The sequence below is a fragment of the Malus domestica genome, chromosome 07, assembly GCF_042453785.1.
Source record: "Malus domestica chromosome 07, GDT2T_hap1".
NCBI classification, from domain to species: Eukaryota; Viridiplantae; Streptophyta; class Magnoliopsida; order Rosales; family Rosaceae; genus Malus; species Malus domestica.
The window spans coordinates 11,936,207-12,007,832 of record NC_091667.1 but is presented as its reverse complement, the minus strand read 5'-3'; the positions used below and the strand labels follow the sequence as shown (position 1 = coordinate 12,007,832).

The window sequence follows — 71,626 nt, the reverse complement described above, 5'->3', positions numbered from 1 at the left end:
CCAAGTTGACATACCTTAATGTAGCTCTCAATCTCGATAGATTGTCAGAAGATAAGGATCATCCCTTGTCAGAAGAGGAGAATTATACTTTGTTGAAACTTGAAGCATCAGATCTTGGAAGCCTAGTTCAAAACTTAACTAGTCTCAAATTACTTTCTCTCAGTTACGTAAACGTATCTTCGGCAATTCCTCATTCAATGGCTAATTTGTCATCTTTGACAACCCTCTACCTTAGGGGCTGTCACCTGTTTGGTGAATTTCCAGTGAGAATTTTCCAGCTACCAAACCTAGAATTTCGTAGTGTGAGATACAACCAAGAATTGACTAGATATTTTCCTGAATTTAAACAAAGCAGTCCTCTCATCCTACTGAAAGTCGGCTTTACTGGCTTTTTTGGAACAATACCCTCTTCAATTCAAAACCTTGATTCACTGCAAAACTTGGATGTGGCTCAATGCAATTTTTCGGAAGGGTTGGTTCCATCTTCACTTGGGAATCTTAGGCAGCTCACTTATCTAGACATTTCAAACAACAAATTTGGAGGTCCAATTCCTGATTCCTTGGCAAACCTTACCAACTGGCTACTTTTAAGATTAGTACGAGTCGATTAACTGGTCCAATCCCATCTTGGCTAGGCAACTTTAGCAAACTAGAGTACCTAGATTTTGCTTTTAATAGATTAAATGGTTCAGTTCCTGCGTCATTTTCCAATCTCACAAACATTCAGATCCTGTATCTACATTCGAATACTCTGAGTGGTGTAGTGGAGTTTCAAATGTTTCAAAATCTACAATTCCTTTCCTAACTCCAATTAAGTTCGAACAATTTAGAATTTGTCACTGAATCCAGAATTGTGAATTCAACAGTTCCACAGTTCACCATAATAGGCTTGCGTTTTTGCAACATAACAGAGTTTCCATCTTTCTTAATATCAGAAAAGTTTGGAGCGTTTGGACCTTTCTAGAAACAAAATCAGAGGCCAAGTACCAAAATGGATGTGGAACACAAGCATAGAAACTTTGCTATGGTTAGACATTTCTAATAACTTCATTTCAGACCAACCTCCACTTGTCATTCCTTGGGTGAAACTGTTATGTATATGGTTTTCGTCCAACATGTTTAATGGACCACTACCGATACCTCCACCAACCATGTGAGAATATGCAGTTGCAGACAACAACTTTACTGGGGAAATCTCACCGTTGCTTTGCAATATGAAAAATCTTCAGTACCTTGACTTGTCGAAAAATAACTTCAGTGGCATGCTACCTCAGTGTCTCGGAAACTTTAGTGATCATCTGATTCTTCTACTTCTCGGAAACAACTGTTTTCACGGAATTATTTCTCAGACATACAACAAAGGAACAGTTTGAGAATGATTGATGTGAGTCAGAACAAGTTGCAGGGGCAGTTGCCGAGGTCATTGGCCAATTGTGTGATGCTTGAGTATCTTGTTTTGTCAAACAATCGATTCAATGATGTTTTTCCCATTTGGTTGGGGACTCTTCTAGAGTTGAAACTTTTGGCAATGCGCCATAATGGATTCTACAGTGTGATTGGGGGCGCTTAGAAATTGAGTTTGTTACAATGATATGCATTTGTTGTTGTCGTTTATTTTCTATGCTGTGGTTTTTTTCATTCTCTTCCTATATGTTTAGTTATAAGTTTGTTTCCCGTTATGTAAGTGTTTGGGTTAATATTTGAATTTTGGGCTGCAAGTCTGTGGAAGCCCAAAAATGCTAGTTAAAGAGAGACTTGTCCGAAGCCCAGCATCAAGCCCAGAGACAAATTGGTGTCTTCCCATTAATGTATAGGCCATGTGCCTATAATTTAAAGAGTCAAGTGATGGGGACTAACTCACAATCAGCCAAAAAGCACTTTTCAGTGGCAATACAAGTAAAAAGCTGGTGACTCACTACCCTTCAATTACTTTCGGGCAAGAGCAAAGCTACAGCAGTCGGGCTAATTTGCCTATAAAAGGAGGAGGAGGCCCCAGAGACAATGACACTCAACCAATCAAACAAACAAATATACAAACTCTGTTCTCAAGCCAAATTTGCATCTAAAAGCCGTAATCAGCCCAGATCTCAATCATTTTCAGGATCATTTCCCACAAAAGCCATCTTTTGTCTAGTTTAGAAGCTCTGCTATCACCCCTAGTGGCGTAGTATTGATTCCCTCATGTAAACTTGTTTACCATCCTTCCCTTCTTAGCATATAAACCATGTAAACTGAAAGAGAAGTGGTTGCAAGAAGTTCAACCTTTCCCAACAAGGTGAAATCTTGCTCAAAGCTCTTTGTTTGTTTTATAAGTTAATAGATCTACTGCTTAATGTATTCTCGAGCATGTATTTAAGTCATTTCCATCTGTCTCCCTACCTTAGGAGTCTCATTTGTGCTTAGATCTGGTCACCTTAATGAATACACCTTCATTTAAAACCAATCAAGAACCAAGTAGATGACTTAAGGGGATCTGAACTCCCCTCATTCGAACGTACAAGACTATGAACTAAAAGTCCTTGGTCACAAGGCAAAAAAAAAAAAAAAGAACTTAATGCTTAACCCATCCACGACAATCCTTTGATAACAAGAAGTCCGAGTAACTTGGGGCGCAAGTAATCGACTAAACACACTTGTTCTACATCTGTTATGCTGAGATAGCAGTGGTACGCCTAGCACTCAATTAGTTTTGATTGCGAGCCTCAAGGCCTACACCTAAGGCCCTACAAAGGCACCTTTCAAAACTAACTCTATCCTCTTCTTGCAGCACTTCAGCAAGTAAGAGCTCGACAACACATCCGAAGTGCCAATCCCTTGGGGAGCTGTGTTGAGAGCTGAGGAGCCCTCTCCAGAGAAATCTTCGCCCTAACAGTAAGTGTATGCCCTCTACTTTCTTGTATTTTCGCTTTCTTTTCTTTATTCTCTCTTTATTTTGAGGGGTAAGGTTTATGTCCCCTTGATTAGGTGTAACTTCTTTTTTTTATTCAATAAAATTTTCCCTCGTACCGTCAAGGTTTCTTTAAAAAGAAAGAAAGAATGTATTTGTGTTTTTTAGCTTTTAATTGATTGTGTTGTTCAAGTTAAAGACTCTACCCTATATATCGTGCTGTTTTAAGTTATGTCAACGTTTGTTCGTATCCTTCAACAACAAAAATGAAGATGAAAGTAATGTCAATAAAGATAGAAGAGTATTGCATGTTTTCATGGATTTGGATTTTCTGAAATTAGAATGAAAGCAGCTATGTTTGTTTATTCGATTAATTGGAGACACTCTTTTCACTCAAATGAAATCAAAACTTTCCTATGCCTTAGTAACTAAGAATACTTGTACAACAGTTGCATATTTAAGAGTAATGTGGATGGCAAGAATTGTCTAAAATTTTAAAACCAGAGCTACGAAATTTGTACAACATTTTGTTCCAATCATCAGAGCGAATGAATGAGAATCGTAGACTACAAGGGAACTGGTTTTGTTCCATCTTCTAGTACTTTGTCTCTAGTCCCAGACGAGCTTTTGATATGTAATATACCGGTTTCTGCAATCTTCTTGAATCAGAGCTGCACTCACCGAGCTATCACTAATATAGAGTAATTTTGCTTATAAATCCATTAAAGTTATTTTCAGAGTTAACTGTTTGACCTAGTGGGAGAATGTTGGAAGTTAAACCCTAATCCAACACCTAATAGACATTCACAATTAATAGCTATAGCTTGTGCCCCAGGTAAAGTAAACATATTCCAGTTATCCTTGAGGAATAAGGTCTCCTAATTCTATCCTATTTGGAATGAAATTTCGTGTATCAAATTTTTTGAACTGCAAGGAATCCTAATGACATCATTATGGGAAGGTTCATTAGGGTTCGATCTATATAAATATAAGACTAAGGTAATGACTCACAACACATAAAAAAAACTCAAATGAATGCCCTTTTAGTTCAAGTTGAAGGAGTGATAACTTTAATGGACACTCAACCAATCAAGCAAACAAACATACAAACTCTGCTCTCAAGCCAGATTTGCATCTAAAAGTTGTAATTAGCCCAGATTTCAATCCTTTTCAGGATCATTCCCCACAAAAGCCATCTTTTGTCTAGTTTAGAAGCTCTGCTATCACCTTTAGTGGCGTAGTATCGATTCCCTCGTGTACACTTGTTTACCATCCTTCCCTTCTTAGCATATAAACCCTGTAAACTCAAAAGAGAAGTGGTTGCAAGAAGTTCAACCTTGCCCGACAAGGTGAAATCTTGCTCAAAGCTCTTTGTTTGTTTTATAAGTTAATAGATCTACTGCTTAATGTATTCTCCAACATGTATTCAAGTCATTGGAGCTTTACTAGGCCGAGATTGGATTCATCAGAGTCTCTCGGTGTCTTCCACCCTACATCAACAAGTGGTGATTTACCACGAATAGGGAGCTATGGGACCTGGATTTTAAGAGATGGTAGAGGCCAAGTGATAAGCTCATATTTATATATATTTTACATAAAATTCACTTGTCTTTTCTTAGTTAGTTCCTTATATTTTTGAGCTATTTACTATGTTTTTGTGTTTTGTGTGATTTATCAAGCAAAGAAAAGAAAAGTAGCACAAGTGAGTTATTAAGTAACAAATTCGTCAAAACTGCCTGTGCAGATTAGCTGACTTTGGAAGCATGTTACGAACATCTCAGAATGAATGAGAGAATGAGCCTTATATGCATGGAAAGCTACGGATGTCTATTTTCTGGAACAATTTACGGATTGTTAATATCATTTTGCTAGAAGAAGTTATGGGCATTGTAACACCGAAAGGTTCAGAAAAGGGCTAAGCAGATTTGGCTAATAAAATGAGAAAGTAAAGGCACTTGTTTTGTGTTTTGCTTTGTCATCAACACTCAGCAGTAAATGGGGTTATGATTGCACTCATTTGGCTTTGGAGCAAGTGGAAATGCACAGCTAGAAGATGAACAAGGCACATGGAAGAAACATGGACAACACACACACAAAGAGAAAGGCAAGGCATGGACAGTTTGACATGGGCAGAAAATGGGTGGATTGTTGGCTGAAATAATGAAGAACATGTGTGTGCAAATGCAAAGGAAAAACACACACACATGGGCAAAGGATACACACACACATGGGCAGAAAATGGGTTGATTTGTGGCTGAAATGATGGAGGTCATGTGTGTGCAAATGTAAAGGGAAACATGGACATCACACACTCACCCACTACACCCATTATATCCACTCATTACCAAACATTCATCCACTACACCCATTACATCCACTCATTACCACAACACTCATCACTAGCACCTTAATTAGATGGTGATCCTCTCCCTAGCCTATAAATACATCCACCCTTCACCATAACAAGGGGGAAGAAAACCAAAGAGAACACAATCCACCCATCCACCCTTCACCATAACTCACCTATATCCATCCACCACCATAATTTACCACTCATCCATCAAACCACACCTTGTGCCGCAACAAAGAGAAGAAGGAGGACCCTTGGACGTGCTTGCCATTCAAGTTGGATTGTTGGAGCGTTTTTAGGTGTTTTCTTTCTTTTGTTTTCAATATCTAAATTTGTTTATCTTTGCTTTGTAAGTATGAGAAACCAAACCCCCCTTAGCTAGGGGGGAATTCGAAACCATGTTCATGCTTGCAATATGATATTTCATTACTTTCAGTTGTGATTCATAAGTTGTGAATTCAATTTACTTATCCATTTGAATTAAAACTGATTTGTGTATGTTGGTTGAGAGTGCACGCTTAATTTCCATGCATAAATATGATGCTATGATATAAGGGAGTTTCACCTAATCGTTATGAACTTATATTCACAAGTAGTAAAGGTTGTTCGTCATAACCATGTTAAGTAAATTCTTGGCATAAGTTTCATGCAATTCATAGTTACAAGTGTTTCGTCAATGCTTATGATTTTCATAGAACTTAATGATTCTTGCTTGTATCTTTATTATGCAATTCATGTAGGGAACTTGTGGGGAATGCTTTGGGTTGCTGTATGCAATCATCCAATTCAATGAAATTAGGAAAATCTGAGGATTAATTTAAGCGTACCTAATTAATCTGGGGTGTTGAGGTTCATGGTTTATTGAAAAGCAACTGGAAATCGTTTTATATGCAAGTGTGTCATGTGTGGAGAAAGACCTTCTAGCTAGCCCATCATCCATTCAAATCACCAAATTCGTCCAAAATCTGTTTTAAGTCTTTAGTTACTTGTTTTTACTTAAATTCATCCTAAACCAAATCCCCCTTTACTTTAGAGTGTCTAATTAGTTAGAATATGTCCTAGTTGTGTTTTTAAGTGTTTTGAGTTAAGTTAAAACCAATTTTCGTCCAAAGTCATTCTTAGTGTCTAGTTTGAATCTAATTAGTTGTTTTGAGTTCTTTGAGTCTAGTTTAGTGTTTTTAACTTTTTTTATATGTTTTTAAGTCAATTTAGAGGTTATTAGCAAGCCCTCCTAATCCCCGGTCCAGAACGATCCCTACTTACATTCTTTACTACAATTGATACAAGAGGGTTTAATTTGAGTGCTTAACTTTCATCGCATCACCAAGTCCCACTACCAATGTGGAAGAAGCAAATTTTTACAGTCCTAGTGTTGGGATTCTCCAGTGCTTAGGAGCTAAAAAGAATGGCCGCCCAACTAAGGTGACGGCCCAAAAGCTTTTGGAACAAGGGTTGTTCCTTACAAGGGAAGAATGGGACCGACCCCATATTGTCCTAACTCCCCAACACCAGCAATGTCAGAGCAAAAAAGAAAGGACCATGTAGTTGCAGTCAAGTCCTTAATCAAAAGATTGTTGGTGTATGGAAGAAAGAGAAAAGCACTGGATAAAAGGAAATATTACTTGACAAATTTAGGGAAAAGTTGCGAGGACATCCAGTTAGTATTAAGTGTTTGAAGAAATGACATCCAACTGTCTGGGGGTTAGAAATCGTTGTATTAAGGGGAGTTAATGGTTTCACAAAATGAAACAAGTCAAGATAAAAAGAAATATGTTTAAGAGTGGATTACATTTGATCCTAGCCTACTAGATGTACATCTTCACCCAGAGTAATTATTCTAAAGTAATAAGTTTGCATAAGCGTGAAAATTCTGGTAGGCTCGACCAAAACAGTACTACTGTTGATAAGTTGAGATTCGGCATCTTCCAGTTCCATATTGACCTTCTTCACTCCTTTAATTTGCTGTTGAAGCTTGCCAAGGAGAGTCACATGTTCGACCTTCAATACAGCAAGTTGCTCCTCTAACTTTTGGATATCAGAAGACACCATCTTAATCCTCTCATCCGTTGCTGAGCTTTCATCCATTAGCTACTGAATTTGAGTTGAAGTACTGGATTGTTTCTCCTTGAAGCATCTTACTCGATTGGTTTACCTCTCAGCCCGACTATGTTGATCTCTAAGAGCCCTCAATTTCTCGAAATATGAGAGAAATTACTAGTATTGAACTCTCGATAGTTAATCGGCCTTGAACAGATTGATCACGGCTTTCTTTACATCCTGAAGGGCCTTAAGGCTGAAGAATGCTGAGAAATCCCTCCTAGACCATTCTTGGAAGACTTGGTGTTGATCTTGAAAGCTTGAAGATTCAAATGGGTGCTTTGAAGATCTTAACTTTGTCTTAAGCTGCCCAAATTCTTTAAAAAGCTCGGGTATAGATATTGTTGAAGGAACCAGTACAGGAGAAGAAGGTTGTGCTCCAGCTATTTCAGAGGGTGTAGCAATGGAGGATGTTTCAACAGAGGGAGGAGCCTGAGAGATAGAAGTAGTAGTGTTCTTGGTCTTCTTCTTCGACCTTGGGAAATGAGTCCCTGTGACCCTAGAAGCTAGAGAAGATCGGGGAAGTTCTATTTTGCACACCAAGCATGGTGGAGACTTGCCTGAACCTTCCCAAGACCCTGTTACAACCAAGGGAGAAAAGTTAAAGAAAGAGTTTATGATTCAGAATGGAGGAAGGCAAGTCAAGAAAGGTCAATATACATGGGTTGAACTTAGAGCTAAGGAGGTGGAGGATGAGTTATTTCCTTTGGTTGAAGAGAAAGACCATCTTTGCTTGTTGAAGAGGGAGGAATAATGCCCGAGCCCTTACCTAAGGCATGTAGTCATCAAAGATGACAGGTGTCAGAAAGATAGTTTGCAGAAAAACAAGAAGCGAAAGCTTAAATAATGATATACCTAAGGTTGAGAAATAGGTACTTCAGAAACAACAAGTACATCAGGAGAATCTGCTCGAGAAGCTCGCGGGCTAGTCACCTCTGAGACCATGGGGATCTCAGGGACTACAGGTTCCCCAAAAACAGACACGGCTGGTGGGTGAGATGTTTGTGCTGGGGAAGGCTACAAAGGGCAAAAGAAGATAAGTAAGGAAGAAGAAAATGACTCTGAAAGGATAATATAAGTACTTACTGGGCAACTTATTATCTTCTACAAAGTGTAACAACTTTCCAGTGCTTGGATCAAACTGGGAAGTAGGAGCCACCACTAATGGAGGAGAAGTTGAAGGAGTGAAGAGAAAACTATGCCCAGCAAAGGAAGCAGTCCCTCCAACCTTGGCCTACCAGAGTGAAATAAAAAATAAAAAAAACAAACAAGTGTTAAAACTCAGGGATTGTTGAAGATACAAGTCTGAAAGAATAGAAAAGATCTACCTTTGAAGACTTATCCAGAGGGGGAGAAGTTTGTACCACTCGGGATGAAGATGAGGAGGCTTCAGGCGAAGCAATCTTTTCTTCCCTTATGGCCTATTCCAGAAAATAGGCAGAGAGTAAAAAAAAGAGTAGACAATGAAAGGGAAGAACCCAAAGGAATAAAATTTAAGATGCAAGATGTCCCTCCAGTTCTTCCAGGGTGAAATCCTGCAACTTTTTGGCTTTTTGATACGACTTAGCCCATAATGGGTCCTCCTTTGAAGTGCTAGTAGGCTTTTTAGTCGCTTGGGGCCCTAGAATCAAAGAAAACGGAGTTGTCAACTTTAATCACGAAGTTGCGAATAAGGAATGAAGGAATAACGCAATATTTACTTACTGGAAGCTCTCTGTTTCTTCCTTCCCACGCCCACCTCAACTACTAGAGTAGAAGACTTAGAGGCTCTGGAGGTCTATGCCCGCGTCAATTTCTTTGTTGGAGCCGGCCTAGCTTCGGGCTCAGACTCTGAAGTCTCTACCACCGTTGCCCGAGTCCGACGTGCGACCCAAGACTCAACTACAACTTCGTCATCAGAATCTCCAAGTAACTCGGAGACATCTATGCCTTCTCCAGCGCCTCACCTTTTTGCTTCAACCGTAGCTTCTTAAAGGATGAGGGCGTCTGCAGCATCTTCATCTTGCTCGACGACCACCACTACGGGGTTGCCTTGGGCTGAAAGTACAAAGAAACCAAGGGAAGGGTTAGAGAGGGCAGATTTTTGAAAATTTCAAGTTAAAAGAAAAAAAAATACCTATCAAAAGGAGTTGATTCTTTCGATGAATCATTTCCTTCCAATCTTCAAGCTTATTTGGTTTTGGATAGGACTTGATGAATAATCACTTGAAGAGATGGTCATGAGCTTCGAGCAGGTCTCCTCCATATTTCTTAGTCCATTTCACTTCCTACCAAGATGAGAAGCTTGAAGTACATTCGAAGTTTAGAGCCATGGGCTTTCAGGCAACCTTGCTCATGACCTCAAGACTGCGTCGAGTAGCTTGAAAAGTGACTTCAGGTAGGGAACGAAGACGGTAGGAAGTGCCACATTGAATAAAGTAAAAAATGGAGCTGGAATGACTTGCCTGAAGCCCAGTTGCCTGCTACAAAAGTTTGGATGTTAAACTTCTAACCCGTGCTCATAGCAGTCACTTCTCACACCCTAAGCCAGATCCCTCGACTGGATGCAGCTAATAAATCTTTCTCTACAAAGGGGACTACCATCTTCTCCAAAAGCATCCTGAAAGGCCTAGTCAGAGAACTAAGGGTATCTCCTTAGGAGTGAGGCACCCCATTCAAGATCTACCCAAGTTCTGCAGACCCTGAAAAAATAAAGGCAAGCAAAGGTAGAGTGATTGGTTGGAGAAGCTTCGGCTAAAATCCGGGCAGGGGCCACTCCTTCTAGAAATTCTAGGTCGAGACCCCGAAGCTCAGGGAAATACCATTGAAGCCAGAGCTGGATCATCTAAGTTGGGCCATTGAGGTTGGTTTCGAATGGTTCGCCCTTTGTAATTTCGTACAGGAGCTGATAGAGATGAGCAAGGAGAAAATGGCCCATGGCTACATTGTCAAAATTATGAAGAGCCTTTACCAGAGGGATCCATTCCACTTTCACTCTTTTAGATTTATTAGGTAAAACATGTTTGTTGAGCCAATAAAGGAGAAAATACATGTGCTCCAGATCTTTGTTAGCTTTGGAGGAAGAGGGGCCAAATTCCTTCTTGGCAAACGAGATAAAACTACTGAATGAAGTCCCATGACTCTTGAAAGTTGCAGAGTCATACTCCAAATAAAGAAAAGGGGGAGCGCTGCTCGAACTCTCAGCAGTTGGGCGAGAGAAAGGGGCCTAGTCGTGGGTAACATCCACTATTCTGCACGAGGGCCTTAGCTCGAAAACCTGAGCCATGTCTAGGATGGTCGGGGACATAGGGCCCATCCTAAAGTCGAACGTATTGGTGCCCGAGTTCCAGAAGAGAAGTGCAGTTGTCAGCAGCTCGAGCTTGGCAATCACAGTTGATTTGGATAACATTATCAACTCATAAATACTATTGTTCATCTATATTTTCATAAAGATTGGCTCAAGCTTATTAATCCATTGCGTCCATCCTTCATCAGAAGGAAGCCACGATGGTGGTTCAACCATTTGGAGGTTGAAGTGCTCGATTTAGCCTAAAATAGGTTAGGAGTGAACCATTTCTCCTTAGGCATGTTGTTTTCAACAGCAATTGGAACTGGAGAGGTCCATGCAGGCCCTAACTAGTATACTCATCCCTCCTCGAAGAAGAGATTGGTGTGCAGGCCTGCCCGAGGGCGATGAAGGCCATTGAGCAAGCGATGCATGGGAGAAATGCCTTTGCCAATTTAGCAGGAGGGTTGAGATCGAGTAGTTGTTTTTGGTGCCATTAAATTTTAAACTGAAGTTGGAACTAGGATAGCAAGATAAAGTTTCTGAAGATTCTAAGGTTTGAAATTTCTAAGATTGTTTTGAAAAGATCAAGTAAAGGTAATATAAGGGAATAGTTAAATAACGGTGGAGTTCGTGGGTTAATGCAAAGGATTTCAGATAAACCAACGGCTGCTTTAAATAGGCACAAGTTCCGAGCAAAGGCGTGCGACGGTTGTTTTAATGTGCGACAACTATTTAATCATTATTAGCGCCTGGGATTGTAGCCTCAACAATGATTAAAGGGGGCACTGTTTGGGTTAATATTTGAACTTTGGGCTGCAAGTGTGTGGAAGCCCAAAAACGCTAGTTAAAGAGAAACTTGCCCGAAGCCCAGCATCAAGCCCAGAGACAAATTGGTGTCTTCCCATTAATGTATAGGCCATGTGCCTATAATTTAAAGAGTCAAGTGATGGGGACTAACTCACAATCAGCCAAAAAGCACTTTTCAGTGGCAATACAAGTAAAAAGCTGGTGACTCACTACCCTTCAATTACTTTCGGGCAAGAGCAAAGCTACAGCAGTCGGGCTAATTTGCCTATAAAAGGAGGAGGAGGCCCCAGAGACAATGACACTCAACCAATCAAACAAACAAATATACAAACTCTGTTCTCAAGCCAGATTTGCATCTAAAAGCCGTAATCAGCCCAGATCTCAATCATTTTTAGGATCACTTCCCACAAAAGCCATCTTTTGTCTAGTTTAGAAGCTCTGCTATCACCCCTAGTGGCGTAGTATTGATTCCCTCATGTAAACTTGTTTACCATCCTTCCCTTCTTAGCATATAAACCCTGTAAACTGAAAGAGAAGTGGTTGCAAGAAGTTCAACCTTTCCCAACAAGGTGAAATCTTGCTCAAAGTTTTTTGTTTGTTTTATAAGTTAATAGATCTACTGCTTAATGTATTCTCGAGCATGTATTCAAGTCATTTCCATCTGTTTCCCTACCTTAGGAGTCTCATTTGTGCTTAGATCTGGTCACCTTAATGAATACGCCTTCATTTAAAACCAATCAAGAACCAAGTAGATGACTTAAGGGGATCTGAACTCCCCTCATTCGAACGTACAAGACTATGAACTAAAAGTCCTTGGTCACAAGGCAAAAAAAAAAAAGAACTGAATGTGGACTTAACCCATCCACGACAATCCTTTGATAACAAGAAGTTCGAGTAACTTGGGGCGCAAGTAATCGACTAAACACACTTGTTCTACATCTATTATGCTGAGATAACAGTGGTACGCCTAGCACTCAAATAGTTTTGATTGCGAGCCTCAAGGCCTACACCTAAGGCCCTACAAAGGCACCTTTCAAAACTAACTCTATCCTCTTCTTGCAGCACATCAGCAAGTAAGAGCTCGACAACACATCCAAAGTGCCAATCCCTTGGGGAGTTGTGCTGAGAGCTGAGGAGCCCTCTCCAGAGAAATCTTCGCCCTAACGGTAAGTGTGTGCCCCCTACTTTCTTGTATTTTCGCTTTCTTTTCTTTATTCTCTCTTTATTTTGAGGGGTAAGGTTTATGTCCCCTTGATTAGGTGTAACTTTTTTTTTTATTCAATAAAATTTTCCCTCATACCGTCAAGGTTTCTTTAAAAAGAAAGAAAGAATGTATTTGTGTTTTTTAGCTTTTAATTGATTGTGTTGTTCAAGTTAAAGACTCTACCCTATATATCGTGCTGTTTTAAGTTATGTCAACGTTTGTTCGTATCCTTCAACAAAAAAAATGAAGATGAAAGTAATGTCAATAAAGATAGAAGAGTATTGCATGTTTTCATGGATTTGGATTTTCTGAAATTAGAATGAAAGCAGCTATGTTTATTTATTCGATTAATTGGAGACACTCTTTTCACTCAAATGAAATCAAAACTTTCCTATGCCTTAGTAACTAAGAATACTTGTACAACAGTTGCATATTTAAGAGTAATGTGGATGGCAAGTGTGGAGCCAAAAATATTCACTAGGCGACACGTGGACTTTTGAACGAAAGAGGACAAAAATACCCTTGAGGCATACCGGGATTCCTACGCGCAAGTAGTGGGTAATCATCCTCAACCAATTCAAAAATGCTCCAAAAGAGGTAACCAATTCCAAATTATCTTATTTTAGGTAATTATTTCCAAAACTTAATTTCCCTAATATATTATTTAGTTAATTAATTATCTAAATAATATATTCTTCCCATATCTCCTAAAATCATCCCTTAATTATCAATTTGAAACATCCACTCAAACCTAAAAAATGATATAGGGCCGGCTACCCCATTCAAAGCCTATTCCATCACCTTTTTCTACCTTTTCCACCTTTCCTTCCCTTTTAAATTAGCCAATCAATACCATAAATACTAAAACATTTCCTTTCATATTTAATTAGCCAATTAATTGGCTAATTAAACCTAAAATAAACCCTAAAATCCCACCTAGTAGACCGGCCACTTTCCCTCTCTTTGCTCCACACCTTTTCAAATTTCTTCCACTTTATTAGCCAAATAATGCTAGTCATTCAATTGGGTAACTTCCCATTTATTTCTATTATATTTTATTAGCCAATAAAGTGGCTAATAAAACCACAAAATTCATCCCAAAGCACAAAAAAAGGGCCGGCCATTTCTTGAAGATGTGGACCAATTTGATCCTATAAATAGTCACCCATTTTTACCAAACACTCATTCCAAATCTCTTGCAAAAATTCCAAAACACTCTAAACACTATTTCTCTCTAAAATTCTAACTTTGGCATCGGAGGTTCTTCGGCCAAAGCCCCCCCCCATTCATCGTGGGCGCGTGAGGCTTTTGGCCTTAACCTAAGGTGCTAGTTGTTTTGTAGGTGCAAAATCGTCCAAGATCGAAGAGGTGAAAATTTGCATCCACAAATTGGTGCTTTCATTGAGAGTTGAAATCCATACTCGTAGAAGACTCTCGTACAAAAAGGTTTTTTCTTTATTTTCTAGTCCATTTGAATATTTTTCATACGTTCTTATTATTAGAATTTTCTACTTGCAAAGGTTCTTTGATAAAACGTATAAGAAAAATATAATGACTAGAAGTTTAGAAAATTCCGCAAGTAAAAATTCTAGTATTCAAGAAATGGGACTGCGGAGATCCATGAGGCAAAATGCGACAAGAAGGGGAGCGGCATCATCACCACGAGCTTCCACCATGGGAACCACCGTGATGGCTACCTCGGTAGCCACCCGCGGCGAGGTCCATGGTGCCTTCACCACAGCCACCATGGGAACCACCGCAGGGGCTACTCCGGTAGCCGCTCGTGGCGAGGTCCATGGAGCCTTCACCACCGCCGCCATGGGAACCACCACGGTGGCTACTTCGGTAGCCGCTCGTGGGGAGGTCCATGGAGCCTTCACCACGGCCGCCATGGGAACCACCACGGTGGCTACTTCGGTAGCCACTCGTGGCGAGGTCCATGGAGCCTTCACCACGGCCCGAGCCGTGCCATCCAAGTTTACGTGGACCAAAGCCCAAGCCTCGCATTCACATGCACCGCGCATTGAGCAGCCTGCTCCCGTGATCCAGCCAGCTTTTGTAGCCCAACCTGCTCCCGTGATCCAGCCTGCTCTTATAGCCCAGCCTGCTCCAACGATCCAGCCTGCCCCAGTGATCCAGCCTGCCCCCGCAGCCCAGCCTGTTTTCATGGTTTCCCAAGCTGCCCAAGTCCGCCCGAGACAATCTCAACCATCCCGGACCAATCATCGAGGCTGAGGTGTTTTCACCACATTTCTCCGCAGATTTGACATTCCCCAACTCAAATCTCGCACTTGGAGTCAACCACCCTTTCATTGTTCAAGGAGGTGCATTCCATCCAAGTTCTTCCAATCCGAATGGCGAACAAAACTTGTCCCGACAAGTCATAGAATTGACGAGCGCCCTTGCACAACAAACTACCTTGGTGAATCAACTTTTACAACGCACTGAGATGCATCGCGCCCACGATGAAGTTTCCCGAAATAGAACAAGGGTAGACAATGAGCCTTTTAAACAGCGTCCTGGAAAGCAGCCATTCAACCCATCACAAGTCGAGCATTCAGACAGTGTACACTCTCGATTGGGCCCCCGAAATAGCGTATACTCCCGTCTTAGCGCGCGGAGGAGCGTGCACTCTCGGTTAGGCCCATGAGCAAGTATACATTCACGGTTGGGGCCACGCTTTGATAATCAACATGGGCAACCTTCCAGGCAAAGCATTCATTCGCGATTAGGCTCACAAGGAGTATCCTCCACATCACATCGGAGCAGGCAACCTGACAAACAGAAGGAAACGATCATTCAATCTGGCTCTAGTTCAACCAGTAGCCTGCAAAGAAATCCCTCGCCTGCTAGGAATCTATCTCATCCATTGCAGCCACAGCATAGACGAACCGACCGAGAAGAAGAGCAGCCTAGACCGGTAGAAAAAGACCAAGGGCAGCCAAAAGTTCCGCTACCCCAACAAAAGCAAATCCAAGAAGAGGTAGAAAGGCTTTTCAATGAGCGGATGCGTGATTTTCGGCGCAACGAAATGGTTGATGAGGCACTAAGGCGAGATATGACCAACATGAGCAGGTCACCTTTCGCGGATGAGATCGAGCAGGCAGAGCCTCCGCGCAAGTTTAGCATGCCGCACTTCACATCTTTCAAAGGAGATGGGGATCCCGAAAGACACTTGAAGCATTACCGAAATGCGATGGTCCTTTATCGGAATAATGACGCCCTTATGTGCAAAATATTCGCCACTACTTTACAAGGCGAGGCACAAGATTGGTTTCATACCTTGCCGGCACGATCCATCCAGAATTTTGATGATCTTTCCTTGGTCTTCACCAAAGAATACTCATCTTATCGATCGATCAAGAAGAAGTCCGATCACCTGTTCAACGTAAAGAAAAACCCAAAAGAGTCGCTTCGCGATTACGTGAAGAGATTCAAAGCAGAGAAGGCGAAGATCGTCGGATGCGACAACTCGATAGCAAGTGCAGCCTTCCAAAAAGGACTACCAGCAGACCACCCACTGTTTGGAGAAATGATCATGAAAGAAGACCTAACTCTAGCAGATTCCTTTGCTCTGGCAGAAAAGCATGCGCTTTGGGACGAGGCTCGACAAGCAGAAAAGGCTCCCGAACAACCTCGAAAAGAGTTGGCAGCTACTCAAAAGAAGGATGAAAAACAACCCAACAAGGGCAGGCCGGAGTTCAAGCGCAGGGACCGACCCACGACCAAAGAAGGCCCGATGACCAACAACTATTCTAAGTTCTCAATTCCGATTCATCAAATCCTTCGTGACGTCAAGAATGAACCATGGTTCAAGTTGCCGAAGCAGTCAAAAGGAGATACTTCCAAGTTGGACCACACTAAGTATTGTGCATTCCACCGAGGTCCCGGTCACACAACCAACGATTGCTACACTTGGAAGAACTACCTAGAGAAACTCGTGAAAGAAGGCAAAGTCGATAGATATTTGGACAAGCCAGCTGAGCAGCAAAAAAGGAATATAGACGGAGATGAGGAGCCACTAACTAAGACGATTCGAATCAATGGCATTTTCGCTGAGTCCGAGCACTTAGGGGCTACTAATAACTCCAAAAAGAGGAAGATCCAGCAGACCTTACTAATCTCACAAGTTCATGCAGTCGATACCCAACCTGGACCTATCATTGGCTTCACGGAGCAGGATGCAGAAGGAGTCGACTTCCCACACGACGATGCATTAGTAGTATATGTCCAACTAGCCCATGCTATAGTCGACAGGATGATGGTTGACAATGGAAGTGCGGTCAACCTACTTCAACTTTCAGTCATTCAGAAGATGGGCCTGGAAAGTACAATCATACGCCGGGCAGAGGTACTTACTGGATTCAACGGACACACCTCAACTGCCATCGGTCATATCATACTTGACGTAAAAACACCGCCAGTCGTCTCAAAGCAAACATTCACGATTGTAAGCGACCCATCTCCCTACAATGGGATTCTTAGGAGACCTTGGTTGATCAAGCTGGATGCTGTCACTTCCGTCAAGTATCAAAAAATCTGATTCCGCATCCCGGGAGGAGGAGTCGGAGAGATCAAGTCTGACCAGGCTTCATCCCGACGATGCACTGTGCAAATGTTAAAAGAAACAAAGAAAAAGACATTTACCCCCGTAGAGGTTACCGAAGTCCAAAAGGGCAAAGAAATTGCCAAATAGCAATTACAGCAGGTGGATCGAGAAGATGGCACCCAAGCAGACAAGATAGGATGGAAACCCGAAGAGGACGCCGATGACATCATTCTTGATCCCCAGCAGCCGGAAAAGACGGCTAAAATTGGCTCACGACTAAGCCCAGACGAGAAGGAAGAACTCACAATTTTCCTTAGGAAAAACCGAGATATCTTCGCATGGTCACCATCCGACATGCCCGGTATTGATCCCAAAGTGGCCTGCCATAAGCTGCACGTCGATCCAACTGCCAAACCGGTAATTCAAAAAAGAAGACATTTCGCTCCCGAACGAGTAGCGATCATCGAGGCAGAAATCGACAAACTATTGGAGGCCGGTTTCATAGAAGAGGTAGCACACTCGGCATGGCTTGCTAATGTCGTACTAGTCATGAAGAAAGAGAAGGGCAAATGGAGGGTTTGCGTAGACTACACTGACCTCAACAAAGCATGCCCAAAAGACCATTATCCTGTCCCCCGGATTGATCTATTAGTATATTCAACTTCTGGAAACCAGTTACTTAGTTTCTTAGACGCATACTCCGGCTACAACCAAATAGCCATGCATGAGCCCGACAAGGAGAAAACTGCGTTCGTAATAGAGCGAGGCACTTACTGCTACAAGGTCATGCCTTTTGGCCTCAAGAACGCGGGAGCCACTTACCAAAGGCTAGTAAATATGATGTTCAAAAAGCAAATTGGGGTAACCATGGAGGTCTATGTCGACGATATCATGGTAAAAGGCAAGCAGCGATCAGATCACATTCGCAATTTAGCAGAAGCTTTCAATATCCTTAGAAGGTACAAGATGAAGCTCAACCCCACCAAGTGCACGTTTGGAGTATCTCCAGGTCGATTCCTAGGGTACTTAGTAACCCAACGAGGAATTGAAGCACATCCCAAGCAAATCCAAGCAATCATAGAAATGAAATCTCCAACTACCTTGAAGGAGATCCAAAGCTTGACCGGACGAGCAGCCGCCCTCAATCGCTTCCTCTCACGATCCACCGATCGATGCAAACCCTTTTTCAAAGCTATCAAGAGGGCACAAAGAAACAAATGGGATGAAGAATGCGAAAAAGCTTTCCAAGACTTGAAGAGTTATCTCACATCACCTCCCTTACTATCCAAGCCGGAAGCAGCGAAGGATTTATATATTTATTTGGCAGTTTCTGAGGTAGCAGTGAGCTCTGCTCTCATACGAGAAGAGCTGGGGGCCCAACTGCCGGTATTCTACACTTCTAAAGCTCTTCTCGATGCAGAAACAAGATATCCGAAGATCGAAAAATTAATTTTGGCGTTAGTTGTTGCGGCTCGGAAGCTCAGACCCTACTTTCAAGCTCATACAGTCATTGTTATGACTCAATATCCCTTACGATCAATATTACATGGTCCGGACGCTTCTCAACGAGTGATGAAATGGGCATTGGAACTTGGCCAATATGGTTTAGTTTTCCAACCTCGCACAGCGATAAAGGCCCAAGCCTTGGCAGATTTCGTGGCAGAATTCACACCTAGCCTAGGAAACGCAACAGTGCGGCCCAACGACGCCCCAGAAGCAGCAGAGAGTACCTTAGCCACACTTACTCCATCCAATAAAGATTTCTGGAACTTGCATGTCGACGGTGCATCCAACTATAAAGGCTCGGGAGCAGGTGTAGTTCTTGTTACTCCAGATGGCTCAATGCTCGAGCAGGCGATCACTCTAGGTTTCAAAGCATCCAATAACGAAGCAGAGTACGAGGCTCTACTAGCAGGCCTCCGAATGGCAAAAGACTTGGCGGTGAAGAAACTCGCAATTCATTCTGATTCCCAACTAATCACCAGCCAGGCTACTGGGGAATACACTGCAAAACACCCAAGGATGGCACAATACCTAGAGAAAGTACGCCAGCAGCTTGAAGCATTTCAGACTTACACTCTCACTCAAGTTCCGCGGGCAGACAATGCACATGCAGATGCACTAGCTGGTTTAGGCTCCGCCCTTGACCACCAATTCAAACGCTCCATTCTGGTGGAATATCTAGATAAGCCAAGCATAGAGATGGAGTTGATAGCCGAAGTGTCACAGGTTAGTGTAACTCCCACTTGGCAAAGTTCAATTATAGACTACTTGGTCAACGGCACATTACCCACAGAAAGATTGGAGTCAAGGAAGCTCCAAATTAAGTCAGCACGCTACTATATGTGGAATGGCATTCTCGTCCGAAGATCCTACACCGGACCACATCTCCGCTGCCTGGCACCTCCCGATGACTTGAAGGTTCTAAGCTCAATCCACGAAGGCGTTTGTGGGAATCACTCTGGAGGTCGATCCTTAGCCCAAAAGGCTTTTAACGCAGGCTATTACTGGCCTACCATGCACCAAGATGCTAAGGAGTTAGTACAAAAATACGATCGTTGCCAACGCTACAAACCAGTACCAGCACTACCCGCCAGTGAGCTACACCCGCAAACGAGTCCTTGGCCATTCATGCAGTGGGCAATCGACCTGGTAGGGCCTATGCCGCCTGCTACGGGGGGCAGATGCATGATGATCGTGGCAACCGACTATTTCACCAAATGGGTAGAAGCAGAACCCATGACAACCACGACTCAGACGGATATAGAGCGCTTTATATGGAGGAACATCATTTGCCGATTTGGCATCCCTCAGTCCATCGTCACTGACAACGGTCCTCAATTTGTGGGAAAAGATTTGGCAAAGTTCTTCCAAAAATACGGCATCAAACAACACATGTCCACACCAAGATATCCTCAAGGCAATGGGCAGGCTGAAGCATCCAACAAGACGATTCTCGACTGCCTCAAGAAATCCCTCACCAACAAAAAGGGAAAATGGCCAGATGAGCTCCCAGGATGTTTATGGGCATATCGCACCACCAAAAGACGAGCAACCGGTGAAACTCCTTTCTCTTTGGCGTTTGGTTCGGAGGCAATCATACCTCCCAACATCATCGTGCCAAGCATCAACACTCTATTGCCAAACGTTGAGCGGAACAGTAAAGAAATGGCCACAGATTTAGATCTGGCAGAAGAAAGGCGCGAACAAACCATTACCCGCATCGCAGCCTACCAGCAGCAGCTCATTTCCAGCTACAACAAAAGGGCCAAGATCCGGCAGTTCCAACCCGGAGACCTAGTCCTAAGAAAAGCTTTCATCACTGCCCGCAGAGAAGGCTCGAAAAAAATGGACCCCATCTGGGAAGGTCCTTACAAGATCAACAGAGTCGGCGGCAAAGGCAGTTATACTCTTGCTACCATGAATGATAAAGAGATCGAGAAGCAATGGAACGCTTACAATTTGAGGAAATACCATGTGTGACTTCACACTATATCAAGACCCGAAGACTCGAGCATCTCAACGGGCACCACCTCGTAAACCGATGACTATCCAATCATCATGCAGTTTTTGCAACCAAGTTATTCGCTCATTTTATTTTTCAATAAAGAATTCAAAAGTAATTTGTAATTTGGCTTTAATATATGTCTACAACAACTTATTTCTTTCTGCACTTCAAAAGAAAATTACACCCCCCAAGGGACCAACTGTGCTCTCCAAGGAGGGAGGATAAACTCAACACTCCGAATATCCAGACGTGGATGAGCTTGGCTGCCCTAGAATAACTAGGTGCATGATGGCTTGCGCCGGGATTCCTAGAAGTAGCCACAATGGTCTGTTTCAAGGCTTAGCTAGTTGAAGGATTATGGGTCTATCGGCTTAATCCGCAGGGAACCGGGCCCTAGAGACGGAGGGGGCACATTATGCAGCACACCCGATGGGCGGCTGCCCTGGAAACCTAAAGCTGCTACCAAGTGCACTAAGGTAGCCTACGGATTTCCAGAAGACTGCCCACGGCTTGCCCTTCGAGCAGTAGAACCACGCTAGACTTATGCAACCGCACATTATTGTGAAAGGTTAAACAAGTTAGCGTGCACACACGAAGATTTTATCCACTGCCGACATGCTACGTAGTTGATAAGCTTCACCTCTGTCAAACGTAGAATAACCTACACCAAGTCCTAAAGTGTTGTGGTACTTGCTACACAGCCTACGGAATTGGAAAGATCCAAGGTTGAATAGCCAAGTGGTTACGCGGATTCGTCTGCTTCTGTAAGTAAGGCATCCGGCTGCCAACCCTATGGTTAATAACTTTGCAAAAGTTCTACATCAACACCTACGGCTGCATAGGCTATGTGGGCTTGTCTGCTTATAGAAAAGTAGCACGCCTGCCACTGGCTTATAAGGTCTAAAGGTTAGGGTAAAAAAAAAAAAAAAAAAAAATATATATATATATATATATATAAAATAAGGATGGGAAAAGCAAAAGAAGCAAGTTTATTAAATTTTATAGCAAAATTGATAAACAACAAGCAAATACCGAAGGAGTTCAAGAAAAAGCAACAAAGGAAAGAAAAGGAAACCCTAAAAGCTACCTAGAAGACTACTCTTCAGTAGTTTGGACATCTCCCAACTGCTCAGTCGTTATACCTTTAGCAGCCTTGGTGTTCTCAGCAGCGGCATCCTCCGAATCTTTACCCTCGACTGCTCCAGCTTGGGTATCAACTCCTCCAACTATTTCACCGATAGAAGACTCAAAGGTAAAATCGAGCAAGTCTTCTGGGGAAATAGAGAAGGTCTCGAAGTCTTTACCGGAAAACTCAAAGTCAGACGGCCGCGCATAGAGATGATCTACATAGCCCAGCTTGTAGAAATCGGTTTGGTTCTGAATAAGCGAAGCCTCGAAACCATCTTTCTCACTCTTCAACTGCTCATTTTCCTCAAGCAGGCAAGCACGAACCCGCTGCAACTCCTCAATTGCCTTCTTCAGATTGTCGTTGGTCTTCAAAACACCTTGAAGTTCCGACACTTGAAGCTCAAGCCTGTCAACAACCTCTTTGAAGTGGATCGCTTGGTTGTAAGTAGCAATCAATTCTTCATCATTTGCATAAGCAGCGGAGCGAAGTTCAGATATGGAACGCTCAAGATCTCGAATCTGAGGTATGTAGCGCTCAATTTCCTTCTCTGCACTTTCATTCTTTGTTTGGATCGCATCAAACCTAGTCTTCAAATCCATGATCTCCTGGTGAGCGGCCTCAAGCTGCAGAGAAGTGGGGTCAGAAGTATGAGATTCCTTCAAAGCAGCAAGCTCAGACTCCAATTTTTTGATTTTTTCGACCGAGGAATAAGCTTCGGCAGCCATAGTTCTTGCCATCTCTTTAGCAGCCTTGGTGTCCTCTTGGTCAAGGAACATAGACTTGGCTGCCAGAATTGTTGTTTTCTGCATCATGGCTAGCAGAGCAGTCTTCCTATACTCGGGTGTATGCTTTGCAAAAAGACTCGGACCAACAATCTCTTTGACGCCATCAACAAACTGGGCACATACATCCATGTCTTCAAGAAGATCTGGTTTCAAAATAGCACAAATCTTAGCAGCCTCCCCAGAAACGGCCTTGGCGGATTCTTCAAGCCTGCCTGAGCGAGCAACTTTGTTCTTATCAGCAGACGAGTTGGTTGCAGCAGCGGAAGAAGCAGTTTTCGGCACCACTTTAGCAGACATGGGCACCTTATCACTCTTCATAGTAGCAAGTCTCTTCAAGGGTAAGTCAGGTTTAATCCCAGACGGACGTTTCGGCACAAACTTCGGTACCAAAGGCACGGAAGAACTTTTACGCTGAGTAATTTTTTCAGCAATCGAGCTAGCAGCCTTCGAAGCAATAGGCGTTACCGGCACAAATGTAGCAGTTCGTTCTTTCTCGCCCTTAGAGGAAGTCAGGTCAATCACAATCTTGGGAGTAGCCGGAGAATCCCCACGAGCAGTCTTCGTTTTCTTCTCAGCAGGCATCTCTTGAGCAGGCGGGGAATGTTTCTTTTTCCCACCTTCATTGGTAGTAGGCTCCACCACAGTGATAGGACGAGCCATCGTGTCTGCCTTGATCCGTTTTATTTCTTCTTCTGGGGGTAGTCCACCCTTTTCCCTACGAAGAGGACTAAGCAGCCAACGCCACTCACGATACTCGGAAGGAATACCCAGAGCGACATGCACTTTTTTCATATCTGGAGAAACCCTAGGAGTTGAGCCAAATTCCGAATCTACAAAAAAAAAAAAAAAACAGAAGACAATCAGAAAATTGAAGAATGATTTGGCATTAAAGCAAAGCAGCCGAAAAGGCTAAGCAGTCTGCTTACCAGATATGAAGACCGTTGATACACGCAGCTCGGGAGAAGAATCAGATTCCCATTCTCCACTTATCTCCAAAGTCTCTTTGGCCCAATCATGATCTCCTTTGCTCGAATTATCAAAAAGCTTATGACGGATTCGCAGTTGTCCAACTCCATCAATACGACCTATGTCAAAGAAATACCAAAATTCGTTGGTGGTTAGTCCCAAGTCAAAGAACTGGTTCAAATTGTGGAACCCCACCATCACTCGGACCGCATTCGGGGAACATTAGGCAGGCGCACATTTCATAGAGCAAAGCACTTCTTGGAAGAAACGCGGCATAGGGAAAGTAAACCCTAACACAAAATAGTAAGGATGGAACTTGATAGCCTTCCGAGTTCCACTGCATGGTTCTCGGCTGCTACCATCTTTAACTCGCCTCACACGCACTCCCGACGGAATGGCATGCCAATACGTTTCAAGAAAATCTCTAAACAAATTGTCGGAGCTAATCTTGAGATGAGCAGCTTTGAAGTAGCCAATCTTGCTCAAAGACCCGCCTTGACGATACAACGGGGGCACACCATCATCGTTCTTACGGCTCGAGGAAGACATGCTTGAAAATTCTACAAAAGTATAAGGAAGATTTGTTAGAGAGTTGTTAAAAAAAAAAAAAAAAATGCCCATGGCCTGGCTTGCTTCAACGCCCAGCAAGAAAAAAAAAAAAACAAAAAAAAAAATATGTATATATTTTTTCACGGCATTACCATGCTATGGTTCACCAGATTAACCTATAACAAGTCTCCGATTCCCATCAAGCCAAGAGTCAAAATCCAAAGATTCCGGAAAATCAAGAAGACAAGAAAATCAATTTTTTCTTACCTGGAAGCAACAAAGAGCGATCCTTTACACGGGCAAGACGTAGAAGATTGCTAGAGGAGGGGGAACAAATATCCTCTAAGCTCTCTTTTTCTCTTGTAAGGATGAATAAGTTTCTCTCTAAAAGTTGATTTAACAATCCACTTAAGGTGGATTTAAATAAGCTTTGGGGAGATTTATTTCCTTTTCCTAGAAGGATTTAATTTCCTATTGAGAGGGAGAATCAACAACAAAATAGGAAGCAATTCAGAGTTTCCTAAAGCAAGAAAATCTCTACACCTATTGCCCTTTTCTACAAGCAGCTCAACAGGTGTGGGGGCATTTGTGGAGCCAAAAATATTCACTAGGCGACACGTGGACTTTTGAACGAAAGAGGACAAAAATACCCTTGAGGCATACCGGGATTCCTACGCGCAAGTAGTGGGTAATCATCCTCAACCAATTCAAAAATGCTCCAAAAGAGGTAACCAATTCCAAATTATCTTATTTTAGGTAATTATTTCCAAAACTTAATTTCCCTAATATATTATTTAGTTAATTAATTATCTAAATAATATATTCTTCCCATATCTCCTAAAATCATCCCTTAATTATCAATTTGAAACATCCACTCAAACCTAAAAAATGATATAGGGCCGGCTACCCCATTCAAAGCCTATTCCATCACCTTTTTCTACCTTTTCCACCTTTCCTTCCCTTTTAAATTAGCCAATCAATACCATAAATACTAAAACATTTCCTTTCATATTTAATTAGCCAATTAATTGGCTAATTAAACCTAAAATAAACCCTAAAATCCCACCTAGTAGACCGGCCACATTCCCTCTCTTTGCTCCACACCTTTTCAAATTTCTTCCACTTTATTAGCCAAATAATGCTAGTCATTCAATTGGGTAACTTCCCATTTATTTCTATTATATTTTATTAGCCAATAAAGTGGCTAATAAAACCACAAAATTCATCCCAAAGCACAAAAAAAGGGCCGGCCATTTCTTGAAGATGTGGACCAATTTGGTCCTATAAATAGTCACCCATTTTTACCAAACACTCATTCCAAATCTCTTGCAAAAATTCCAAAACACTCTAAACACTATTTCTCTCTAAAATTCTAACTTTGGCATTGGAGGTTCTTCGGCCAAAGCCCCCCCCATTCATCGTGGGCGCGTGAGGCTTTTGGCCTTAACCTAAGGTGCTAGTTGTTTTGTAGGTGCAAAATCGCCCAAGATCGAAGAGGTGAAAATTTGCATCCACAGCAAGAGTTGTCTAAAATTTTAAAACCAGAGCTACGAAATTTGTACAACATTTTGTTCCAATCATCAGAGCGAATGAATGAGAATTGTAGACTACAAGGGAACTGGTTTTGTTCCATCTTCTAGTACTTTGTCTCTGGTCCCAGACGAGCTTTTGATATGTAATATACCGGTTTCTGCAGTCTTCTCGAATCAGAGCTGCACTCACCGAGCTATCACTAATATAGAGTAATTTTGCTTATAAATCCATTAAAGTTATTTTCAGAGTTAACTGTTTGACCTAGTGGGAGAATGTTGGAAGTTAAACCCTAATCCAACACCTAATAGACATTCACAATTAATAGCTATAGCTTGTGCCCCAAGTAAAGTAAACATATTCCAGTTATCCTTGGGGAATAAGGTCTCCTAATTCTATCCTATTTGGAATGAAATTTCGTGTATCAAATTTTTTGAACTGCAAGGAATCCTAATGACATCATTATGGGAAGGTTCATTAGGGTTCGATCTATATAAATATAAGACTAAGGTAATGACTCACAACACATAAAAAAAAACTCAAATGAATGCCCTATTAGTTCGAGTTGAAGGAGTGATAAGTGTGCATAAGACTTTGGTTAACTAACATACAATTTTTCTGGATTGCAATACGTTCTCCGTTGTAAGAGAAGTTTGCACATGGTTGAATCTATTCCGCACGGTTTTGTCAAGATGATTCATCTTTACCATCTATAAATTCTTCCAGATTAGTGTTTTACAGTTATTTATGAAATAAATAATGTTTAATAAAAGCTGGAAGTGTTTCCAAGTGAGTTCCCATTATCTCATGGTTGGGCAAAACTCCTAACTTCCTTCGTAGCCAATCGGTACAGGAAAATGGAGTGTTCAAAACTCTCTCATTCTACCTCTTATCAGTGCCTACATTTCTCACTAACATCGATGTCTATCATACTCATATGGACACCAATGCTAGTATAAGATTTCAATTTGGTGTATTTATATTTAAACGTTTTATGATCAATAGATTATTACACTATCAATGTCATCATTCCTCTCAACCATTGTCATAGTCAGCTTCAACATCTACACTTGCTTGACCGTTTGCAGCAATCCTTCGTTCAATTTAATATTTTTGTTGGCTAGAAAGCAAACTCCATTTCGTTCTGCCATGTCTAGCTCCATCAGCATTTCCAAAATTCTTCTGCATTTCCCATCTTGCATGGTCTCCACATCATTCAACCACTGAATTTGACTGCTCTTTCCTCAGCTGTGTTAGCACATGATCAGTTGACTCAATCATTTGCCTTTCCTCTCTTCGGAGGCTCTATCATATGTCTCCCAATTTCAAAGTTAACTACTCTTTGGTTCTTGAATGTTCTTCCCTGAGAACATGAGACAAATGTGTTATATGAACCTCTGCATCAATTTAGTATGACAATAAATTTTCATTTGATAAAACTTTAGGGACTAGAACAAATACCTTGGTAGTCGTCAATTTTGAAACTTCTGTTTTGGCACAACTTCTTATCTTTTTGCTAATGAGATCCCTTTTTTCTTTTGGTTCACAAGCTTCAAACTAAGGAGATATTTATATATTGAGTTGACAAGACAAGCACCATTTTGCCGCTTATCTCTTAAAACTTCGATTTTCAAATTTTCAATATATCAGTATCACTTTAGAGCAGTTCCAGCTAGGGGTGGGCAAATGGGTATAGGAACCGCGGGTCGGGACGGGTAGGGGCCGGTTCCTAATTTTTAAAAAGAGAAACGGGTCAGGCCGGTCCGGGGCTTTAGAATTTTAGGGGCAGGCCGGGTCTAGAAAAATATAAAAACGGGTACCTGGGGACCCGTTTGGGTAACATCCCAATTTAAAAACATTACTGTCTCACTCTCCGAGGATTCCCGTGAGTTCTCACTCTCCAAAACTGAGAACATTGTCAGACATCCACCCCCCACTTTTCGCACCTGCTTGTACTTATCAGCTACAAAAGTCTTACAAGTTCATAATTGCATCAACATATTAAAAAAATAAAAAATTGATCTCTCTCTCTTTAAGTTCACCTACTGGCTACTGGGTGTGGCAGAGCCAGGATTCTCAATCTCGATGCTTTTTCTCCCTCTCGGAGAACACACACACACACCCAATCTCTCGATCCTTCTCCCTCATTCCTCTCCTTGTTTCTTTTTCCCCATCTCTGCAACTCTCATTCCCGGAGCAAACACACCCCACCGCGACCTCCACCACAATTTCTCACACCTTCTCGAAGACTCACTCCCGCAAAACCCACTCCCAAATTTCATTCCTTCGAAATCCCAAACAAGGCCGCCGAGATTCCCACACTCGAGTCCTCGACTTGAGGCTTCCTCCCACCCGCACTCTTCTTCCCCTCGACAACGATGACACCACATCACCTCACCATCGGAGAAGACGAAGATTGCGCGGCGCTGACCACCTAATCCGGTCCGAATCGGCCAATTCCTGGCACTTGTTCGGTTCTGCCTCTGCTCCCTCACTCACAGAAGCCCAGCTGAAACTCTAAATCCGGTCCAAATCGGTCGACAAAGAAGCACTTGTAATTTCTTTTTTCCCCAAAAAGTCTATGTATCTTTGAGTTCTATTGCAGTTAGGGTTTTGTGAATGATGTTGCTAATCTGTGGATTGCTGTTGAGAGGAATAAAATATTGTGAATTTGTTGTAAGTTGTTAGAGAATTTGAGGAAGACGACCTCAATGAGAAAGAGAGGAAGAGAATTTGTTGTGAATTTGTTGGCAAGGCATAAAGAAGAAGAGAGGAAGCCTACAAATTAAACTCACTGATTCTCTTCTGTGATGAGGAAGACGACCTCAACGAGGTCATCCCTTTGTTTATTATTTTTTTATTTTTTTATTTTTTTATTTTTTGTGAATTTGTTGTGAGTTGTTAGAGAATTTGAGTTTTCATTGAACATACCCTTTGTCTTTTATGAATTCGTAGCCAACGCCACCGCCACTTCCTCGTTCTTCTACTTCAATCTCAGTATGCCCAAAACCAAACAAAAAAAAGAACAAAGGATCTGTGGACCCACCCTGAATCGGCCCGTTTCAAACGTGCCGGGTTAGGTCTGGTTCCTAAACTCAAAATTCCTTTACCCGGCCTGGCCCGCCCCGTAACATTTTAAAACGGGTAGGTCCGGTTCCTTCAAATTTCAGCTCGGCCCGGCCCGTGCCCAGCCCTAGTTCCAGCGTTATCCATTGTCCTTAGAGCAATCCACTATGCTATCCATCCAATGAACATTAACTGCCCTTAATGAACAGTAATCGACTTTTGCATCTCCACCCCTGTACTCAATAGCCCTGGCAATTGGCAATAAAATATTAATAATTTTTTTATTTATAAAATAATACAAAATAATTTTATTTGTAATTTCGAATAAGATTTTTAATCATTCTTGTTACGCCACGTGTCATTATTTGAAAAGACAATAGCAATAAAATATTAGTATTTTTTTTATTTATAAAATAATACAAAATAATTTTATTTGTAATTTTGGATAAGATTTTTAATCGTTCTCGTTGCGCCACGTGTCATTATTCGAAAAGACAATAACAATAAAATATTAGTATTTTTTTTATTTATAAAATAATTCAAAATAATTTTATTCGTAATTTTGGATAAGATTTTTAATCGTTCTCATTGCGCCACGTATCATTATCCGAAAAGACAATTATTGGTGATGGATTTCCGATAAGATTTTTAATCGTTCTTATTGCGCCATGTGTCATTATCCGAAAAGACAATTATTGGTAATGGATTTTCGATAAGATTTTTAACCAATCACGTCGTCCCATGTGTTACAATCTGTTTACAATCTTTGAGGATAGATTTCCACCAGATTTTTAACGAATGACGGCATGCCACGTGGCATTATCTACAACCTAATCATTTTTGAATCCTCCATATAATCCACCATCCATCCTTAGAAATCTCACACCAATTTTCTCAAGATCTCTATCATTATTCATAGTTTCTGCTTCCTTATTCACCTAAATCTCTATCATTATTCATAGTTTTTGCTTCCTTCTTACAATGTCTTCTTCTTCCTCAAGGATGATGTGGGAAACCGATCAGCAAGAGGAAGAATTGTTTAACCAATCAGAATGAATGTTCAAACGCCAGGCGGCGCAAAATCAGAGGGAAGAGGATGAGGAGCGTAGACAAAGAGACGACGAATCAAGAATGGCACGAGCATCACATTCCCGTCAAGTTATCCAAGTTGTGGCTCAGATCTACAGGCCCAGCCGTGCTGTAAACATTGATAGAGACAGGCAACGATGAGGTCAGTATCTCTTGGACAATTATTTTGTTCGTAACAGTGCATTCCCTGATACGTACTATTGACGTCGTTTTAGAATGGAACGTCATTTGTTCAACAAAATCATGGGCGCTGTTTGCAACCATGATTCTTACTTTATGCAAAAGCCGGATGCTTTTGGTGCTATGGATCTCCTGCCTGAGCAAAAAATTACTGCTACCTTGCGGATGCTTGCATATGGAGCATCTGCAGACCAAGTGGACGAGATAGCGAAGATGGGAAAATCAACCATTCTTGAGTCCCCGATGAGGTTTTGCTCAGCAATCAAATCTATCTACACTGCAGAGTACCTCCGGAAACTTATTGATATGGACTTGGAAAGGCTTCTGAAGAAAGGGGAGATGCAAGGTTTTCCAGGGATGATTGGAAGCATTGACTGTATGCACTGGACTTGGAAAAACTGTCCAAGTGCATGGCAAGGCGCTTATAGGCACAGAAAAGGATAAAAAAGTATCATTTTGGAGGCGGTGGCATCTTTTGATACATGGATTTGGCATGCCTTTTTCGGGGTTCCGAGAGCTCAAAATAACCTCAACGTGCTTGCACAATCCTCATTGTTCAACGATGTCCTGCAAGGAAAGGCACCAAAAGTCACATACTGGGTCATTGGACATAAGTACGATGGGCCATACTACCTACCAGACAGCATTTACCCAAGGTGGGAAACATTTGTCAAAACAGTGCCACGTCCGCGAAGTGCAAAGGAAAAACACTTTGCAAGCTGTCAAAAGGGGTGCAGGAAGGATGTGGAGCGTTGTTTTGGTATCCTCTAAGCTCGCTGGGCGATTGTTAGGGGTGCTGCCAAAATATTTGATTTAGAGTCGCTTCGATCCATCATGATGACGTGCATCATTCTTCACAACATGATTGTGGAAGATGAGTACGATTATGATGTCGTTGATGAATATGAGCCAGACACGATGAACAATTCCAGAACACAAATATATTGTGACGCCACCGAAGAACCCGTGCAACACGAGCCATTAGAAAGGGATGGACGTTACAATGATAGGGTCATTCAACGATATACTGCACTTCAAAGGCCATATATGCACAATGCAAGCCAAATTGACTTGATAGAGCACCAGTGGGAATTGAAACAAGCTGAAGATACTTAAGTTCATTAGTGTTTGTTTTTATTTGGTGTGTTTACTTAATTTTATGTGGTGTGTTTTTTTTAGTTCATTTAGTGATATTTTTTTTTTGGTATGTTGATGTAATTTGATTTAGTGTGTGTTGATGTAATTTTATTTGGTATGTTGATGTAATTTTATTTGGTGTGTTTAAATGTGTTTTGAATAAAGATTCTCTTAGTATAAATAAATTACCAAATTAAATAAATATACTCTTAGTTTAAATAAAGTACTAAATTCAATAAATTGACAACAACATAAAGTACTCTATTCAATAAATAAGAAATTACAACCCAAATTTATTGGAAAATTATGGGCTCCGATTACAAACAAAGTGATTGGAAAATTATGGGTTCATGAATGGATAATCATCACCTAACCAATTTGTGGTGCTAGGATGATCTTCTCTTGTCGTGCTAGGACCATCTCCTCTTGCTCTCGCTTCTCTTGCACACCTCCTTCGCACCACGTCTGCTTTCTCCAACTTCCAAAAATATTTAGAGTTTGGAGACTTCCCTTCTAAAGGCTCATTCATAATGCCACGATCTCGTTGAGCCATTCTTTCTTCTCTAACATGTTCCCTTTCTTGCCGAAGTAGTTCTCTTTTTCTCTCATTAGCTTGAAATTGTTTCTCAATAGCTACAGCTTTTGCATCCTCTCTAGCTTTATCAGCCTCAAATTTGGCAATTTCCCAGGCCAAACTCAATTCACCTTGGCGGGCAAGTTCTTCCATATATTTTGCATAATCATTCTTGGAAGCATTACCTTTTCTCTTTGAAGCCTTCTTACCTTGTTGAGGCCTAATTGGAAAACGGGTCGACCCCGACGCTTGTTCAACGGGGGGCGTTTTGGGCACTTCTTCTGCATCATCTTCATCATTATCATGCGAGGCATGATTGGGCTTGGCACTCGGGCTTGCTCCCTCGGGCGATCCGGCCCTATTCCACCCACGGTCCCTCTAGCAATTCATCCCGTGAAGTTGCTCTTATGCTGCCCTAATTGATGTTTAAAAGCGGGAATTCCTCCAGCTCAATTATCCCACGTCATTTGACCCTCCTCTTAAGAGAATGGTTTTAATTTTCAAACTCCATTCAAATTAGAAAAGAAAAATTCAGCCCAGAAAACGAAAATACAAGCTTTGGACTCTTCGGTGTGCAAATTATAAATAACAAATCTAAAATGTATATGGAAAGAAAAGATTTGTACAGAAATGGTGTACAACCTCCAATTCACATATCCCAAGTTGGCACCGAAAAGAGTTTTAAAATACAAATATCTAAATTGTAAATTAAATTTGTGTAAACCACACCGTTTGTTGGTGTCCCAATTTTGAAGCACAATAACTTACTTTGGGGAATGACAAGTTATAAGAGCAACTTCATCGTTGCTTATTGCTTTAGGGATAGGCAACTCAATCCACTCCCCTCCCCCTCCTCAAAACACTCCAGCCCACTTGAGTAATTGGGCTTAAGGTGAACCCGATGAAGAAGTCAGGTAATAATCGCCTAATCCAGCGCCCTACTTATGTGACACAAGGCGTTATCATGACGCCAGTCACAATTTAAATTATTAAAAAAATTATAAATTTTTTTTCTATAAATACATAACCATGTCCTTCTACTTTACACTACATTTCAATATTTTTAAATACTTTAAACCAATCTTCTATTATTATCCGAAACTAAAATAAAGGTTATTCAGCTTAGGGGTGGAGATGCACTTGAACAATTACTGTTCACTGCAGGCAATTACTATTTATTTAAGGGGATTGAGTTGTCTATTGCCCAAGGAGGCCTTACTACACTGGAAGTGCTCTAAAAGCCACAAACTCCCATCAGTGTGCAAAAAAGGGTGTCCTATAGCATGTTTTCTTGTAGGGCTTGGATACGCCCTAGACACAGTTTGGACACGGTCAAAATACGGCATGGGCTTTGTTGAAAATTTCATAAACATTTTGGGGCAATTTTGGAAATATAGAAACTAAAACCTGAAAGCTCCCCAACCTCAACCTAACTTGAGTCCTCTCTTTCTCTCTAATATGGAGCCTCCCTCTTGAGTTCTCTTCCTCTCTTTCGAAGCGACCCCGCCTCCTCTCCTCTCTTTAGTTCCTTAACTCCCTTTTGTCTCTTGGTTCCGCATCTATGCGCACTTGCACATCATCTAGCAACTAGAAGGCAACTTAGTATACATAAAATGAGTAGTGCTAACGAAGGGTTCATCTTCTCAAGCTCAATTTGAATTGTGTGCATAATTTGAATTACATGTTGCTTAATTTTGTTTAAGGAAAATGAGTAGTGCAAATGATGGTTCATCTTCTCAAGCTCAATCGTATGATATTTTAATATATTGAATATTTATTATTATTTTAATTACCGTGTCCGAGTCGTGTCTGCATCCTTATTTTTTTGAGATTTTTCATGTCGCTGTGTCGTCATGTCACAATATCCGTGTTCGTGTTTGTACAACTTAATTGGCCATTGACATTTTTTTTTCCTTCGTAATAACTTCTTACTATCAAAGGTGCCAGCGTGATGTTGCGGGTTTTAAAACTATAAAAATACATATAGAACTCTATTTATCATTCATACACATCACCAGACATTAGGAAAGTTTGACATTAAGGAACAAAATGAAGAGCAAAATAGCTCTCTAATCTCAACAACTACAATCTGACATTAAAAAGGTTTTTGCAACAGAGGATGCATGCTGAACAAAGGTTTTTGCTAAGAGGCAACATCTCATCACCTCCCGAACAATAAAAAGAATCAATATATCAATCAATCGTATTCATCAAAGTACATGATGCAAAAACCCACTGGTTGGATCAATGATACCAACAACCTTAAATTTTCATAGTTTCCAATGGCGGCTTTGTATCCATGCTTGGAATACTATAATTTATTAGACGAAACATATTAAATAGAAAGAATACATTCTCAGTGACTTATCTAATATCGTATTTTACAATTATAATTTAAGTTATGATAAAAACCAAACGAAACCAATAGTTTTAATTCATGTTGCTATCTAATTAAAAAAATAGTTATAGGGATAGGATCAAGGGACGAACATTTTGACAAATATTTTTTTACACTTTTTTAAACCCTTTATATTACAAAACATCCAAAGGTTCATATTCATTCATTAAATGACATTGATGCTTAAGTGGCTTTTAACTAATATTAAACATCAAAATAAAATTCAAAAAGCATAAAATATGGAAGGTAATTAAAAATAAAATTAAAAAGGAAGAAACCCTAGTTTTAAGAGTGCAAACAAGAAAGGAGGTGAGACTCCATTGATTCAATGTACTGTAACCTTCATCTTCCTCTTTGCCGATGAGGTCTGCAACTTTCATAGGATTGATATGAAATTTTGATGCCTTCTACAAAGAATCAAGCTATTAGTCTCTTGAATTTTCATTACGTAAGCAAAACGTACAAAATCCTAAACCATATATTATTGTTCATATATGTAGGGTGATTAAATTAGGTTTTGCAAAATCTTTTTAAATTTGTCGATTTAGGTCATTGATGATTTTTCTACTTTTTTTTAGCTTTTCGAATCAAACAAACAACTTGATTTCATTTGTTTGCGCTTTCAATTTTTTATTATTATAGCAGTTTCGTTTCCGCCGAGTATTAATCATATCCCTGGTATCACCTTTTTTTTTTATATATAAAATCATTCATTTTTTGTTATTTATTATGGTTTTATTTTTTTATAAAATGAAAAAGGAGATTTCATCCAAGGCATTGTAGGGAGGGAGATGGAGGTTACAGTATTTTCATGTTTTTGTTTTTTTTTTTGTTTTTTTTTGTTTTTTTACGCTTTCAAAGTTTGATTATTGATTTTTTTTTCAATTTTATCCTATTAGATATTAATTTTTAATTTATATTAGTGTTTTCTTTATTAGTTATAATCCACATCATCATCCAAGTCATTTAAGGTTTAAAACTTTCCACATCACTCTTAATCTAGACCGTTGAACGTTATAAAATCTAAAGGCTACAAGGAAGTGTAAAAATATTTGTCCCTTGATCCTATCCTATAATTATATTGTCAAATATAGTAGCTTAAAATATATTAAAAGATCATTTATGATTAATTATTATAAAGATTGTGGAAGTTTCTGTACCTAGATTATATTCAAACATATATGTAAATAGAGTTTATATAATATTATTAAGCAGTTATTTAGGGAATTGTTATTGGCACTAAAAAAATTTCATTTTGCACTACGAACTTTCTATAATTATTAATTAGAAAGAAAAATACACTTGTGAATAGTGTAAAATGAGATTTTTGAAGTGCTAATAACAGTCTTCATCTAACCCCAATATTATGTTTGATTATATAATCAAACATGTATGTAAACAAAAATTTTGGAGCTCATGTATTCAAACATGTAGAATGAAAATTTTTGTACCTAAATTATGTTCAAACATGTTTGATTGTATGAACTCTATTTTTATACACGTAGAATGAAATCCGCAGATTATGAATCAAAGGTGATTATTTTAATATGTTCCACATCTAACCCCAACATCAAATACAATCACACAACATAAGATCGAAACAAAATGTATCTCTGAAGACTCAACGTTTTGCAACTCCAACTGCATCACATCCAACTCAATTATTGAAACCACAAAAGAAAAACAAACCAATTGATAAATTGATGAATTTGTAGTTATACATACGACAAACATAGGACATGGGAAATATATACATACAACAACCATTATACATCATATTGAAGAAAACACTTTAAGCTACTCTTTGTACCACTCGGTGATCATGAACACTACTTGGTGGTGATAAACATAACGAACAGAGGTATGGACTGTTCAATTTGTAAATGAGTTGAAAACTGGTGAGCATGGTTTGTCTGTCTATTAGCAACATGAAGTTACAGTTTCGTCAATGATCTACGAAACTGCAATTTGTAATTCATTTTGTCATGGGGCTGGTGGGGGACTCAAGCGAGTTTTATTCAGCTTTGATGCTATTTTCAGTGGAAAAGAAGAATTGTTAATTTCTTTGTTTCATCATGTTCCAATATTACGTCCTATTATCAAAGGAAATTGACTTAGGCCATAAAATTGAATATTCTTAAAGAAAACATCTAGCTAAATAGTTAGTTTAGTTTCCTTCTTTCCATGTTAAACAAAAAGATCTACTCAACAGACAACATCAGTAGACCCCCTCTGCTTTAAACCCACTACAAAAAGTGCACAAAATGCAAGGATTAACCTCTTTTGAGAAGACGAAGGAAGAAATACTAAAGCTTAAGCCAAGGAATATAACCATATTAAACTCAAAATATTTGACATTAATGATACAAATTCAATCCCATATAACCAGGCATAAACTTTATCCTAGAGACTCATAGCGCTACAACCAATACATTTGGAAAACCAGGCGTCTTCTAAGTAAAGCAACATAACCTCCTAATTCAACTAAATTTTCCAATGAACCATAATCAATAACGAAGACAATCGAGATGGTAAACCATGGACTACTGAACATATTTTGAACACCCCCTTTGAATGTGATAACCATCCACAACCATCAACCTTTTAACTTGAATCAAGCTGGTTTCACATATGCCAATAGAAAGCCAAAATATTAGTTTTTGGGAAGTTACCTTATGTGAAATGTCAGAAGTATCTGGTGTATGTACATGGTAGATCTTGTAAAACCTCACTTTCAAATGATGCTTTAACTCTTTCACTCATTTCTTCAATGACTTTTCTCCGGGCTATCCTGGCATATAAAATACTAAATAGGAAAGAGCAATATAAAAGTTGTACCACTAAAAAATAGAGTATACTTTTAGACAAATATTATTCAAATACCCAAATTTAGTTTATGATATCTGCCAATAAGAAAATGCCTCTCGATTAGATTTCCTTCATTCACGAACTTTCTCCTTTACAAACTCCTAACTGATGCAAGTAGAGGGGAAGGAGGCACAGAGAAGTGGGATTTTATGAGTACAGTAATACTGCACCAGTGGACAAAAAACTACACAGAATTCAAATTCAAGAACAGAATTAAACAGTGATGAATGTAGAACTACAAATACACAAACTGACCAAAAGATGTTATGAAATTAAAACACACACACCAAAAGATACATTACATGAACACATTATAGTAAAATTCAACACACCTGTAACAGTTTCCCTATAGACAATAATAAAGGTACAATCTTTGCAAAAACTCGTGTAACAACAATACCAACAAACCAACTCAGAAGCCCCAAACAAAGCTCAAAGCCCCCAAAATACCAGAAATCGAAAAGAACCCGAAAAACCAAATTAAGCAATTTAAGAATTATTAGTCAAGCAACTGTATAGGCTTTTATACATTCTTTCATATAATTGTTCGCATATATCGATGTTTTGAAGGAAAAAAAAAACATAAAGATACTAACAAAAAAAGTGTCTTTGAGACTCTTGATTTTGAATGATATAAAAAAAATGCTTCATGTCCATTTCTCCCTCTATTTTGGAAAACAGTTTGATAATAACGAAATGACCTTTCACTTGGAAGGATTTGAACGTACCTTTCATTTTTGTCGGGTCATGCTTGTGACCGTCCACTTTCTTCCATTTTTTTTTTCTCTCTCTCTTCAAATAGTTCCATGAATACCATCAAAATTTAAAAAAATTATCAAGTTAGTCTGATCAAGCATAGATAACATTAATATGTCTAACCAAGTGAAAACCCTTTGTCTACAACCAAACAAAATATACTTAATAAGAACAAAATATGCATACCAAATAGACATGATATTTTGTATTAGGGTGGATATACTCAACTACAACACTTTCCTAAGACATAGCAATTAGAGATAATCATCACAATTCCACCAATAAAAAAAATGTAATTCTTTATCCCTCTAAATGAACTGTACAGCTTTTAAAATTGAACGCCATAGCCGTCTTCTTTGAATTTTAATTTGTCCCCACATTGTAGGAAGTCAACTATACTGTAAGCCCATTTATAGCGTCAACTTAAAAAAACCTAAAACATTATCTTAAACTCCGAAAATACACACACTAACTGAGTACCGTTTGAATTCCTTAAACAATCACTATAAACATAAAGAAGAGTGTTCGCTCCCTAAATCCGTCATGGTCCTTGCGGGCAAACCGGGGATTTACTTCACATACGAGATTGGCGGGTGCAGGCGTGCCACTACTAGATGCCGCTAGTAGATGGGATTTGAATGATTGAGGTTGCGCCTTTTGACTTCAAATCAAGAGATTGTGCCATTTGAGTGGGAGTTGCTCAAATTAAGGTTCTTTGTTTGCCTTAAAAATAAGGACTTTACTTATATGGAGAGATAGAACAATATGTAAATGACAAGGTTGCTTGGAAATATAAATGACAGAGGAAAGTGACTAAAATTGCAGATTGCTTGTAATTTATATGGCTGGAAATGAGTACATAAAAGCTACAAATTAGATCGATACTACAAGTGAGTAGCAGAGCTAATAAACAAGAAAAACAAAGGATGCTTGGCTAAAAATAAATGTCTACAAGGAAGCTGATGAGCTAATTTGAATAGAGTTTTGATTTGTTGTTTTGAGTGTTTGATTGAGTGTCTATAATCCTTGTGCATCTGCTCCTTTTTATAGAGGTCTGGAGGAAACCCTCCTGCTGAGGTTTTGTACTTGCCCGAAAGAAGCTTGGGCAGCTTGCATTTCCTTACTTTGGTAGCTTGCATTGTTTTTGCCAACTTGCATGTAGAAACAATATTAAAAGGGGAAATTGTATCTCCACCACATGCTTTTAGCACATATTTTCCCACTTGTAATAATCTAATATTTAGAAGAAGCAAGTTGGCTTCTTAATCCTCCATCTGCATCCACATCTGTAAGTTGCCTTCCAACCCTTTTGCAAGCATGCAATTTGTTGATTAAACAAAGGCTTGACAAACCTCCATCATCCAAACAAATAGGAGAAACAATATTATAGTATCAAACCCCTCCACTTGATAGCTAAATATCTTCAAAGTTAGTCTTCTTGCTCATTAATCCTCCAAATGCCATATTTTACCCAAATTGTCCAAATAAGTAAAAATGGGTATATTTTGAGTACAAACAAACAGAAATATGAAAACTACATTTCAGTGTAAACAATCGTACCTTTTCCTTTGGAATCTATAGGCCTCGGTTTCTCAGCTGCTGTTTTTTTTTCCGTTGGATCTCCCATTTAGTCTCACTGTTGTTATACACGTTTTTGTTCTTCCTTGTCAATCAGGATCTGCACCCTGAAAACCCACAAAGACATTAGACATGAAACCCTTTGCATATCTTCTGAAAATGAAAATGACAGGACAAAGGGGGCTTTTTTTTTTTTTTTTTTTTTCCAGCGTTTTACCTTTGTGGATGTCGGAGACCTGCGATTTGATTCCTGCATGTCCGAGGTCGATTGGGTTGCTATTCTGAGAGTCAAGATGGAGGATGGTTTCAGTTCTGATGGATGCTTTAGAGAAGATGAGAGAACAGTAGTTGGAGGTGTGGCCTAAGAAGGATTGGAGCTGGGTTTAGTTTTGGCTTCGAGAGGAGCTGTAGAAGAATGGGAGGGCTACAGAACGAAGACGAAATGAAACGGCGCTGGGTTAGAAAAGAAAGGAAGACTACTAATTTGGAGAGCTTCTGGGTGAAAGGGAAGGATTGGCAAATCGCTGAACTCCCTCTCTTTGTCTCATCTCCCTCTATGCAAATCCCTGAAATGCCTCCACAAATCATCCCATATATCTCTCATCCCATTCTGTGATTTTTTGCTGAAGCACAACCACACACACAATGGCAGATATGTAAATAATGCAAAATTGAGGGGTCATTTTGGAATAGACTAGCAAAATTGTAAATATTTTGAAATCTATTCAGAGACAAAATTACCCTTCTAAGTTTTGATAATTACCCTACAACCCAGCCACATATATAATGGCAGAGGTGTAAATAAAGCAAAATCAAGTGTCAACAATTTGACTGTAACTAAGCTATAGTCAAATACCCCCTCAATTTTAATGTCCCCGTGCTTTGCTGTAGGCGTTGAATATATTAGTCACAACAAGCATGAATAGTTTCCACATAAAGCAACTAAAAAGACGTAGTATCTAAGAACCAATGAAGTCAAACTTTGCTTGTTATATATAGATATGCATACTATAAGAAACATTCATTTGTGTCACCAATATCATAGTTTCAAGTAATCAACATACTACACAGAAAAAAGAAAGTAAAAAAGTAGAAAGACATAATACTTGAGCATGAGTAGTAAGTTTCTGAAAAAACCCATCAGTAAAATTGGCCGCAATAGCAAAAGATTTAGCACATAAGCCCGAGGCTGATGAAACACAGAAATCTCTCACCTGCCATCCAAAGGGGAGGCAAATTCATATCCATCTTTCTTGTCCATGACAGGCAGAAATCCTTTTTTATTTTCTACAGCAACTGAACCATATCAAAAGTGTTCTTTTAGGATATCGGTCAATATTGATCAAAGGAAAGCAACTCACTTCACGTTACGCATTGTTGCTACTTAAAATATTGTCCAGGATTCAATGTGACATCCAGAAAACTTAGTACTACAATGCTAAACTTAAAAGGAAAAGTACAGAAGAATCAAAACTGTTATAATTCCTTACATGATACTGAATGTTGGTTAGTTAGAAAAGCCCAAGAAGCAATTGTTCCTGCTACTAGCAATCGGTGTCTCCCGGATCTATCTGCCAGAGATAAACACCAAATTAGATGGAAACCCAAAAGAGAAAATTGATGGGGCATAGTTGTCATTCTAGAGGTGGTCTAGCAGCTCACCACTAACTAACATTGCCAACATTCATTTCTTTTTGTATTTCATTTTGTTAAGTTTCCGACGTGGGATTTTAACATTCTCGAGCCCAATAGCATCAACCAACACAATACCACAAACCCAAAACTGTGCATAAAAGAACAAAAATTGATGACTGATTACAAATTTACATGAGGGCAATAAAAACTAACAATGCAGGTTGATTTCCACATTGTAAGTATCATAAATATTCTCATTAGACACTTGTGTAGCACTTAAAGCAGGAATTAATGTCTTTCTTGTATCACCTGCTCTCTTGCTAGTCCTAGCTTTTTTGCACATTGCAGTTACAAATTAACATTGCCAAGCAATAAATTGATAAAAGGAAGGGGAAAAATACAACCAAGCCACCTATAGACCAACCAAGCAAAACCAGATGCAAACAAATATACAAATAAGCAAACTTCAAAAGATACAACCGCGCAAACCCCTGAAATCCCTCTCTCTGCAACAGACACCCTACCTAAAATTAATCAGAAAGGCCTAATCATGCAATAGTAATATGCAGAGAAATGCACAAATCGGTTTACAATCAAACACTGACCTTCACAAATACTAATTCAAAAATCCTAAATCCCCAAACCAGGAATTCACATAATAATAATAAAATTAAAATAAATAAATAAAACCCTAATTCAGAAATTACCTAATCTTTTGCAGGATGATGGTATGGTAGTGTTTTCGACAGCGGTGATTGGGTGGCGATGGTGAATCGTGATGGTCTGAGCTGCATAACAGCGAGCAAGTGACGAAGAAATCAGAACGTGACAACCTAAGCCTGTTTTCGACGGCGGTTGCGGATTTACGACGCAAGAATTTGAATTTCCATAAACCCACCACTGTAGAAACCCCTAAAATCCCGAGATTTATACCAAAAAAAACATAATTCAACATAATTTGAAAACCGAAGACCAAGGTTAACCGATATTATCACAGCCCGTCCCGGAGTATTATTTTTTGACGGCGTGAAATCACTTAGAGCAAGTCCACCGGAGTGGACATTGCCCAGCACCCAGTCCAAAAAGCAGCCCAGCCCCCTGTCAATTTGCTCCAACCCGCAAAACAGCTTGGCACCCAACCCAAGCCAGGCAATAGGCCAACCCATTTCAGACAGACCTAGAGGCCGGCCTATTTGGTTAGCGCGTGCAGCACACTTGCGACTGGGCGCGAGTAGCAGACAAGGTTGCAGGCGGCGGGCCCCGCTTGTCAGCCCACTTGTGTTCACCCGGAATAGGGCTACGTGGCCCTCTTCAGTGCCGTTGGATTTCCAACGGCTATTTTTTTGTAGACCGTTGGATTTCCAACGGTAAAAAAAAATTAAATTTGACTTTTAAAATGGACCGTTCGATCACAGATCAACGGTCCACGTTTTTTTCACAAAAAATAAAAAAAATAATAAAAAAAGGCCCAACGGTCAGAAATAAGACCGTTGGCCACATGGCAACTCCCTGGCTCTTGGATTTGAATATTTTTCAAATCCAACGGTCCAGATTAATTAATTATATTAAAAATTATTAAAAAAATACATAAAAATTATTAAAAAATACAAAAATATTTTTAAAATATTTTTTTTTTTCTATAAATACATAACCCTCATCTTCCACCTTTACACCACATTTCAATATTTTCTACACTTTCTATACTATTTACATTTCAATATTTTCTACACTTTAAGAGAAAAAAATGTCTTCGTGGAAGCTCATTGAAGATGTTACGTTGTGTGAATGTTGGCTTCACACTACTCATGACCCGATTACGGGTAATGAGATGGATCATGGTTGCAAATAGCATTCATGATTTTGTCGAACAAATTTTGTTGCATTCTAAAACAACGTCTAAAAACATGATCAGGGAATATGCTGTTGGGAATAAAATAATCTTCCATTAGATCTTTACCTCGTTTTTCCCTTTTTTCTATCAAGGTTTGCAGCACGTCTTGGTTTGGCTATCTAACCCACGACTTCCATGACATGACGGGAATGTGAGGCCCTCTGCCTTCTATGGTGATCATCCTCATCCTCCTCCATGAAGAAAGCCTCATCTCCACCTCCACCTTCCTCGAGATTGGCCAATTCTGCCTGTTGTGCCAACAACCTTTTCTGTTGCTCCTGCAACTGTTTATACACTCTCCTTGAAGAAGACATTGTAATAAGAACTCAAGATTTGAAAACGATGAACAAGTATTGTGAGCTAAAAAGAAGGATTGAGCTTGGTGTGAGGATGGATGTAGGGATGTAGGGTTTATATGGACAAAAAAAGAAAGGATGAGGTTCTGGATAATGCCACGTGGCACTACGTGATTGGTTGAAAATCTTATCGAAATCTTGGCTAAATTATTGTAAACCGGAAGTGACACGTGGTGTGTCGGGATTGGTCGAAAATATTATTGGAAATCTATCCACAAAATAATACATTCGGATAATGACACGTGGCATGACGTGATTGGTTGAAAATCTTATCGAAATCTTGGATAAATTATTGTAAAACGGAAGTGACACGTGGCGAGTCGGGATTGGTTGAAAATCTTAGCGGAAATCTATTCACAAAATAATACGTTTGGATAATTGCACGTGGCATGATGAGATTGGTTAAAAATCCTATCTGAAATTAAAACTATTTTATTATTTTATTCTTTTAGAAAAAATTTAAAAATATTTTAAATGGGCTGGATGCCAGCGCATTTTTTCACTGGGTGCCAGCGCATTTTTTTAGGGGTGGAGATGCATTGGCATATTACTGTTCATTGGAGTATGTTACTGTTCCCTGGAGTGGATAAATGGGCTGGGTGCTGGCACAAAGTCCTCAGGGGTGGACTTGCTCTTATATACCCTTAGATGTTGAGTTTCATTGTGGAGTGTGGTTTAGACTTAAGCTTGCGAACCAATTAGTTCTATTCCTAGTTAATTGGACCCAATTAAAAGTAAGATTTTGTTGGTTTTGGTAGGTGACCCATGTGGACACATGATGCGAAAATTATCTTAACACACAAATTAAACCCTCTTGTTGTCAATTGTAGTAAAGAATGTAAGTAGGGATCGTTCTAGGCCGGGGATTAGGAGGGATTGCTAAAACACTTGAAACTGACTTAAATATGTGAAAACAAACTTAAAAGCATGAAATTAAACTTACAAGACTCAAAACAAGGCCACAAGACTCAAAACAGATTATAGAGACTCAAAACTGCCTAAAAACAACTCTAAGGCAGTTTCTGCCACTAACACTAAGTTTGGAAGAAAATTGATTTTATCTTGACTTAAAACACTTAAAAACACAATCTAAAACAAGTACTAACTAATATGACTTTAATAAAATAAGGGGATTTTGGTTTTGGACGAAAATAAGGAAAACAAAACAAGTAAATTAAAGAACTAATGAAATCTACGCGAATTTGAGTAAATTGAATGGATGGAAGGCTAGCTAGGAGGTTCTTCTCCACACATGACATACTTGCATATAAAATGATTTCCAGTTGCTTTTCAATAAACCATGAACCTCAACACCCCAGATTAATTAGGTACGCTTAAATTAATCCTCAGATTTTCCTAATTTCATTGAATTGGATGATTGCATACAACAACCCAAAGCATTCCCCACAAGTTTCCTACATGAATTGCATAATAGAGATACAAGCAAGAATCATTAAGTTCTATGAACATCATAAGCATTGACGAAACACTTGTAACTATGAATTGCATGAAACTTATGCCAAGAATTTACTTAACACGGTTGTGACGAACAACCTTTACTACTTGTGAATATAAGTTCATAACGATTAGATGAAACTCCCTTATATCCTAGCATCATATTTATGCATGGAAATTAAGCGTGCACTCTCAACCAACATACACAAATCAGTTTTAATTCAAATGGATAAGTAAATTGAATTCACAACTTATGAATCACAACTGAAAGTAATCAAATCATATTGCAAGCATGAACATGGTTTCGAATTCCCCCTAGCTAAGGGGGGTTTAGTTTCTCATACTTACAAAGCAATGATAAACAAATTTAGACATTGAAAACAAACGAAAGAAAACACCTAAAAATGCTCCAACAATCCAACTTGAATGGCAAGCACGTCCAAGGGTCCTCATTCTTCTCTTTGTTGCGGCACAAGGTGTGGTTTGATGGATGAGTGGTAAATTATGGTGGTGGATGGATATAGGTGAGTTATGGTGAAGGGTGGATGGGTGGATTGTGTTCTCTCCCAAGGAATGAAAGTGTAAATGTATGGAGTTGTGAGATATGAATGTAGTGTCTTTGGATGGATTTCCCCCAAATTATGGTGAAGGGTGGATGTATTTATAGGCTAGGGAGAGGAGTGTATGGAGTTGTAATGAGTGGATGTAATGGGTGTAGTGGGTGAGTGTTTGGTAATGAGTGGATGTAATGGGTGTAGTGGATGGATGTTTGGAGTTGTAGGTCAACACACTTGCACACACACATGCTGATTTATAGCCTTCAAATCTTCAAAAACGTCCATCCTCATGTCTCCATGCTTGCACTATCCAATCTTGGCTAAAAAATGCTCTAAAATGCTCCAAAATGCACTTTCTTGCCAACTTTGTTATTATGACCTACAAACACACGAAAATAGCTTAAAATACATAATTAACTAAGAAATAACAACACAAATGCACAAGAACAAGCTAACTAAGTCGCATAAATATGCTCCTATCAACACACACACACACCCACTCTCACTCTCTCTCCCGTTGACACACACACTCTCTCTCTCCTCCCTCTCGAGTTTCTTCCCATTTTCCATACAATGTACGGACCAGTTTCAAAACCCCTCGATCACTCACGAATCAAAGCTAAAGTTGGTGTCTTTGAGTTCTTGGCAAGCTAAGGATCACAACCATACCTTTCTTTGCACGTGAAACCCTCGATTTCTAGAAAACCAGATAACCCAGATTCGAGGTACTGTTCATGCACACGTAAATGTGAAGTTTTTATAAGATTTTAAGCCTCTAGGAAGCTTTAAAATGTCTTTACGAAGTTCGAAGAAGAAAAACGAATTGTTTTGGATGTCGGGAAGTCGAGTTTGGCGAGTTTGAAATTTGGCTAGAATCATCGTGCTTTCTCCGGCGAAATCCCGTGATTTTTGGAGCTTGAAATTGGTAAGATTGTGTTCTTCTAGTCCTAAGCTTCATTTTGGTTAAGATTTCATGAAATTTGGTTGAGAAATGGAAGAGAAATGAAGGTTTAAACATTTTCCAGTTTTCCGGTGACGACGGAGACCGGCGAGGTTCACCAGAGAAGAAAGAAGAATATTCCGTCAAAGTTGACGGAATATTCCTAATGGAGGGTAACGGCGTCAGGTAATTTCGACGGAATATTCCTTTATTTGGATGGAATATTCCTTTATTTTGACTGAATATTCCTAAGGGCAGTTAGGGATTCCGTTAGGATTCCCTGCGCGTGTTACCGTGCCTCCGCCTGCTCGTGGTGGCGCATGGGTGATCGGAAAAAATTTCTAAAAATATAGAGATGTTCGTGAGGTTATGTAGATCATGTTGGTGTATTCAAACATCCCATTTGAGCATTGTATGATAAGTTATTAGCTAGTTTTGTCTATGTGATTTAAATAATGTTTATTCAGTTATTTCGCATATAGGTGAGACCTATCCCAAGGACGAGCGCAGTCAAGGGCGGCTCGGGGGCTACAATCCTTCGACATACCAGTGAGTGGGCTTTTGGTTTTAAGTATATATGTATATGCTTGGTATCTTTCCCAGAAAATGCATTTAAATGAGTTATGATTTAAATTGCCATGCCAAATGTCTTACATTTAGAATATGCATATGATGTTTGCATATATATATAATTGTGGTGCTGTGGATGCTCAGGTAAGCCCCAGGTGAGTTTATGAATTGTGAATGTGAATAACGGTTGTGATTAATTGAGAAACATAGAGCTCATAAACTTGCACCCTGGTGTTAGTGATTTAGCCAGAGATATGGTAGGCCTGTATATGATGTCACCTCCCGCACTATACATTGGATCCAATTTAGGTGCACAATCTTGTTGTACAGACCACTATAGGCGGTTCCGACTCGTAGGTGATTAGCGATTTATCGCACAGCTATCATGAGAGCGTAGCATTGAGCATAACTATATTACACCCAGTCTTGTCGTACAGACCACTACAGGTGGTTCCGACTCGTGTGCAGATGTAGTGCCATACAGGTCACCTTCGGTGACTCCGGCTAGATTGACTAATGAGCTATGAATTCAGCCGTACAGACCTCTACGGGGGTTCCGGCTAATATGTTATTATTTTCACCTGAGTTTCTCATTCTATTATATAATTGTCATGGCATACTTGTGAATATGGATATGTGAAGCATGAATTGAGATATATATATATATATTCCATTTCTGGGAAAGTTATACATGTTTTACAGCGAGGGGTTAAAGCATTTGATAAATGAAATGGTTTTGAAAAGCTTTGTTTTTGCCCATTCACACTTTCTGTTTTACGCCCCTCCAGGTTTTAGATAAGCTTATCCGTTGGTGGCTCACGAGGATTGATTAGAGGTTCTGACAGACTATCACAAATGTAGGGCATCTTTAGGTGTCGTTTAATTAGTACTTGTTTTCTGGACTGAACTTAGGCTACTTACGCTCTGATTATGTATTCACACATATTATAGCACTTATCTTAACTAGTACTTTTATGAGTTGGTTTTCAATTATTCGTATTCTCTATTATCATTATTGTTTCCGCACAATGCACATGTCTACGTCACTCTCACGTGACGGTCAACATGCCCTGATTCGGGTTGAGGTGTGTCAGATATAGTAGAATAATTCAACATAATATATGCAAATAGTTTATACCAAATCCAAATTCCTAAAATCCACAAAACACAAACCATAAAATACGTATCAAACATCACATAAATTAGAGAATCCTAAAACAAAATTGAGGTCTAATTCTCTTTTTCACAGAGAAGAAAATCTAAATAAGGATGTCCCCTTGATTAAGCTCTAAACAAAAAAAGGTGTATGATTATATACCTCAAAATGCCAAAGAACCAAGTTCTCACTCCAACGATCCAAAATTCTAAAATTTTGAAACGTAGTAAATCCATTAGCAATTCTCAAACATGCTAAATTTAGACAGAAGGTAAATAACCATAATCCAATAATCTAAGAATGTGTCAATTTAACAACCATAATCCAGTAATCTGGGACAACCACTATCCCTCCCCAACCCCAACACCCCCCCCCCCCCCCCCCCCCCCAAAAAAAAGTTGTTCTGAAGATTGACTACACTTAGTGTCCATTGGGATTTAGGGTATTCTTAGAAGTTTTGCAGTCTTTATTTTTTATCAAGACTTATGCAATAAATTAAACACACAAACATGTATAGACACATAGAATAGATTAAACAGAAACATGTATAGACAGAAACGACCACCTCATCATACAACATTAAAAATAAACCAACCCACAAATGAGTTTGGTTTGCTGCCAAGTTGAAAGCAAACAACAGCAGGAATCGCAAGCACCAAGTTTAAGACATGAGAAAACTCAAACCAGCACGCAACTGAGTTAAATTCAACTACATGGTTCAGTTTCATCGACCCAATTTCATAAAACCATCTACCAAACCAACATCTGTTTTCACTTCATTCAATGGTTAAAGAAAATTTTGGCCAACTCATGTTGAAAAGGAAAAGAATGAATCGCTGATTAGGAACATGGATAATTCATAACTAATTAAATCTAAATGCATCTAATTCAGCATTAATTCAACAATAACTTCTTCTGGTTTCAAGAACTCATCTCTTACATTAGAGGAATATAAACCGCATCTGTAATTACCTAAATGAGGAAAAATTAATACAACCAAATCAATGTTTATTTTGTTCCTGTTCCATCGTTTTCTCGGCAACCAAACAGTTTGGGGAAGGAAAAGGATTGAACCCAATAAGCAAAATCAAAACTTTTTTCTGCCAATTCATTCTCTTCACCCAGAAGAAGATTAAATTGACAGGAGAAAAACAGATAGCATTTTGTGGATTCTTTAAACAGTACCAATTATAATGTTATGTACTCACACCACACCACACTGGAGAGTTCAATTCATTCCAAAGAGAAATTAGAAACCAACAAACTGGGAAAATGGAAGAAAACAAACATCTGTTAAAATTTGAATTTATCATGTCCCCAAAAGCCAAGTCCTCCCACTCGACAGGCAATCTCCGTCGTCAAAACTGTTTTCTAAATATTCCCATCGTCAAAACATGAAAATACGAAGTTGCTAAAAACCTAAAACTCAATCTTCTTCATATATGCACAGAGTAACAGATGATTTAAAAAGAAAATTAAATATAAGCGCATAGCTAATAAAACAGAATAAATATAGAAAAACGCACCTCCATGATTTAGATTCTACGGGCTTTCCAATCAACAATTCCTCCAAATATGAAAACATCCTCTTTAACTGATTCAAAAGGAGCAGTTGTATCATCGATGAGTATTTATCAAATATAACAAAAAATTAACCTTTAATTTCAAAAATGTCACTTTTTATAAAATCATTCAAATATATTCAAAATTTCACCTAAATAGACATAAATACCCTTAAATTTAACAATCAATAAATTAAAGGCTTTTTAGCCAAAATGATTCGTGACATTGATATAACTCCTTAATCTGATTCTTAACAATTAACGATAATCAATAATAGTGTTTTTGAATTTGTCTATCGTGAATCATTTTAGTATTTGTTTGAATTTGTCCATCGTGATCATTTTAGTTTTTTGTGAAAAATCTTTCAATTGCTCTGTTGGTGTGATGATGTGGCGCCACGTGGGTCTCACAAATACAATCATATAATGACATGTGGATTAACTTCGAAAATTATTTTTATATTTAAAATTAAAAATGATATTAATAAGAAAAAAGGCGTTGACGGCATGATTGAAATTTTGCTGCTCCTACTTGCGGTAACCGCCGCGGCGTTCAATGTCGATGATGAGGGGGTCGAAGGGAATAGGGTTGTGGTGGTGGAGTGTAGAAGCAAAAGTTAGATTGGAGCTTGAGGCGACAGTAGCTAAAAAGCCTTTAATTTATTTAACTATTAAATTTGAGGGTATTTGTGTCTAAATAAATTAAATTTTGGATATATTTGAAACTTTTTATAAAAAGTGACATTTTTTAAATTAAGAGTTAATTTTTGGCTATATTTGATAAATACTCTGTATTGATAAGACCTCTGTTCTTAGCACTCTTAGACTCTATCTAGCCATGGGTTATTTGCCAAATTTCCTCCCAAAATTTCCCCCCAAACACCACCCAACCCAAGCTAAAGCATTGGGCTAAAAGCCAAATGCTAAAACTGGGCTAAATTCCCCTCCCCCCCCCCCCCATCTGCATGGACTCGCCCGAAATTGGACCACGCTCGGCCCACCCACTCACGGACGCACCCCACGGGCCTACTTCAAATTTGCTCCCGACAAAGTGGGGGCCCACTGTCAGGCTCCTGTTGGCCACTTCCCCCGAGCCTAACGGCTATATTCCCCATCCGACAGCCATTATTTAAGGACTGTTGGTTGATCCAATGGTCCAGATTCAAATTTAATTTTTAAAAAATATGTTATTTTAAAATACATTGAATTCAACGGCTGAGATCAAATATAATCAAATCTAACGGTTAAAAAAAGATCTAACGGCCCAAATTTAAATCCAACGGCTAAAATAATTAAAAAAATTATTTAACTCAAAACTCACCAAAAAACTCTATAAATACACCTATGTATTTGTTCAAACATCCACACAAAACTCAATTTTCTCCTACAATTCTTCCAATTTATCTTTCTACCATTTCTTTCCATTTCCAAATTGTTTAACATGGCAAGAGAGCATATTAGAGGTCGTAATTGGACCTATGAGGAAGATGTTGCTTTATGCTTGGCATGAGTTTCTGTTAGCGAAAATGGTGCAGTTGGCACAAATTAAAATAAGAAAGTTTTGTGGGATAAAATCATTGCAAAGTTTCAAGAAAACTACAATGGCGGCGGGAGGGACGGTGGTGGTGTTTATGATCAATGGAAGACTATCAACAAAGCATGCACTTTATGGAGGGGAAGCTTGGAGAGAGCCGTGGTTGGCATGGCTGGTGGAAGGAGTGCCACAAAAGTTGTGAGTTTTGTTCTTAGTATTTTATTTGTCATGTACATAATATTATTTTTATGTATTTTTTGCGTAGGGTGACAAAGCAATGGAAATTTACAAGACAAGAGTAACACCAAAAAATCAAGTTTTTAAGTTGCAACATGCTTGGGACGTCCTCAAGGATTGTCCGAGGTGGGGAACCGATGCGGACCAACAATGGGGAAGATTATTTCAGCGTGAAGCCGCACAGACAAATGCCGGAGATGAAGGTGTCAATGAAATGACCCCATCTCCTTCTTTTGCAAGGCCCTCATGAAGAGATAAGCAAAAGGAAGCAAAAAGAAAAGGAAAGTCCCAAGATCCGATGAGTGGACACTTTGCTACCGGAATTGCAAAATTGAACGAAACCCATAGCGCTCGCCAAGAAGAAACGGCCCGAATGCGTTTGCAAATGAAGCAAATCTTGGATAGGGAGCAAGATAGGTTTGAAATTAATTTGATGATGGAGGACCTCAACAAATACACTCCAGAGAGGAAGAAGTTGTAAACAAAAGGAAATTTTGCGAAAGTTTGCCTCAAGGAGTATGTTTCAAGATGATGAATTCTCTGAACCCTATATCCCAAGTCCTGTACGAAGTCCATCACCAAGTGAAGATGGTGGATATGATTATTAAGTTGATGTAGTGTATGAATTATGTGCTTTATTAATTAAGTTTATTAATTTTCGTTTGTATTAAGTTTATGTAGTTTATTAATTATGTGGTTTATGAATTATCGATTGTATTAAGTTTATGCGGTTTATGTATTTTATTAAATTTATGTCTTATTAATTATTGTTTCTATTAATCTAGATGCCTTCAATAATGATTGTACTTATTATTCCACACTTTGATGTAGAATAGATGTCTTCAATAATTCAACCTCCATTCAATAATTTATCCAACGTACTAGACAAAATACTTTGCACAAGAAGACACTTAAATTTATTACTAGAAAATAACAACATAGTACACTTAAAATTATTACATAAATGCTTAATTAATATCATCAACGTTGACCTTCTCGGCGCCATACATGCTCAACCAAATCCTTGCGGAGTGTGTTATGACATTGAGGATCTTGAATTCTATTTAAACGTCTCATATACTCACTCAAGGTGACCCTATCCTGTCGGGTCTCATATGTGGTTGAAGCGAGATATTCAACATCTCTTGCAATAGCTCTCGCATGTGTTGGTTGGTCATCATCCACATCTTCGTCTGAATCTTCTTCAATTTCGATGTACTCATCTTCCACAATCATGTTGTGCAAAATTATGCACGTCATCATGACTGAATGGAGGTCTTCGGTTTGCCAAAATCGTGCAGGCCCTCTAACAATGGCCCATCGAGCTTGCAGGATCTTGAACTCTCTCTCCACATCCTTCCTGTAAGACTCTTGCCTCTGCGAAAATAATTTCTTCTTTGCACTATCGGGATGAGAAAAACTTTTGACAAAGGTAGACAAACTAGGATAAATACCATCAGTTAGGTAGTAACCTAGCTCATACCTATTACCATTTACCTTATACCGAAATTATGGTGCCCATCCATTGACAACATCATCGAACAGAGGAGAAGACCAAAGAACGTTGATATCGTTGTTTGATCTATGAGTGCCGAAGAAAGCATGCCAAATCTATGTGTCGTAAGATGCCACAGCTTCGAGCACGATGATTGGCTTGTTATGACGACCTTTGAATTGGCCAACCCAAGCAGTAGGACAATTCTTCCACTCCCAATGCATACAATCGAGACTTCTTATCATGCCAGGGAAGCCTCTTTTGTTTGCCTTGCGCAAAAACCTCTTCAAGTCTTCACGATTTGGCTTGTGGAGGTATGTGGTTCCATATATGGCTTTAATTACCTTACAGAAGTGCGTCATGTTCTCAATAGCAGTACTCTCTGCAAGTCGGTAATACTCGTCAGTTGAGTCTGCAGAGCACCTATTAGGTAGCATACGAAAAGTAAATGGGAGCTTCTGATAAGGTGATAGACCTTGTCGACCTGCGACATCTATCTTCTTTGCAAAGTAGTGGTCATGATTGATAACTACGTTCAAGATACTTTCAAAAAGCTCTTTCCTCATCCGAAACCACCTCCGAAAATCATGAGCAAGAAATTTTGGATGCTCGATGAAATAATCTTTTATCATTCGGTCATGACACTCTTCTCTATCACGCTGCACAAATGAACGCCCTGTGACAGAACCGCGATGGCTAGATTCACCATGGTGCTCAGATTGCATAAACGAGTTCACAAGTTCATCTTCGGCGTTGAACAATTTTGCATCCTCAATCTCAATCCTTGCTTGGTATTGTGCCATCTGCATTGCCATGCTACGCCTTCTTCTATCACCCATTGATGAGATATTGAGGATTTTTAGGAAACAAAAACTCTTTGAAATTTGAAAGATTGGTGAATATAGAGGATGATTGAAGGTTGAAAGGTTGTGTGATCAACTAATAATGGACATATGTTTATATAGAGGATGATTGATGAAAGTTGAATGGTTGGTGACCCTTGAAAGTTTGGTGTTGAACGGTTGGTGAAAGTTGAAAGTTTGGTGTTGAACGGTTGGTGAATTGAACGTTAGCCTAGGGTTGAAAGATTGGTGAAAGTTGAAGACTTGCTTTGTGGAAAATTTAGTGATTTTTCAATATTTATTGGAATTTAAATATTTTTAGATTAAAATGTTTATAAATTAATTTACGATAGTCTACATATTTATTTAAAAAAAAATTAATTTAAGAAAAAAAATAGCCTAACATAAGTAGGCCACCATTCACGGACGAAATCGAGCAAGCAGAACCTCCACGCAAGTTTAGCATGCCACATTTCACATCCTTCAAAGGAGATGGAGACCCGGAGAGGCATTTGAAGCACTACCGAAGCGCGATGGTCCTTTATCAGAACAACGACAATCTCATGTGCAAGATATTCGTCACCATTCTACAAGGCGAGGCGCAAGATTGGTTCTACACCCTGCCGCCATAAACCATCCGGAGTTTCAACAAACTTTCTTTGGTTTTCACCAAAGAATATTCATCTCATCACTCGATCAAGAAGAAATCCGACCACTTGTTCAACGTCAAGATGAACCCAAAGAAGTCGCTTCGCGACTATGTGAAGAGGTTCAAAGCAAAGAAGGCAAGGATAGTCAGATGCAACGACTCGATAGCTAGAGTAGCCTTCTAAAAAGGACTTCTAGCAAACCACCCGTTGTTCAGAAAATTGATCATCTAACTCTGGCAGACTCTTTTGCTCTAACAGACAAGCATGCACTTTGGGACAAGGCTCACTGATCAAGATGCAAGGACTTGAAAAAAAACCTTACATCACCTCCTTACTATCCAAACTGGAAGCAATGGAGGACATATTCGCATGTTTAACTGTATCTGAAGTAACAATAAGCTCTACCATTATACGAGAAGAGCTGGGGGCTCGACTACCTGTATTCCACAGTTCAAAAGCTCTCCTCAATGCTACCAGAAATTCAAAAGCTAACTTTGGCAATAGTTGTTGCAACCCCGAAGCTCAAGTTTTTCCTTCAGACGCACGTAGTCATCCTCATGACACACTATTCTGCCCAATCAGATGCGCAACGATAAAGGCATAGACACTGGTAGATGCAAAGTTTTCTGACGAAAGCAACAACTCGGCCCAAAAGGTGCGCCAAGGGCAGACGAACACTAGAATGACACACTCGGAAGTAAGTTTTGTCATCGCCGCCCCAAAAGATTATACATAGGAGCAACATATACCAGCAGTTGAACACCACTTCCTGTTATGTGTCACACAACCCCAGCTGACCCTTGTTCCATAATTCAACTCTAGAGTGGCCCAATACTGGCAGTTGAGCATTTCCTGCTACGTGTAATATGGCCCCAGCTCCACAGCTCCCTACCACGCCTTCACAATGCAATAGGGCGACCTAACGATAGCTTCACGACTTCTTACTGCGCATTCACGCCTAACCTAGGCGACGCAATAAAACAGCCCAACGACGCCCCGGAGGTAGCCGAGCACGCCCTAGCCGCGCCTGCTCTACCCAACTACAAAGGTTTAGGAGAACACGTGGTCCTTGTCACCCTAGACAATTCGATGCCTGAGCAGTCGATCACTCTAGGCTTCAAAGCATCTAACAAGACGATCATCGACTGCCTCAAGAAATCCCTCACTGACAAGAAGGGAAAATGGCCATACGAACTCCCCGGATGTATATAGGCATATCGCACCACCAAAAGACAAGTAACCGAACAATAAGGAGATGGCCACAAGCTTAAATCTGGCAGAGGAGAAGCGCGAGCATACCATCACCCGTATCGCAGCCTACCAGCAGCAGCTCCTCTCCAGCTACAACAAAAGGGTCAAAATCCAACAGTTCCAACCTGGAAATCTAGTCTTTAGAAAAACCTTCATCACTGCTCGTAAAGAATGCTCCAAAAAGATGGATCCTATCTGGGAAGGTTCGTATAAGACCAATAGAGTAGGCGACAAGAGTAGTTACACCCATGCCACCAAGAACAACAAAGAGATCAAAAAGCAGTGGAATGCCTACGATCTAAGGAAGTGCCATGTGCAACCTCCCGCAACACCAAAGCCCGAAGACTCAAGCAGCTCGATGGGCACCACCTCACCAACCGAGGATTATCCAGTTATTATGCAGTTCCTACCTTACAGCTAAAGTTCTCGTTCTTTTCACTCGTTTTTCAATGAGGAATTCAAAAGTAATCTACAACTTGGCTCGGCTGCATGCTTACAACAACTGATCACTCCTGCACTTCAAAAGAAGATCGCGCCCTTCTTAGGGACTCATCGCAGGAATTACGCCCCCTGAGGGACCAACCATGCTCTCCAGTGTGATAGGGTAAACCAATTCCCCGACACCCACATAGGTCTGCTCTCCAGTGTGAAAGGATAAACTAATTGCTCTCTAATGCGAGAGGGTAAACCAATTCCCTAACACCCACATGAGTCTACTCTTCAAGGCAGGATGATAAACTTACACTCTAAATATCCAAACATGGATAAGCCGGGCTGCCCTGGTATAACTAAGTGCACGATGGCTTGTGCCAGGATTCCTAGAAGTAGCCACAATGACCTTTTTCAAGGCTTAGCTAGCTGAAGGATTTTAGGTCTCTTGGCTTAATTCGCTGGAAACCGGGCCCTAGAGACGGAGGGGGCACATTACGCAGTACACCTTACAGACGGCTACCCTCGAACCTTAAAGCTGCTACCGAGGGCACTAAGGTAGCCTACGGTTTTCGGAAGACTGCCAACAGTTTGCCCTTCGAGCAGTAAAGCCGCGCTAGACTTATACAACCGCACATTCATGTGAAAGGTTAAACAAGCTAACGTGCATATACGAAACTTCATCCACTGCCGACATGCTGCATAGTCGATAAGTTTCACCTTTGCTAAGCGTGGAACAACCTGCACCAAGTCCTAAAGTGTTGTGATACTTGTTACGCAACCTATGAAATTAGAGAAAGCCAAAGTTAACAGCCTAGTGGTCACGCGGTCTTGTCTGCTTTTGTAAGTAAGGCGTCTGGCTGCTAACCCTATGGCTAATAACTTTGCAAAGTTCTACACCAGCACCTACGGTTGCATAAGCTACGAGGCATGTCTGCTTATAGAAAAGTAGTACGCCTGCCACTGGTCTATAAAGTCTAAAGGTTAGGGTATGAACAAAAGAAGTGAAGATGAAGAAAAGCGAAGGAAACATGTTTATAAACAACTAGCAAAGGCCGAATGAGTTCAAGCAAAACAAGAGCTACAAGGAAAAACAAAGAAAATCCTAAAGCTTACCTAGAAGACTACACTTCAGCTGTTTGGGCATCCCACGACTACTCGGTCGCCACACCTTCAGCAGCCGCGACACTCTTAGCAGCGGTATCATCCAACGTTTCACCCCCAGCTGCCCCAGCTTGGGCACCAACTTTTCCAATTATTTCACTAATGGAAGCCTTAAAAGTAAAAGCAAGCAAGTCTTCTAGATAGATAAAGAAAGTCTCGAAACCTCGAGCCCATCATTCCCACCCTTCAGCTGCTCATTCTCCTTGAGCAGATCAACACGGAAGCGCTACAGCTCATCCACTTCTTTCTTCAGACTTTCGTTGATCTGTACACCTTGAAGTTCCAACACTTGGGGTTCAAGCCTATCAACGATTCTCTTGAAGTGGATCACTTGATTATAAGCAGCAATCAACTCTTCATTCTTTACATAAGCAACGAAATGAAGCTCAGAAATTGCAAACTCAAGATCTTGAATCTGAGGTATGTAACATCCAATCTCCTTCTCTGCACTTTCATACTTAACTTAGATCGCGTCAAGCCTAGTCTTCAAGTCAATGATCTCTTGGTGAGTGGTCTCAAACTACAGAGAATTGGAGGTAAAGATAGACCCTTTCAAATCGACTAGCTCAGATTCCAACCTCTCGATCTTCTCGATAAAAGAATAAGCTTCGGCTGCCACAACCTTTGCCACCTCCTTAGCAGCCTTGGTATCCTCTTGGTCAAAGAGCATAGACTCTGCTGCTAGAATAACTATCTTCTGCATCATTGCAAGTAGAGCAATCTTCATATACTCAGCCATATGCTTTGCAAAGGAACTTGGGTAAACAACCCTTCTAACGCCATCGACAAACTTGGCATAAGCGTCTATGTTTTTAAGCAGATCTGGTTTCAAAAGCACACAGATCTCAACAGCCTCCCAAGAAGCAAGCTTTGTGGATTTCTCACAGTTGCCCATGCGAGTAGTCTCCTCATTCTCAGCAGCAAGAGAAATAAGCCTTGGCACCACTTTAGTAGCAGAATCCACCTTATTGCTCTTCCTAATAGCAAGCCTCTCCAAAAGGTGGATCAGACTTAGCTCGCAATGGACATCTTGGTACAAACTTCGGCATTGGGGGCATGACAGGACCTTTACGATGAGTAATCCTATCAGCAGTTGTACTAGCCATTCTCGACATGGTAGGTGCCATAGGCTTAGATCTAGAGGCGGGGAAGATCTCTTTTTTTCCATCTCATTTGTAGTAAGCTCCACGATAGCGATCAGACAAGCTAATGCATCCGCCTTGATCCTCTTTACATCCTCTTTGGGGAGCAGCCCACATTTCTCTTGGCGAAGAAGACTAAGCAGCCAACGACATTCATGGTACTCAGCAGGAGAGCTCAACCCATCATTCTAACAGGCAGAAGGCCTGCATGCACAGCATTCCAGCAGCCTATGAGGCCCGCAACCTCCTCATTTCTCTTAATCACCGGCCTGGCTCGCGTCAGGTCTAAGAGCCCAAAGGACATGAGCCATGTGGCCCCAGTTGCGCAAGTTGCCCTTGGCTCTAGCCAAGCCGAGTAGCCCAAGCAATGGTCTCTGCCACAACACCTCATCGGCCCATGCTAGCCGACGTGCCACACCACCCTGACGGCTGCCCCGTGACAGCAATATCCAAGAAGAAGACATGGAAAATTAAAATTTTCTTACCTCGGTGCGGCGCGGAGAAGATGATGAAAGCAACGAAACACGGTTCTTTGCACGGGCAAGATGTAGAAGATTGCTAGAGGAGGGGGAAAAATATCCTCTAAGCTCTCTCTCTCTTGTAGGGTAGAATAAATCACTCTCCAAAGTTGATTTAATAACCCACTTAAGGTGGACTTAAAAATAGGAAACAAGCCTATGTTTTCTAAAGCAAGAAGATCTCTATACCTACTGCCTTTTCCTGTGAACAGCCCAACAGGTGTGGGGGCATTTGTGGAGCCAAAAATAATCACAAGGCGACACATGGATTTTTGGGTAAAAATGACAAAATTACCCTCGAGGCACACCGAAATTCCTACACGCGAGCAATGGACAATCATCCTTCAATCAAGTCAAAAATGCCCAAATAGGTATTTATTTTTCAACCTATTTCATCCATGCTCATCAAATCCTCTCCACAAGGTAACCCCTAAAATATGCCTTTTAAATTATGTTAATTGGCTAATTAATGGATTTATTACCTAATTAATCTATTAATGGCCAATTAAACTACCAATTACACCCAAAAAATACATAAAAGGCCGGTCACCTTCTCTCCCAAGGGGACCAGCCATGCCCTATATATACTACCCCATTTTCTCTAGAAACCTAAGTCTTCACTCTTGCTAAAATTCTCCAAAATTCTCAAACACTTTTCTCACAAAATTCTAACTTCGGCATCGAAGGTTCTTCGGCTAAAGCCCCCTCCCATTCATCATGGGCGCGTGAGACTTTTGACCTTGACCTAAGGTGTTATTTGTTTTGTAGGTGCAATTTTGTCCAAGATCAAGAGGAAGAAATTTGCATCCACAGTAATGATGCGAAAATTAACTTAACACACAAATTTAACCCTCTTTTGACAATTGTAGTATAAGTATAAGTAGGGATCGTTCTGGACCGGGGATTATGAGGGCTTGCTAATGACCTCTAAACTGACTCAAAAACATAAAACTAAACTTAAAAACACTTAACAAGACTCACAAGACTCAAAGCAAACTTAAAATACTCAAAACAGCTTAAAACAACCAAATAAACTTAAACTAGACACTAGAAATGACTTTGGATGAAAATTGACTTTTACTTGAATCAAAACACTTAAAAACACAACTAAAATAGATTCTAACTAATTAGACACACTAAAGTAAAGGGGGATTGAGTTTTGGATGAATTGGAAATAAAAACAAGTAACTAAAACTTAAGACAGATTTTGGACGAAGTTGAAACAAATAATCAAGTATGAAAACTAGACGGATCGTAAAATGAATTTGGGAAATAAGATGATGGATGGGATAGCTAGAGGCTTTTTCTCCATACATGACATGTATGCAAACAACTCGATTTCCAGTTACTACTTCATTGAATTATGAACGACAATACCCCAAATTAACTGTGACATCACTAGTTAACCCTCAGATTTTCCTTGTTTTATTGGATTGGATGACATCATTCAACAACCCAAAATATTCTTCAAAAGTTCCCTACATGACATCATGTCACTTATGCTAGAATTAAACTTAACGTGATCGTTTATAAGCGACCTCCACTACTTATGAATATAAGTTTGTAACGATTATGTGAAACTTTCTTATATTCTAGCATCGGATTTATGCATGCCAATTAAGTGTCGACCCTTAATCAACAAATACAAATAAGTTATCAATCAAATAGTTAAGCTAATTGCATTCACAATTCAAGAGTTCATAACTGGAATTTATCAAATCATATTACACACATAATCATGGCTTTGAAATCACCCCTAGCTAAGAGGGGTTTAGCCACTCATGTTCACAACAAAATGAAAGAAAATGAATTTAAACATTGGAAACAAAAGAAAGAAAACACCTAAATGCTCCAACGATCCAAGTTGGACAGCAAGCACGTCCAAGCACTTTCCTTCCTTTCCTTTGATACGGCACAAGGTGTTGGTGAGTGTTTGAAGGTTTGTTTGTATGGAGGAATGGATGTGAAGATGAATGGATGTGTTTGGATGAAGGTTGTATTGAAATGGGGATGAATGATCAAGCAAAAACTAACCCAATTTATGTTACACACTTCCTTTTATAGAGGAAGTGCATGGCAATGGAGGGGAACATGGAGTGGTGTAGCAATTGAGTGCAATGATTCAATATAATGATGCATGAAATCTGAAATGATGGAGGGAACAAGGAATGGTGTAGCAATTGAGTGCAATGATTCAATGTAATGATGCATGAAATTTGAAATAATGAAAGGGACAAGGGTGATTATGCATGGCATGGGTGGAAAGGTGAGCAAGTGGTGAATCAATGAGTGCAAGGAGGTGAAAGGATATTGTGCACATGGTTGACAAAGGAAAGGAAGTGGAATGATGCAACAAATGAGTCAATGGAGGGAACATGGATGATGATGCACGGCATAGGAATCTAAAGGGAGTGCAATGGTGGTGCACGGTAATGATGGAAAGGTGAATGGTGGTGTGATACCCCTTTGTGGCTGAGCTCTTTGTCCTTTTTACATTAATTCTTCTCTCTTTAACACATTCCTAGCCTTTTTAGTCTTCAATTTTGTCCATCCACCTTGCTCCATGCATGTGTTATCCATTCCAAGCCCAAAACTGCTCCAAAATGAACCAAAATGCACCTTATTGCTTTATAAGGCCTATGGACCTACAAACACACGAAAATAGCTTAAAATACATAATTAACTAAGAAATAACAACATAAATGCATGAGAACAAGCTAACCCAGTCGCATAAATATGCCCCTATCAAGTAACATCTTGAATTCTTAGTAATATACAACATATTCTAAGGTTCTTGTGATATTCATATTCTCTTTGAACTTAATGGATTCTATTTCGTTAACTTGAGTAAACGTCATGCTAGGTTGCTTGATAGAATACTTGTAATGAGGGAAACATCATGCACTTTACATATCTTAGAGAGAATCAATATAACATAATCTACATGCCATGGATGTGTTATGAATGTCTTCATTCCAATTGCTTGGAATTGTAAGCTCGTATTATAATGTTGGTTGATGAATGTTTAGTCGTGGATTACATGCTCTAACTTGACTCATATTTGATTTTAAAATCCATTCTTAATTTTGTTGATTTTATTATTAAATTTTCTATTTAATACCAATTCAAAACCAAATCAAATCTTTTTAAATGTGTGTTTGTGTGTTGAGATGCAAAGTAATAAACAATCTTCAGTGGGATTGACTGTTGCTTGCTTACTATACTATTAACATCTTTGTGCACTTGCAAGGTTAAAGCTTAGAAACTTTAGTAATCTTTTAGGTTGCTAAGGTGGGTAACAAAACAGGTCTCAAGTTCGAATCCTCTTACTTTATTAAATAAAAAAGAAAAAAAAAGGTTGTTATTGACACTAAAAAAAATCATTATGCACTCCACATTTTTTATATTTAAAAAGAAAGATACACATACAAAGAGTGAACAATTACATTTTTGAAGTGCCAATTGTTATGACATACGTTATAATACATGTATAATTGTGTAAATCCTCAGTAGAAATAGATTAGGTATCCTTTGGGATCTAGAAGATCTTGTTGGAGCAATGTTAGAAAATATGAAAATAATAAAAGAATTTCAATGTTAATAATCATAGGTAAATTCACAACAACAATTATGTATGAGATTAATATAAACAACTAGAGAGAAAGTTAGAAAAACTGACAAACTTGGAGATTGAGGCATGCATAAATGCAAGTTCTAAATGCATGATTTCGCCCCTACTCTTGTACTTGTAATTTGGTAGGCGTCTGTCTCCCATAATTCAACAATCTAAGCACTTCAATCTTCGGACTCTGGCAAACTTTATATTTTTCCTACTCTCAAGACACAACTCAGAATTTGACAAACGAAGAATGAGAGAAACAAAGTGGGGAAACCCTATTTCTCAAGAGTAAGAATTAACTCTAATTTTCTATCATTTAATACCAATGGTTTCATGGGTTGATATAGAGCCCAATTACTATCTATTAAAGAAATGAACTTTTCATCTATAAGCATACATCATTTCGTAAGGGAATACACCTAAACAACATAACCTTTCTAAGAAATACATTTAACACTATTTTTCATTCAATTATTAAAATTATATGTTACAATATTTCATATATATTATAATATACAATTTCCAACACATCTTTTCTAATAGACTTTGTATTACTTGGAGAGCAAGTTTCTCTCCTCCTTATTACTATAAATAAGGGCACAAGTACTGGGGAATAACACATAATTCCTCAAGCCTATTCTCCACTCTCTTTCTCTCTATGTTGCACGGTCACGACACACTATCAGCACGCTCTTAATGTTGTGCTATAGAGAGTTTGTTCTTCAATCAAGGGAGTATTATGTTTTAATCATGTTTTTTTATGATTAAAATTTGATTTTATTGAATTCATATAATTTTATTGATCAATTTATTTTTCTTGTGTTAAACGTAATACAAGCCTTGAAGAAGTAAGCCGAAACCCTAAGAAAGAATTTCGACAAACTCTGTTCACAATATTCATCACGCAATCTAGGTTCTTCCAAAATAACGATGTTTATTTTGATATTTTTTTAGCCTTCATTGCATGAACTTTCACCAAAATGCAGGACTCAACTTTACGATTTACGAATTTTAGATTCTATATAAATTGTTTATGCATTATATTCATAAAATTGCTATTATGTGAATTAAATATGTGTGAATAAATAAAGAAAAAGGAAAGAAAAATAGACAAAAAGAAGAAGGGAATATTGAACCCTAGCTTGCGCTGGAGCCGCGACTCAAAGTCATGGTCAGCACCGAGCCGAGTTGCAAGCCGAGCCATGGAGCCGTGCTCCCAAGCTCACATAGCCAACGACGACATTTTGCGTCGTCTTCCCTAAAAATCCCTTGGGCCTATTATGATAATGATTAGTTTAATTATAATTAGTGACTTAGTTAGTTAAAAGATGCTCATGTGCTGGTAATTATGAGAGTTTGTTAGTAATGCCAGCTGGCAGAGTTTGTTTAGAGCACTTTATATTCGGCCTACCATGGCTTTTACTACTAACTGTCATCTTCTTCCTTTTTTTTCCATTACCCTTCTTCCTCCTTCTTCTATTAACATTTCACCTGCACAATTGGTTAAGGTTGAATGAGGTTATATCATTGGTATCATCCAATTTCTCCTGGGTTACCCTTCCTTGTATACCACGACACACCACCACCGCTCGTTTTTCAGTCATGGATGATGGAGTTGCAGCGTTAGAATCTTCTGTCGCTGCAGTTCCGACAATGATTTCGTCCCTTTCTAAGGCAGTCGATGCCAAAAGTGATGGCATACTTTGATTAGTTCCGTCGCAAACTTGCTTATGGAGGAGGGCGTGCATCCTCATCTGAGCCAGCTCTAGTGTACACTCCAGTGGCCGCCAACTCCTCATTTCATGGATGGCGAAGATCCACTCGCTCGGATTTACAAATCGAGGCAATTTTTTCACTACCACAACACACTGGATGCCCAGAAAGTTATTATAGTCTCATTTCATCTTGAATGAGAGGCACTGCAATGGTTCATCTGGTTTGACTGCATCAATTCCACTCCTCACTGGCCTGAGTTTACTAAGACATTCTGGAAGGAGTTTAGACCTTCTAAATTCGAGGATAGTGCTGAATCCTTGTTTAAGTTGAAGCAAATAGGTACCCCCAAAGACTATATTGCTGAATTTCGAAGGTTGGCAAATAGAACTTCTGATTTTGGTCCTATTTTACTTACGAGTTGCTTCCTGGGTGGATTGAGGCGTGAATTAAAGTTTGATGTCAAATTGCTTAAGCGTATTACTCTTCATGATGAAATTGCCCTTGCTATTCAATTAGATGAAAAATTGTCTGAGCTTAGGCCTTCAAACACAAAGTTTCCCCAGCTTATTAGACATGCTCATACACCACTAGCCTTACCACATGCCATACCCAGAAATAGGCAAGTAAGACTACCTTTTAAGAAGTTGACCCCCTGCTGAAGTGCAACGCAAGAAAGAGAGATGTAAGTGCTGGTTCTGGTAGCACACATAACTTTGTGGACTTTAGACTAATGAAACACCATGGTTGGTAGCTTAATCCCACCAAGCCCTTTGATGTCATGATAGCAGATAGAGGGAAAGGTAGGAGTCAAGGGTGTTTTAGAAAAGTAGATTCATAAAAAGGGGGTTATCAGTGACGTTCAAATTTTTTTCTCTACCCTTAGGAGGGTGTGATGTGGTTCTTAGAGTGCAATGGCTTTCCACAATGAGCCCTGTGTTGTGGGACTTTCAATTGCTTACAATGGAATTCTCTGTGGGTCAAAACCAGTTCAAGTTGTATCACAGATACCCTACACCACCACCTGTGCAGGAGATTACATTTCACCAGCTTAACAAAGAGTTTTGTAATTCAAACTTGGGTATGTTTCTTTACTCTGTGGATGCCAATAAGAATGAAGACCAAACATTAGACATTGAAAAATTAAGTGAATTGGAAGCTTTTTTTGGAAAGCTTTCAAGAGGTTTTTATGGTTCCTTTTGCACTACCACCCCAGAAAGAATATGACCATCGAATCCCATTAATCCCTGGAGCTAAGCCACCAAATATTAGGCCATACCACTATGGTCCTTTGCAAAAAACTGAGATAAAGAAAGCAGTGCAGGAATTACTACAAGCTAGTTTTATCAGACCTAGCCATAACCCTTTCTCATTTCCAGTGCTTTTGGTTAAAAAGAATGAAGGTACATAGAGACTATGCATGGATTACAAGGAACTCAAATAATTAACAATCAAAGACAAATACCCCATACCTTTGATAGATGATCTATTAGATGAACTATTTAGAGCCAGGTACTTTACAAAGTTAGACCTGAGGTCAGGTTATCACCAAATTAGAATGGATCCTAGGGATGTGGAGAAGACAGCCTTTAGGACTCATGAGGGTCACTATGAGTTCCTAGTTATGCCATTTGGGCTAACTAATGCTCCTGCTTCTTTTCAAAGTTTGATGAATGATGTTTTCAAAGCTCACTTGAGGAAATTCATCCTAGTCTTCTTTGATGATATCCTAATTTACAGTAAATCATGGGAATAACATTTACAACACCTGCTCATTACTCTTGAGCTTTTCAGCAAATATAAGCTTTATGTGAAGAAACATAAATGCAGTTTTGGTCAACCTCATGTGGAGTACTTGGGGCATATAGGCTCAAGTGAGGGAGTAGCTGTTGATCCCAATAAGTTGAAGGCTATTGTGGAATGGCCTATACCTACAAATGTGAAGCAACTCAATGGTTTCCTTGGTTTGATTGGCTATTATAGGAAATTTGTCCCTGGTTATGGAAAAATATGCCAACCATTGTACCAATTGACTAGAAAAGATGGCTTCAAATGGTCTCCTGTAGCAGAAGAAGCTTTCAATCAGCTCAAACAGGTTATGGTATCCCCTCAGGTCTTAGCACTGCCAAATTTTTCTCTACCATTCGAAATTGAGTGTGATGCATCAGGCTATGGGATAGGGGCAGTCCTACATCAATAGGGAAGACCTGTAGCATTCACTAGTCATGCACTAAGTCCAAAGAACTAGGCATTTTCTACTTATGATAGGGAGCTTATTGCCATTGTCAATGCAGTGAAGAAGTGGCACAATTACTTGCAAGGCTGCCATTTTGAATAAAAGCTTATCACAATAGTCTTAAATTCTTCTTGAAATAGAGAGCTAACACACTATTCCAGCAAAAATGGGTGACGAAGTTGTTGGGATATGACTATGAGATACAATATAAGCATGGGGTTGAGAATGTAGTAGCTGATGCTTTATCTAGACCACCTAGTTCTGGTTCTTTGCCTACTAATTCTGATGAGGTTGAAAATGAAAATTTGGAGTGCAAGACTATCACTTATCCCTACTTTGGTTGGATGGATGACTTGAGAAGAAATAATGAGCAGGATAAGTGGATTTCTCAGAGAATCCAAGAAGTTCTTACCAATGCCACTATTGGGAATAACAGCTTGAATCTTCAATTGCCTAAGTTTCAGGTTAATAATGGCTTTCTGAGGTACAAATCAAGGATTGTCATTAGTCCTACATCCCCATGGAGATAAAAACCATTTGAGGAACACCACTCAACTCCCATGGCAGGTCACGAAGGGGTTCTCAAGACCTACCAAAGAATTAAAAAAGGGTTTTATTAGGTGGGAATGAAGAAGGATATTAAAACATGGGTGGCTGAATGTAGAACCTACCAGCAAAATAAGTATGAAACTGTATCTCCTCTTGGGCTACTCCGACCTCTTTTAATACCTCAGCAAGTTTAGGTAGATATTAGCATGGATTTTGTGATAGGTTTACCTCTATGTAAAGGGAAGTCTGTTATCATGGTTGTGGTTGACAGGTTAACCAAATGTGCACATTTTATATCTTTGTCCCATCCTTATACTACTGCCATTGTGCCTCAAAAGTTTGTGGAGCAAGTGTTTAAGCTCCATGGTATGCCAACCACTATAGTTAGTGATAGGGATGTTGTGTTTCTCAGTTCTTTTTGGAAAGAGTTTTTCAAACTCCATGGTTCAAAGTTGTGCATGAGCTTAGGATACCATCCTCAAAGTGATGGTCAAATGGAGGTAGTTAATAGGTGTTTAAAGATATATCTGAGATGTTTCACAAGCAACCAGCCTAAAAAGTGGTTACAATGGCTTTCTTGGGCTGAGTGGAGCTACAATACCTCCTTCCATACTTCTGCAAAGTTCACACCATTTGAAATGGTTTATGGTTATCCACCACCACACTTAGTTTCTTTTGAAGTAGGAACAGCTAAGCTGGAAATAGTTGAACAAGGTCTAATGGCCAGGGATAAATTACTGTCAATGCTCGAAACCAATTTGTTTGTGGCTCTCAGAATAGAATGAAGTTATAGGCTGAAAAACACGAGTCATAGGGAGTTTGAAATAGGGGACTGGGTTTATTTGAAATTGGTGCCATATCAGCTGCAATCGCTTGCTTCCCATTCATACCACAAGCTGCATCTTAAGCACTATGGACCATTTGAAGTGAATGAAAGAATTGGCCTAGTAGCATATAAGATTCAGCTGCCTGAAGGTTGTAAGATCCATCCTGTTTTCCATGTGAGTTGCTTGAAAAAGCATTTAGGAAACAAGGCTGCAGTGGTTCCAGTATTACCCCAAGTCACTAAAGATGGAATTGCTCCCACATATCCTGCAGCAGTGTTGCAGAGGAGAATATACAAGAAGGGTAATGTTGCGGGAGTGCAACTGTTGATTCAATGGGCTAGCAAAGACGAAAGTGAAGCTACTTGGGAGGACTACGAATAATTTGTGTCACAGTTTCCAAATTTTCAGTTTTAAGTTGTTATTTTTCAATTGCTTAAAGTTGTAATTCTAGTTTCAAGTTGTAACCTTGAGGACAGGGTTGTTCTTAAGGGGTAGGCAATGTTATGATTATGATTAGTTTAATCATAATTAGTGACTTAGTTAGTTAAAAGATGCTCATGTGTTGGTAATTAGGAGAGTTTATTAGTATTGCCAGCTGGCAGAGTTTGTTTGGAGCACTTTATATTCGGCATACCATGGCTTTTTACTGCCAACGGTCATTTGAATTAAATAGAATATATCCAAAAAAATATAGGAAAACTAATGAAAAGGGCTTGAAAACTTTGAGTTTTAATGATAAGGACAAAATAAAGGGTAAAGTGAATAGTACAGGATTGACTTTTTAGTGTAAAAATGTGGTTTTTCGTTAAAGTGAACAGTACCGGATGCTTTTCGTTAAAGTTCCCAAAAAATATTGAAGCTCAGCTTCATCTTCTTCATCTTTCTTCCATTACTATTTCACCTGCACAATTAGTTAAGGTCGAATTAGGTTGTATCAGGGCCGCTGTCTGGCGAAGCACAGCGTTGAATTCCTCGCCGTCAATGACTTGAAATCATCCCTCATCGTTGAAGATAGTTATCCACGACGACAACCAACGAATTTCCCATCGAACCTCATCGGTTTCGTCGAGATTCAAATTTGAATCTCTAAAAATCTTGGACCCCCGACGTCGATAATCCCTTTCCGTCGATGTGCAGTGGGTTTCTGACTAACCCACGATTACCCTGACCTCTGTCTGGTCTGAGTCGTCCCCATTTGCGGTTACGTCACTGTCTTCTCCGTTGAAAACCACACCCAGTGTTGCTGGGGTGTCCTATACCAGACACGAGCCTTCTTTGGGCATTCTTGCGCTCAGCCCACATCCCCAACCCACTGTTTTGGGTCTGGGCAGTTTTTTCCAAAGTTTTGGGCCCTCAGTTCTTGGGTCAGCTCTAATAGCAAACCAAAAAACTGAAAAGAAAAATGGTGTTGGGCCAACAGCCAACGTTTTGGGCTCTAATTCTAATGTGCCCATGTTTGGGCTATTTGTTTCGCCCAGATTTGGGCCTACTATCCCTTAGTTTTTTTTTTTCTTTTTCACCCCAATTATTTTCTTTTATGGAAACCTGCAATCCAAAAGTGAAAAATACTTTTTCTTTAACCCTTATGAAACCCTAAATCCTATAATCAGGATTTGGCTTTCACTTTTTTCTATCTTAGCCCATATTTGGGCCTGGGTTCCTTTAACCCAAGTTTTTCTCGCTGGCTTGCAACCTAACCGATTAAAATAATATTTGGACCTGAAGCTCTATAATTTTTAGGGCCGTTTCCCTTAACTTTCACATAAAGTGTCCCGAAGCTACCCACTATTAATATATTTATTTTTCAATTGCTTTACATATATTTTTGTCCTGTATATATTGTATTTGTTTGCAGGTACCATGAAACCTGAAGTTTCGGATAAGTGCCATAGAAACTTGAAGTTTCTTAACGTGCAACACTCATGTTAAGACCCGAAGTTCTCCATGCTTAAATCTGTTTAAACGAAACCATGTCTTACAACCTGCATGTTCTGACTTTGATGCTTATGGAGATTTTATTTCCAAATGCACCAATCACATTCTTGTTTCTGTCATTCAGCGAATTGTCGAATTGTAACAAGTTTGATTCACTAATTTGGAAGTTTCAAACAGAAACTACTTTATGTGAATACAAGACGTGACAATCCGCTTAACTACAACTAGTTGCGAATCATTGGAGCCAATTATGGTGTGGAAGAGTTGAATAAGCCTCCGCCATGATCTTCATTTGAAGACTTATGCCTGAAACATGTCAAATGGAAGTGCCTCATCGACGAGGATTTCATGGCTCTTTGACTCGCTTATATGGACCATTACAATCATGAAAAGATAAATTCTTGCCTGAAGCAAGACATAATTGAAACTTTTACGTCCATGAATAAGTACAACTCTGAAGTTTATATCCGATCAAATTTCGACTGGAGAAGATTTTTCTCATCCTTCCATATCTCTAAAATGCTCCTGAAGCAACATTATAAAGAGCAAAAGTTTACTGAATTATCAAATTTGATTACTATCATACCTGTGAAAGAAAGGTACCCAGTGATCAACTGAGAGATACCAAACAGTATAGACTCAGCTTCAGCTGAAGTCTCCTGAATGGTGATACCCAGTTTTGACTGGGGCCCACCAAATTGTATGCTTTGCTTAGACAAATGCGTACCGAACAAACCTTTCTAGTTTTGGTTAGATTTTTTTGAACCCAAGTTTGGGTCTGTTTCTCTCACAACCATTTTCGAGTTTGTTTTACAACATATGGTAGAATCAAGGTTTGCCAAAAGGTGGCATCATAGCTAGAAGTGTGATCCTTATCACCTAAGACCTAAAACTTCAAGAGTAAGGGACAGTTTCCCGAACCTCAAACCCTGCAGAATCTAATTTCGTTTTGACGGAATAGATCATTGGTTATGCACTTGTCTGTGCCCCTACCAATGTTGTTGATGAGTACCATTCTCATAAACAATCCGTGAGACTAATTTTGATCCACCTAACACATTTGGAAAAGCAAAATTTGCCATGGAAAGCCACATGACCGAACCCCCTTGTATATTTGGTTACTTTGTGAACAACTTTCTATGTTCCCAGATTTAAGTTCAGTGTTTGGATGACATTACTATTCTCGAATACGAGTTAATTGACAAAAATTAAGACATGTGACAAATCCAATTAACTCATGCTTAGGTATGTTCTTGTGGGGAAGTTAGCTGTTTGGTTTTATATGTTAACTTCATACCTAATCACCCTCCTGAAAACCCTTTTCAAGCTTATCTAACCTGATTGTGGGGCATGGCATTGCCCTATGTTTTTCAATGGTACTAATTTTACCATAAAGGGAAGCCTTATACTCACTTCGTTCTGGGAGAACGCTTTTTGAGCTTTAAGGATATTCGAGAAAACTATTACCATATTGAAACCAATGTAGAAAATAAAGTAAAAATTCCTTAACACTTCCTACGAATATAACCAGAAGCGTATTTTAGAGAGGATGGAACGCCTATCAAATGGATTACAACCATTCAAGACCACTATATGGCTAGCCAGAAGCCCGATATTCCAAAGGAAATTTCGTTGTGGCACGAACGCTTAGGACATCTAGAGGGCATCCCCTTACTAGCAATAGGGACATCATACTTGGAAGAGTACCTTGCCAAGCATGCTCTTGATCTTAATTGGGCAAATTCTGACCCAGCAATTTAGATTATTAATAGGCAAACGAATTACATGGCTATGTACTATAACGATCCTTACATATCCTCTATCTTTTCTATAGCAGATTCAATGGAACATTTGTGGACTAATCCAACCAAAATGCTTATGGTTTTGGTTGATGTATCGATAAACTAATCACATGTTTGTCCACACTTATTGCTGCTAAACCTCCTCACCGATTTTATGGGCTCACCCCTTAAAATCTTAAAGTTTGGAAGGCTGGATATTGTCGAAGAGTTTACATCGAAGATACTTTGATAAGTATTGCATGTCTGTTGGGTTTGTAATTGAACACTAAATTAGTAAATTCCCATG

The 71,626-nt window shown here is 39.5% G+C and overlaps 7 protein-coding genes and 1 long non-coding RNA gene across 8 annotated transcripts in view; 4 read left to right on the top strand and 4 right to left on the bottom strand.

The window, feature by feature from the left end:
- Positions 1 to 611, top strand: part of LOC139197707 (receptor-like protein 7) — a 1,088-nt gene extending 477 nt beyond the window's left edge. Inside the window, exon 2 of the mRNA XM_070825658.1 lies at positions 1 to 611. This exon is cut by the window's left edge and continues 30 nt beyond it. Coding sequence (XP_070681759.1) covers positions 1 to 611 — 611 coding nt within the window.
- Positions 612 to 15,644: 15,033 nt separating this feature from the next.
- On the top strand, positions 15,645 to 17,156 carry LOC139197706 (uncharacterized). The gene has a single exon (XM_070825657.1). The coding sequence runs from the start codon at positions 15,645 to 15,647 to the stop codon at positions 17,154 to 17,156; it is 1,512 nt and encodes a 503-aa protein (XP_070681758.1).
- A 4,609-nt stretch (positions 17,157 to 21,765) lies between these two features.
- LOC139197705 (protein WEAK CHLOROPLAST MOVEMENT UNDER BLUE LIGHT 1-like) lies at positions 21,766 to 23,748 on the bottom strand. Its single transcript, XM_070825656.1, has 2 exons — positions 23,511 to 23,748; positions 21,766 to 23,414 (listed from the first exon to the last, which is right to left on the bottom strand). The coding sequence occupies exons 1-2, from the start codon at positions 23,746 to 23,748 to the stop codon at positions 21,766 to 21,768; spliced, it is 1,887 nt and encodes a 628-aa protein (XP_070681757.1).
- Positions 23,749 to 29,751: 6,003 nt separating this feature from the next.
- LOC139197704 (uncharacterized) lies at positions 29,752 to 30,408 on the top strand. Its single transcript, XM_070825655.1, has 2 exons — positions 29,752 to 29,915; positions 30,000 to 30,408. Exons 1-2 carry the CDS (start codon positions 29,752 to 29,754, stop codon positions 30,406 to 30,408), a joined length of 573 nt encoding a protein of 190 aa, XP_070681756.1.
- A 1,033-nt stretch (positions 30,409 to 31,441) lies between these two features.
- LOC139197703 (uncharacterized) lies at positions 31,442 to 31,828 on the bottom strand. Its single transcript, XM_070825654.1, has one exon. The coding sequence runs from the start codon at positions 31,826 to 31,828 to the stop codon at positions 31,442 to 31,444; it is 387 nt and encodes a 128-aa protein (XP_070681755.1).
- A 6,679-nt stretch (positions 31,829 to 38,507) lies between these two features.
- LOC139197375 (uncharacterized) lies at positions 38,508 to 39,831 on the bottom strand. The gene is made up of 3 exons (XR_011582733.1): positions 39,493 to 39,831; positions 39,258 to 39,382; positions 38,508 to 39,148 (listed from the first exon to the last, which is right to left on the bottom strand). It is a non-coding gene; the product is annotated as an uncharacterized lncRNA (long non-coding RNA).
- A 12,318-nt stretch (positions 39,832 to 52,149) lies between these two features.
- Positions 52,150 to 53,502, bottom strand: LOC139197701 (uncharacterized). Its single transcript, XM_070825653.1, has 2 exons — positions 52,946 to 53,502; positions 52,150 to 52,651 (listed from the first exon to the last, which is right to left on the bottom strand). The coding sequence occupies exons 1-2, from the start codon at positions 53,500 to 53,502 to the stop codon at positions 52,150 to 52,152; spliced, it is 1,059 nt and encodes a 352-aa protein (XP_070681754.1).
- An 11,416-nt stretch (positions 53,503 to 64,918) lies between these two features.
- Positions 64,919 to 67,984, top strand: LOC139197700 (uncharacterized). The gene is made up of 5 exons (XM_070825652.1): positions 64,919 to 65,072; positions 65,860 to 66,092; positions 66,368 to 66,711; positions 67,048 to 67,276; positions 67,640 to 67,984. Exons 1-5 carry the CDS (start codon positions 64,919 to 64,921, stop codon positions 67,982 to 67,984), a joined length of 1,305 nt encoding a protein of 434 aa, XP_070681753.1.
- Positions 67,985 to 71,626: the final 3,642 nt, after the last annotated feature.

Bases quoted from the DNA above. Each gene is read 5' to 3' on its own strand.
- LOC139197703 (XM_070825654.1), bottom strand. From the start codon at position 31,828: ATGGAAGAACTTGCCCGCCAAGGTGAATTGAGTTTGGCCTGGGAAATT.
- LOC139197700 (XM_070825652.1), top strand. From the start codon at position 64,919: ATGAGCCCTGTGTTGTGGGACTTTCAATTGCTTACAATGGAATTCTCT. The intron at 66,093-66,367 runs GTATCCCCTCAG...TTCTTGAAATAG, and splicing joins ATCAGCTCAAACAGGTTATG to AGAGCTAACACACTATTCCA. The intron at 66,712-67,047 runs GTACAAATCAAG...TGTGGTTGACAG, and splicing joins GTTAATAATGGCTTTCTGAG to GTTAACCAAATGTGCACATT.
- LOC139197706 (XM_070825657.1), top strand. From the start codon at position 15,645: ATGGTTGATGAGGCACTAAGGCGAGATATGACCAACATGAGCAGGTCA.
- LOC139197701 (XM_070825653.1), bottom strand. From the start codon at position 53,502: ATGGGTGATAGAAGAAGGCGTAGCATGGCAATGCAGATGGCACAATAC. The intron at 52,652-52,945 runs GTTTTTGCGCAA...AAATGGTAATAG, and splicing joins AATCGTGAAGACTTGAAGAG to GTATGAGCTAGGTTACTACC.
- LOC139197705 (XM_070825656.1), bottom strand. From the start codon at position 23,748: ATGGTGGGGTTCCACAATTTGAACCAGTTCTTTGACTTGGGACTAACC. The intron at 23,415-23,510 runs GTAAGCAGACTG...TTTTTTTTGTAG, and splicing joins ATCAACGGTCTTCATATCTG to ATTCGGAATTTGGCTCAACT.
- LOC139197704 (XM_070825655.1), top strand. From the start codon at position 29,752: ATGTTCAAACGCCAGGCGGCGCAAAATCAGAGGGAAGAGGATGAGGAG. The intron at 29,916-29,999 runs GCAACGATGAGG...ACGTCGTTTTAG, and splicing joins GTAAACATTGATAGAGACAG to AATGGAACGTCATTTGTTCA.